Genomic DNA, 72,089 nt, shown 5'->3' on the forward strand with positions numbered 1-72,089 from the left:
GTACTATAGTAGTAGTACAGTAGTAGTAGTACAGTAGTACTATAGTAGTAGTACAGTAGTATTAGTACAGTAGTAGTAGTACAGTAGTAGCAGGCCTTACCAGGTTGTTGGCATCGTAAACTATGATCTCTCCGATGGTGGAGCTGCCTGGGTAGGCCAGGTACGAGTTGGAATGGTTGATGGACAGAGCACACAGACCTAAACAGAACAAACATGTTCATTTCAGTCCACAGAAAGACAGCTTCTGCTTTTCCCCATCAGAAACCCACAGAGCAGCACTGGTTTAGGAAACACTGTTCTGTACACTGTGTTTACCTGAGGGGTTGGAGGGCGTGTTGAGAAGGGTCTTCAGCAGCTTCATGTCTTTGATGTTGTGGATGTACACTGACTCCTCCAGACACACCACCAGCCTCTACAGAGGGGAGAGAGAGAGAGAGAGAGAGAGAGAGAGAGAGAGAGAGAGAGAGAGAGGGGGAGAGAGAGAGAGAGAGAGGGGGGGGAGGAGAGGGAGGGAGAGAGAGGAGAGATGGAGAGGGAGGGGAGAGGGAGAGGGAGGGGAGAGGGAGGGGGAGAGAGAGAGACAGAGAGGGAGAGGGTGAGATGGAGAGGGTGAGATGGAGAGGGAGAGAGAGAGGGGGAGAGGGAGGGGAGAGAGAGAGGGAGAGAGAGAGGGTGAGATGGAGAGGGAGAGAGAGGTGACTGTTAGTATGTGAATTGCGATGATCATTTCCTGGCAGGTTATCCTATGTCAACATGTCCTAACAAAAAGTGTTCAAAATCAACAGCTGCTGACAACAACGTCTCTCTATATGTATGTCTCTGTTGTTGTTACTGTAGTTACCTGTCTGTTGAGTCTGACAGAGAGGATGTTGTTACTGTAGTTACCTGTCTGTTGAGTCTGACAGAGAGGATGTTGTTACTGTAGTTACCTGTCTGTTGAGTCTGACAGAGAGGATGTTGTTACTGTAGTTACCTGTCTGTTGAGTCTGACAGAGAGGATGTTGTTACTGTAGTTACCTGTCTGTTGAGTCTGACAGAGAGGATGTTGTTACTGTAGTTACCTGTCTGTTGAGTCTGACAGAGAGGATGTTGTTACTGTAGTTACCTGTCTGTTGAGTCTGACAGAGAGGATGTTGTTACTGTAGTTACCTGTCTGTTGAGTCTGACAGAGAGGATGTTGTTACTGTAGTTACCTGTCTGTTGAGTCTGACAGAGAGGATGTTGTTACTGTAGTTACCTGTCTGTTGAGTCTGACAGAGAGGATGTTGTTACTGTAGTTACCTGTCTGTTGAGTCTGACAGAGAGGATGTTGTTACTGTAGTTACCTGTCTGTTGAGTCTGACAGAGAGGATGTTGTTACTGTAGTTACCTGTCTGTTGAGTCTGACAGAGAGGATGTTGTTACTGTAGTTACCTGTCTGTTGAGTCTGACAGAGAGGATGTTGTTACTGTAGTTACCTGTCTGTTGAGTCTGACAGAGAGGATGTTGTTACTGTAGTTACCTGTCTGTTGAGTCTGACAGAGAGGATGTTGTTACTGTAGTTACCCGTCTGTTGAGTCTGACAGAGAGGATGTTGTTACTGTAGTTACCCGTCTGTTGAGTCTGACAGAGAGGATGTTGTTACTGTAGTTACCCGTCTGTTGAGTCTGACAGAGAGGATGTTGTTACTGTAGTTACCCGTCTGTTGAGTCTGACAGAGAGGATGTTGTTACTGTAGTTACCCGTCTGTTGAGTCTGACAGAGAGGATGTTGTTACTGTAGTTACCCGTCTGTTGAGTCTGACAGAGAGGATGTTGTTACTGTAGTTACCCGTCTGTTGAGTCTGACAGAGAGGATGTTGTTACTGTAGTTACCTGTCTGTTGAGTCTGACAGAGAGGATGTTGTTACTGTAGTTACCTGTCTGTTGAGTCTGACAGAGAGGATGTTGTTACTGTAGTTACCTGTCTGTTGAGTCTGACAGAGAGGATGTTGTTACTGTAGTTACCTGTCTGTTGAGTCTGACAGAGAGGATGTTGTTACTGTAGTTACCTGTCTGTTGAGTCTGACAGAGAGGATGTTGTTACTGTAGTTACCTGTCTGTTGAGTCTGACAGAGAGGATGTTGTTACTGTAGTTACCTGTCTGTTGAGTCTGACAGAGAGGATGTTGTTACTGTAGTTACCTGTCTGTTGAGTCTGACAGAGAGGATGTTGTTACTGTAGTTACCTGTCTGTTGAGTCTGACAGAGAGGATGTTGTTACTGTAGTTACCTGTCTGTTGAGTCTGACAGAGAGGATGTTGTTACTGTAGTTACCTGTCTGTTGAGTCTGACAGAGAGGATGTTGTTACTGTAGTTACCTGTCTGTTGAGTCTGACAGAGAGGATGTTGTTACTGTAGTTACCTGTCTGTTGAGTCTGACAGAGAGGATGTTGTTACTGTAGTTACCTGTCTGTTGAGTCTGACAGAGAGGATGTTGTTACTGTAGTTACCTGTCTGTTGAGTCTGACAGAGAGGATGTTGTTACTGTAGTTACCTGTCTGTTGAGTCTGACAGAGAGGATGTTGTTACTGTAGTTACCTGTCTGTTGAGTCTGACAGAGAGGATGTTGTTACTGTAGTTACCTGTCTGTTGAGTCTGACAGAGAGGATGTTGTTACTGTAGTTACCCGTCTGTTGAGTCTGACAGAGAGGATGTTGTTACTGTAGTTACCCGTCTGTTGAGTCTGACAGAGAGGATGTTGTTACTGTAGTTACCCGTCTGTTGAGTCTGACAGAGAGGATGTTGTTACTGTAGTTACCCGTCTGTTGAGTCTGACAGAGAGGATGTTGTTACTGTAGTTACCCGTCTGTTGAGTCTGACAGAGAGGATGTTGTTACTGTAGTTACCCGTCTGTTGAGTCTGACAGAGAGGATGTTGTTACTGTAGTTACCCGTCTGTTGAGTCTGACAGAGAGGATGTTGTTACTGTAGTTACCCGTCTGTTGAGTCTGACAGAGAGGATGTTGTTACTGTAGTTACCCGTCTGTTGAGTCTGACAGAGAGGATGTTGTTACTGTAGTTACCTGTCTGTTGAGTCTGACAGAGAGGATGTTGTTACTGTAGTTACCTGTCTGTTGAGTCTGACAGAGAGGATGTTGTTACTGTAGTTACCTGTCTGTTGAGTCTGACAGAGAGGATGTTGTTACTGTAGTTACCTGTCTGTTGAGTCTGACAGAGAGGATGTTGTTACTGTAGTTACCTGTCTGTTGAGTCTGACAGAGAGGATGTTGTTACTGTAGTTACCTGTCTGTTGAGTCTGACAGAGAGGATGTTGTTACTGTAGTTACCTGTCTGTTGAGTCTGACAGAGAGGATGTTGTTACTGTAGTTACCTGTCTGTTGAGTCTGACAGAGAGGATGTTGTTACTGTAGTTACCTGTCTGTTGAGTCTGACAGAGAGGATGTTGTTACTGTAGTTACCCGTCTGTTGAGTCTGACAGAGAGGATGTTGTTACTGTAGTTACCCGTCTGTTGAGTCTGACAGAGAGGATGTTGTTACTGTAGTTACCCGTCTGTTGAGTCTGACAGAGAGGATGTTGTTACTGTAGTTACCCGTCTGTTGAGTCTGACAGAGAGGATGTTGTTACTGTAGTTACCCGTCTGTTGAGTCTGACAGAGAGGATGTTGTTACTGTAGTTACCCGTCTGTTGAGTCTGACAGAGAGGATGTTGTTACTGTAGTTACCCGTCTGTTGAGTCTGACAGAGAGGATGTTGTTACTGTAGTTACCCGTCTGTTGAGTCTGACAGAGAGGATGTTGTTACTGTAGTTACCCGTCTGTTGAGTCTGACAGAGAGGATGTTGTTACTGTAGTTACCCGTCTGTTGAGTCTGACAGAGAGGATGTTGTTACTGTAGTTACCCGTCTGTTGAGTCTGACAGAGAGGATGTTGTTACTGTAGTTACCCGTCTGTTGAGTCTGACAGAGAGGATGTTGTTACTGTAGTTACCCGTCTGTTGAGTCTGACAGAGAGGATGTTGTTACTGTAGTTACCTGTCTGTTGAGTCTGACAGAGAGGATGTTGTTACTGTAGTTACCTGTCTGTTGAGTCTGACAGAGAGGATGTTGTTACTGTAGTTACCCGTCTGTTGAGTCTGACAGAGAGGATGTTGTTACTGTAGTTACCCGTCTGTTGAGTCTGACAGAGAGGATGTTGTTACTGTAGTTACCTGTCTGTTGAGTCTGGCAGAGAGGATGTTGTTACTGTAGTTACCTGTCTGTTGAGTCTGACAGAGAGGATGTTGTTACTGTAGTTACCTGTCTGTTGAGTCTGACAGAGAGGATGTTGTTACTGTAGTTACCCGTCTGTTGAGTCTGACAGAGAGGATGTTGTTACTGTAGTTACCCGTCTGTTGAGTCTGACAGAGAGGATGTTGTTACTGTAGTTACCCGTCTGTTGAGTCTGACAGAGAGGATGTTGTTACTGTAGTTACCCGTCTGTTGAGTCTGACAGAGAGGATGTTGTTACTGTAGTTACCCGTCTGTTGAGTCTGACAGAGAGGATGTTGTTACTGTAGTTACCCGTCTGTTGAGTCTGACAGAGAGGATGTTGTTACTGTAGTTACCTGTCTGTTGAGTCTGACAGAGAGGATGTTGTTACTGTAGTTACCTGTCTGTTGAGTCTGACAGAGAGGATGTTGTTACTGTAGTTACCCGTCTGTTGAGTCTGACAGAGAGGATGTTGTTACTGTAGTTACCCGTCTGTTGAGTCTGACAGAGAGGATGTTGTTACTGTAGTTACCTGTCTGTTGAGTCTGGCAGAGAGGATGTTGTTACTGTAGTTACCTGTCTGTTGAGTCTGACAGAGAGGATGTTGTTACTGTAGTTACCTGTCTGTTGAGTCTGACAGAGAGGATGTTGTTACTGTAGCTGTAGTTGCAGATCTCCGTTCCCTTCTTAAAGTGGTAGACGTTCATCCGTCTGGGGATGGAGAGACTGACCACCACCACCAGACTGCTGGAGAACAACCGCTCCACGATGTACACGTCTGGGGTCTCTGATGGGGAAGAGCAGGGGCACACATGGGGTAAGCATGGTATGGGCATGAGTGTCCTGGGGGGCTGAGGTAGCCTGGTGTTAGTGTCCTGGGGGGGCTGAGGTAGCCTGGTATTAGTGTCCTGGGGGGGCTGAGGTTGCCTGGTATTAGTGTCCTGGGGGGGCTGAGGTAGCCTGGTATTAGTGTCCTGGGGGGGCTGAGGTAGCCTGGTTTTAGTGTCCTGAGGGGGGGCTGAGGTAGCCTGGTATTAGTGCCCTGACATGGTTGGTTTCTATCTCCACACCACTGTGTCTGCCAGTAATAATGAACTGAACAGTAAATCACCAGACTGCTGGCTAGTGAAGTTATCCATCTACTATTGCCTGTCAACCATTTATCAGTCTACACACAGTGTCTGCAACCCAAATTACACCCTATTGCCTATTTACTGTTGACTGGGAGCCACAGGGCTCTATGTATTTGGAACACAGCCAGTGATTCACTACAAGGATGTAGACTAACAGAGAATTACCCATCAATGGAAGAGGACTGGCAAGTAATTATCCCTGTAACTGACACTAATGCCCAGAGAGAGGCTGGACAACACAACTAGAATGAGATGCTCTGTACGGACTGAACAATTCTACAGCTTCCTGTATGAGTCAGAGGCCTGTATGAGTCAGAAGCCTGTATGAGCCAGAGGCCTGTATGAGCCAGAGGCCTGTATGAGCCAGAGGCCTGTATGAGTCAGAGGCCTGTATGAGTCAGAGGCCTGTATGAGTCAGAGGCCTGTATGAGCCAGAGGCCTGTATGAGCCAGAGGCCTGTATGAGTCAGAGGCCTGTATGAGTCAGAAGCCTGTATGAGTCAGAAGCCTGTATGAGTCAGAGGCCTGTATGAGTCAGAGGCCTGTATGAGTCAGAGACTTTAAGGGAGATAAAAGCTCTGGTATAGGAGTCATAGAGTATACAAGCAGCCTATCAGAGAGAGGCAGAGGAGTACAGGTTAGTTTGGGACGGGATCTAGGGGAATGGTCTAGGGGTTTGTTTGGGACGGGGTCTCGGGGAAGAGGTATGTTTGGGATGGGGTCTAAGGGAAGGGTCGAGGGGTGTGGTTGGGACGGGGTCTAAGGGAAGGGTCTAGGGGTTTGTTTGGGACAGGATCTAGGGGAAGGGTCTAGGGGTTTGTTTGGGACAGGGTCTAAGGGAAGGGTCTAGGAGTGTGTTTGGGACAGGGCTATACTAACCGCTCTCGTAGATGCAGTCCAGTTTGTCCACTGAGGTCACAGAGAACAGCTTATAGCCTGTCTTGGTTCCCACTGCCAATGACCTGAGAACACAACAACACATACAGAGGTTGATAAACACATATAGAATATTACAAGTCAAAGTGACTAATGTGTGACTAGTTTCTTCATGCACACCAGAGTATTTAGGAATACAGAGTGCACACACACACACACACACACACACACACACACACACACACACACACACACACACACACACACACACACACACACACACACACACACACACACACACACACACACACACACACACACACACACACACACACACACACAGGTAGATCATTATTTTAAAAACACATTGAATATGTTAGGGTAAAAACAAGTCAATGATGTGTGACTCATCTCATGCACACCAGACTTTGCTCTCAATGGTTTTATAGACACTGTTTATTTGGGGATTCCAGAACGAGAAACAGTTACTTTGTTTTTCAAGTTTGCTGCAAGGACTTTTGATAAAAGGGACAAAAACATGGAATTGGAAAGTTGCAAGTGTGACTCTTTCCTCGTGTAAATGCTGTGTTCTCCATCCATTCTGGACAGGAGGGAACTTCCCCCAAACTTCATGACTGACATATCATTTTCAGTTCAACATGATATTGCCTTGGGAGTGCTGATGTGATTGAACTTGCTCAGTTATCATTTTGCATAGCCAGTCCAAAAGATTTTCCTCTCGCTCTCTCTCGCTCTCTCTCTCAGGACAGTCATCTTGCAGGGAGAACAGTCATCTAGCAGGGAGGACAGTCATCTAGCAGGGAGGACAGTCATCTAGCAGGGAGGACAGTCATCTAGCAGGGAGGACAGTCATCTTGCAGGGAGGACAGTCATCTAGCAGGGAGGACAGTCATCTAGCAGGGAGGACAGTCATCTAGCAGGGAGGACAGTCATCTAGCAGGGAGGACAGTCATCTAGCAGGGAGGACAGTCATCTTGCAGGGAGGACAGTCATCTTGCAGGGAGGACAGTCATGTAGTAGGGAGGACAGTCATCTAGCAGGGAGGACAGTCATCTAGTAGGGAGGACAGTCATCTTGCAGGGATGACAGTCATCTAGCAGGGAGGACAGTCATCTAGCAGGGAGGACTGTTATCTAGCAGGGAGGACAGTCATCTAGCAGGGAGGACAGTCATCAGGGAGGACAGTCATCTAGCAGGGAGGACAGTCATCTAGCAGGGAGGACAGTCATCTAGCAGGGAGGACAGTCATCTAGCAGGGAGGACAGTCATCTAGCAGGGAGGACAGTCATCTAGCAGGGAGGACAGTCATCTAGCAGGGAGGACAGTCATCTAGTAGGGAGGACAGTCATCTAGTAGGGAGGACAGTCATCTAGTAGGGAGGACAGTCATCTAGTAGGGAGGACAGTCATCTAGCAGGGAGGACAGTCATCTAGCAGGGAGGACAGTCATCTAGCAGGGAGGACAGTCATCTAGCAGGGAGGACAGTCATCTAGCAGGGAGGACAGTCATCTAGCAGGGAGGACAGTCATCTAGCAGGGAGGACAGTCATCTAGCAGGGAGGACAGTCATCTAGCAGGGAGGACAGTCATCTAGTAGGGAGGACAGTCATCTAGTAGGGAGGACAGTCATCTAGTAGGGAGGACAGTCATCTAGCAGGGAGGACAGTCATCTAGCAGGGAGGACAGTCATCTAGCAGGGTGGACAGTCATCTAGTAGGGAGGACAGTCATCTAGTAGGGAGGACAGTCATCTAGTAGGGAGGACAGTCATCTAGCAGGGAGGACAGTCATCTAGCTAGGGTGTTTAGGGGCATGTCCCAATTGGCACCCTAAATAGTGCACTACTTTTTGACCAGGGCCCATAGGTTAGTGCACTATATAGGGAATAGGGTGCCATTGCAGTGTTTTATAAAGTTGACTGAGTTGTTCCATTGGACAGTTTCTAAAAGCCACTACTCTGTTCCCTTGGATGGGACTGTCTGCTGTACATGTCTGGTCCCGCTATGGAAACGGGACCAAACCTGCAATCATCATCACTGAAAGAAAGAAAAGAGTGTTTGACATTTTTCTTTTGACACAAACACAACCAGATTCCACAGTAAGCTCTCAGTCTTCACGGGTACGCATTGTTCCTGACTTTGTTTCAAATGGATATCTTTATCCTGAACTTTCTTTATTTTTTTTTGCTCGTTTTGAATGCTGTTTTTATTGTGAGATCTCTGGTGGATCAGATTCCCACTGTAGGCTGTATTACGTAGGCCTATGGGGTTTAAACATGATCAGATCAGATCCCCACTGTAGGCTGTATTACGTAGGCCTATGGGGTTAGACAATGATCAGATCCCCACTGTAGGCTGTATTACGTAGGCCTATGGGGTTTACAAAAATGATCAGATCAGATCCCCACTGTAGGCTGTATTACGTAGGCCTATGGGGTTTACAAAATGATCAGATCAGATCCCCACTGTAGGCTGTATTACGTAGGCCTATGGGGTTTAAAAATGATCAGATCAGATCCCCACTGTAGGCTGTATTACGTAGGCCTATGGGGTTTAAAAAATGCCCCCCTTTTGGCCGACGTATCAAAATGCTTTGGGAATATGTCGTTTGGAGAGCGGTTGAACATTGGGAATATGTTGTTTGGAGAGCGGTTGAACATTGGGAATATGTTGTTTGGAGAGCGGTTGAACATTGGGAATGTGTCGTTTGGAGAGCGGTTGAACATTGGGAATGTGTCGTTTGGAGAGCGGTTGAACATTGGGAATGTGTCGTTTGGAGAGCGGTTGAACATTGGGAATGTGTCGTTTGGAGAGCGGTTGAACATTGGGAATGTGTCGTTTGGAGAGCGGTTGAACATTGGGAATGTGTTGTTTGGAGAGCGGTTGAACATTGGGAATGTGTTGTTTGGAGAGCGGTTGAACATTGGGAATGTGTCGTTTGGAGAGCGGTTGAACATTGGGAATGTGTCGCAGAGACATCAAACTTTAAGTTTTTATTTTCTCACAAATCAACACCATAATATATTGCCCATCCCATCTTGAAAGAAAACATAGCCTGAAGTTGCACCAGGAAAAATTGTTGAAGTAATTGTATATTCAGATCCAAACCCCAACACCACAGGACAACAGGTCTACTCTGTTCAGATCTAAACCCCAACACCACAGGACAACAGGTCTACTCTGTTCAGATCTAAACCCCAACACCACAGGACAACAGGTCTACTCTGTTCTGATCTAAACCCCAACACCACAGGACAACAGGTCTACTCTGTTCTATGTTCTGATCCAAACCACAGGACAACAGGTCTACTCTGTTCAGATCTAAACCCCAACACCACAGGACAACAGGTCTACTCTGTTCAGATCTAAACCCCAACACCACAGGACAACAGGTCTACTCTGTTCAGATCCAAACCCCAACACCACAGGACAACAGGTCTACTCTGTTCAGATCCAAACCCCAACACCACAGGACAACAGGTCTACTCTGTTCTGATCCAAACCCCAACACCACAGGACAACAGGTCTACTCTGTTCTGATCCAAACCACAGGACAACAGGTCTACTCTGTTCTGATCTAAACCCCAACACCACAGGACAACAGGTCTACTCTGTTCTGATCCAAACCCCAACACCACAGGACAACAGGTCTACTCTGTTCTGATCTAAACCCCAACACCACAGGACAACAGGTCTACTCTGTTCAGATCCAAACCCCAACACCACAGGACAACAGGTCTACTCTGTTCTATGTTCAGATCTAAACCCCAACACCACAGGACAACAGGTCTACTCTGTTCAGATCCAAACCCCAACACCACAGGACAACAGGTCTACTCTGTTCAGATCCAAACCCCAACACCACAGGACAACAGGTCTACTCTTTTCTGATCCAAACCCCAACACCACAGGACAACAGGTCTACTCTGTTCAGATCTAAACCCCAACACCACAGGACAACAGGTCTACTCTGTTCTATGTTCTGATCCAAACCCCAACACCACAGGACAACAGGTCTACTCTGTTCAGATCTAAACCCCCAACACCACAGGACAACAGGTCTACTCTGTTCAGATCTAAACCCCCAACACCACAGGACAACAGGTCTACTCTGTTCAGATCTAAACCCCAACACCACAGGACAACAGGTCTACTCTGTTCTATGTTCAGATCTAAACCCCAACACCACAGGACAACAGGTCTACTCTGTTCTATGTTCTGATCCAAACCCCAACACCACAGGACAACAGGTCTACTCTGTTCTGATCCAAACCCCAACACCACAGGACAACAGGTCTACTCTGTTCAGATCTGATCTAAACCCCAACACCACAGGACAACAGGTCTACTCTGTTCAGATCCACAGGAAACCCCAACACCACAGGACAACAGGTCTACTCTGTTCAGATCTAAACCCCAACACCACAGGACAACAGGTCTACTCTGTTCAGATCTAAACCCCAACACCACAGGACAACAGGTCTACTCTGTTCAGATCTAAACCCCCAACACCACAGGACAACAGGTCTACTCTGTTCAGATCTAAACCCCCAACACCACAGGACAACAGGTCTACTCTGTTCAGATCTAAACCCCCAACACCACAGGACAACAGGTCTACTCTGTTCAGATCTAAACCCCAACACCACAGGACAACAGGTCTACTCTGTTCAGATCCAAACCCCAACACCACAGGACAACAGGTCTACTCTGTTCAGATCTAAACCCCCAACACCACAGGACAACAGGTCTACTCTGTTCTGATCTAAACCCCCAACACCACAGGACAACAGGTCTACTCTGTTCAGATCTAAACCCCCAACACCACAGGACAACAGGTCTACTCTGTTCAGATCTAAACCCCCAACACCACAGGACAACAGGTCTACTCTGTTCAGATCTAAACCCCAACACCACAGGACAACAGGTCTACTCTGTTCAGATCTAAACCCCAACACCACAGGACAACAGGTCTACTCTGTTCAGATCTAAACCCCCAACACCACAGGACAACAGGTCTACTCTGTTCTGATTAAAACCCCAACACCACAGGACAACAGGTCTACTCTGTTCAGATCTAAACCCCAACACCACAGGACAACAGGTCTACTCTGTTCTGATCTAAACCCCCAACACCACAGGACAACAGGTCTACTCTGTTCTGATCTAAACCCCCAACACCACAGGACAACAGGTCTACTCTGTTCAGATCTAAACCCCAACACCACAGGACAACAGGTCTACTCTGTTCAGATCTAAACCCCCAACACCACAGGACAACAGGTCTACTCTGTTCAGATCTAAACCCCCAACACCACAGGACAACAGGTCTACTCTGTTCAGATCTAAACCCCCAACACCACAGGACAACAGGTCTACTCTGTTCTGTGTTCAGATCTAAACCCCAACACCACAGGACAACAGGTCTACTCTGTTCAGATCTAAACCCCAACACCACAGGACAACAGGTCTACTCTGTTCTGATCTAAACCCCAACACCACAGGACAACAGGTCTACTCTGTTCTGATCTAAACCCCAACACCACAGGACAACAGGTCTACTCTGTTCTGATCTAAACCCCCAACACCACAGGACAACAGGTCTACTCTGTTCTGATCTAAACCCCCAACACCACAGGACAACAGGTCTACTCTGTTCTGATCTAAACCCCAACACCACAGGACAACAGGTCTACTCTGTTCTGATCTAAACCCCAACACCACAGGACAACAGGTCTACTCTGTTCTGATCCAAACCCCAACACCACAGGACAACAGGTCTACTCTGTTCAGATCTAAACCCCCAACACCACAGGACAACAGGTCTACTCTGTTCAGATCTAAACCCCCAACACCACAGGACAACAGGTCTACTCTGTTCTGATCTAAACCCCAACACCACAGGACAACAGGTCTACTCTGTTCAGATCTAAACCCCCAACACCACAGGACAACAGGTCTACTCTGTTCAGATCTAAACCCCCAACACCACAGGACAACAGGTCTACTCTGTTCAGATCTAAACCCCAACACCACAGGACAACAGGTCTACTCTGTTCTGATCCAAACCCCCAACACCACAGGACAACAGGTCTACTCTGTTCTGATCCAAACCCCCAACACCACAGGACAACAGGTCTACTCTGTTCAGATCTAAACCCCCAACACCACAGGACAACAGGTCTACTCTGTTCAGATCTAAACCCCAACACCACAGGACAACAGGTCTACTCTGTTCAGATCTAAACCCCAACACCACAGGACAACAGGTCTACTCTGTTCAGATCTAAACCCCAACACCACAGGACAACAGGTCTACTCTGTTCAGATCTAAACCCCAACACCACAGGACAACAGGTCTACTCTGTTCAGATCTAAACCCCAACACCACAGGACAACAGGTCTACTCTGTTCAGATCTAAACCCCAACACCACAGGACAACAGGTCTACTCTGTTCAGATCTAAACCCCAACACCACAGGACAACAGGTCTACTCTGTTCAGATCTAAACCCCCAACACCACAGGACAACAGGTCTACTCTGTTCTGATCTAAACCCCCAACACCACAGGACAACAGGTCTACTCTGTTCTGATCTAAACCCCAACACCACAGGACAACAGGTCTACTCTGTTCAGATCTAAACCCCAACACCACAGGACAACAGGTCTACTCTGTTCTGATCCAAACCCCAACACCACAGGACAACAGGTCTACTCTGTTCAGATCTAAACCCCAACACCACAGGACAACAGGTCTACTCTGTTCAGATCTAAACCCCCAACACCACAGGACAACAGGTCTACTCTGTTCTGATCTAAACCCCAACACCACAGGACAACAGGTCTACTCTGTTCAGATCTAAACCCCAACACCACAGGACAACAGGTCTACTCTGTTCAGATCTAAACCCCCAACACCACAGGACAACAGGTCTACTCTGTTCAGATCTAAACCCCCAACACCACAGGACAACAGGTCTACTCTGTTCTGATCTAAACCCCCAACACCACAGGACAACAGGTCTACTCTGTTCAGATCTAAACCCCAACACCACAGGACAACAGGTCTACTCTGTTCAGATCTAAACCCCAACACCACAGGACAACAGGTCTACTCTGTTCTGATCCAAACCCCAACACCACAGGACAACAGGTCTACTCTGTTCAGATCTAAACCCCAACACCACAGGACAACAGGTCTACTCTGTTCTGATCTAAACCCCCAACACCACAGGACAACAGGTCTACTCTGTTCTGATCTAAACCCCAACACCACAGGACAACAGGTCTACTCTGTTCTATGTTCAGATCTAAACCCCAACACCACAGGACAACAGGTCTACTCTGTTCAGATCTAAACCCCCAACACCACAGGACAACAGGTCTACTCTGTTCTATGTTCAGATCTAAACCCCAACACCACAGGACAACAGGTCTACTCTGTTCAGATCCAAACCCCAACACCACAGGACAACAGGTCTACTCTGTTCTGCATTCCTTTATGAAGTAAACACTCTCATGCTCAAGGTTTTTTACCAGTTACCTAACTAAGACAGAATCGATGGACAGGTGTGTGTGTGTGTATGCGGGTGTGCATGTGTGTGTTACCTAGTACCGAGCCTACGACAGAAGCTATGGACAGGTTGTGAAAATTTTCTCCACAGTGCCAGTCAGCCTCATATCAGGTGAGCAGGCGATCTGAGAGTTATTCACTGTCCCAGATATACTGTCCCTATTCCCTACATACAATAGGGCTCTATAAGCCCTGGTCCAAACTACTAATACTGTCCCTATTCCCTACATACAGTAGGGCTCTATAGGCCCTGGTCCAAACTACTAATACTGTCCCTATTCCCTACATACAATAGGGCTCTATAAGCCCTGGTCCAAACTACTAATACTGTCCCTATTCCCTACATACAATAGGGCTCTATAAGCCCTGGTCCAAACTACTAATACTGTCCCTATTCCCTACATACAGTAGGGCTCTATAAGCCCTGGTCCAAACTACTAATACTGTCCCTATTCCCTACATACAGTAGGGCTCTATAAGCCCTGGTCCAAACTACTAATACTGTCCCTATTCCCTACATACAGTAGGGCTCTATAAGCCCTGGTCAAAACTACTAATACTGTCCCTATTCCCTACATACAGTAGGGCTCTATAAGCCCTGGTCCAAACTACTAATACTGTCCCTATTCCCTACATACAATAGGGCTCTATAAGCCCTGGTCCAAACTACTAATACTGTCCCTATTCCCTACATACAGTAGGGCTCTATAGGCCCTGGTCCAAACTACTAATACTGTCCCTATTCCCTACATACAGTAGGGCTCTATAGGCCCTGGTCAAAACTACTAATACTGTCCCTATTCCCTACATACAGTAGGGCTCTATAGGCCCTGGTCCAAACTACTAATACTGTCCCTATTCCCTACATACAGTAGGGCTCTATAGGCCCTGGTCAAAACTACTACTACTGTCCCTATTCCCTACATACAGTAGGGCTCTATAGGCCCTGGTCAAAACTACTAATACTGTCCCTATTCCCTATATACAGTAGGGCTCTATAGGCCCTGGTCAAAACTAGTGATACTGTCCCTATTCCCTACATACAGTAGGGCTCTATAGGCCCTGGTCAAAACTACTAATACTGTCCCTATTCCCTACATACAGTAGGGCTCTATAGACCCTGGTCAAAACTACTAATACTGTCCCTATTCCCTACATACAGTAGGGCTCTATAGGCCCTGGTCCAAACTACTAATACTGTCCCTATTCCCTACATACAGTAGGGCTCTATAGGCCCTGGTCAAAACTACTAATACTGTCCCTATTCCCTACATACATAATAATAATAATAATATATGCCATTTAGCAGACGCTTTTATCCAAAAACTACAGTAATACTGTCCCTATTCCCTACCCATACAGTAGGGCTGAGCTACAGAAGGACCACATACAGTAGGGCTCTATAGGCCCTGTAGGCCCTGGTCAAAACTACTGATACTGTCCCTATTCCCTACATACAGTAGGGCTCTATAGGCCCTGGTCCAAACTACTAATACTGTCCCTATTCCCTACATACAGTAGGGCTCCATAGGCCCTGGTCAAAACTACTTCTACTGTCCCTATTCCCTACATACAGTAGGGCTCTATAGGCCCTGGTCCAAACTACTAATACTGTCCCTATTCCCTATATACAGTAGGGCTCTATAGGCCCTGGTCCAAACTACTACTACTGTCCCTATTCCCTACATACAGTAGGGCTCTATAGGCCCTGGTCAAAACTACTACTACTGTCCCTATTCCCTACATACAGTAGGGCTCTATAGGCCCTGGTCCAAACTACTACTACTGTCCCTATTCCCTATATACAGTAGGGCTCTATAGGCCCTGGTCCAAACTACTAATACTGTCCCTATTCCCTACATACAGTAGGGCTCTATAGGCCCTGGTCCAAACTACTACTACTGTCCCTATTCCCTACATACAGTAGGGCTCCATAGGCCCTGGTCAAAACAACTTCTACTGTCCCTATTCCCTACATACAGTAGGGCTCTATAGGCCCTGGTCCAAACTACTAATACTGTCCCTATTCCCTATATACAGTAGGGCTCTATAGGCCCTGGTCCAAACTACTACTACTGTCCCTATTCCCTATATACAGTAGGGCTCTATAGGCCCTGGTCCAAACTACTACTACTGTCCCTATTCCCTATATACAGTAGGGCTCTATAGGCCCTGGTCCAAACTACTAATACTGTCCCTATTCCCTACATACAGTAGGGCTCTATAGGCCCTGGTCCAAACTACTACTACTGTCCCTATTCCCTACATACAGTAGGGCTCTATAGGCCCTGGCCACAACTAGTGCAGGGAACAGGATGCCATTTGGGATATATTTCTGTTCATGAAAAGTAGTTGATCGTGGCGATTCAAGCATTCTCAGTCAGTGCTTACATTAGTCAAAGGAACTCTCTCTCAGTCAAATGGAGTCATTAAGAAAGTGATCAATAGATGTCTATAGGCATTAGTGTGTATAACAGGAGTGCTTTAGAAGCCCCGTCGTTCTGCCTCCAGAACGGTTCCATCCACTGTTGTCAACCGTCGCTTTTTTTTTTTGAATAAATCCTGTGGTTTCAGGTTTAGCATAATGAGTGTGTTTTGTTCAGAGGACTGTGAACTGCCCACTCTGATCATCACATGCGAATTCTGTAGCCGCTATGTAGAATTCTATAACATCTATGGGCTATTTATTTAGGACCTCACAATGAAAGGGAAATATTTTTTAGATTGAATCACCATGATATCATACTGAAAGGTGTATTTATCTATAACTTATTTTACAGGAAATGACAAGGACATTTGCTGAGAGAGCATTCTGTTGTAGGCAACCAACCCAACAGGCAGCGGGTTCGGAGGCGCTTACGTGGAGTCTTGGTTGAAAGAGGCGCAGCCAAGCCCCGTCAGCTCCGTCCCCGGCCCGGCTCCCGGTTCACCGGGTCCGCTAGGACCGTCAGCTCCCTCTCCCGTCTCCATCCCGATTCCCAGCGACCTCTTTCCCTCCCTCCGCCCTGGATCGGAGGCCTGGGATCGGCTTTGCCTCTTGGCACGATAGCGTCGGATTGAGGATCCAGCTGAGAAGAAATCTCGATCGCCTTTTTAACAATAAACCGATCTAATCATAGGCCTGAGTGTTTTGAACTCCTTATATCCGGTGTTTTTAGAATCCAACTCTGAGTTCCATAAATGTTCCTGTTTAGTACAGAAGAGATCAGACACTCTAGAGAAAGAAGAAGGGAAAAACCGAAGCAAAACAAGAACAGCTGACAGCTTGTTGCGTCACTCGGATTTCCCGTCCCAGTTGGCTGAAAGCGAAATTCAATGTTGTCGTCGGCTCGATTCTGATTGGTCAGGTGCATAGAGAATAATATAGAGGCCTGTAGTGGCCAAAAGTCTATTTTAGCATGGGCAGCGCCAGAGGGGAAGATGCGAAGCAAAAGGTTTTACTCCGCCCAAAATCTGTCCACGAAAATAAGCCCAACTTTGAAAAAAACGACTTCATATTGGAGTTGTGCCTGTTTTCCAGAGATAGATAGAAGACTCAGATAGAGGACTCATCGTGGATATAACCCGTTTTAGCATGGACATTGCCATTGAGGGCTTCCACCACTTAAAGTAGTCAACTGGGTGGGGGTTCCTATGAGTTGGGAGCAATCAGCCAATGAAGAAGTGTAAATGACTACTTTAAAATGGAGATAGCCTCAATGGTGCTGCACATGCTGTCACAGATCCTATAATCAAATCACATTTTATTTGTCACATGTTTCGTAAACAGCAGGTGTAACAGTGAAATGCTTCCTTATGGGCCCTTCCAAACAATGTAGAGAGAAAAATAATATAAAATAATGACATGAGGAATAAATATACAACGAGTAACGATAACTTGGTTATATACACAGGGTCGTGACATGGAAAAACCAGCTAACAAAGAGACTCCTCCCCCTCTCATCTTACCCGGGGCTGCCATCCGGTCGTGACGATGGAAAAACCAGTTAGATGTATATCATCCATGTCCTTGTTCAGCCACGACTCAGAAAACCAAACAATATTACAAGGTGTTGAAAGCGTTCCACAGGGATGCTGGCCCATGTTGACTCCAATGTTGGGTCCAAGTTGTCGGGTGGTAGGGTTGTAGGGTGGTGGACCATTCTTGATACACACAGGAAACTGTTGAGCGTGAAAAACCCAGCAGCGTTGCAGTTCTTGACACCCTCTGGATGGAATACATGTGAAATCCATGTCTCAATTGTCTCAAGGCTTAAAAATCCTCCTTTAACCAGGTCTCCTCCCCTTCATCTACACTGATTGAAGTGGATTTAACAAGTGACATCATCATTCACCTGGATTCACCTGGTCAGCCTATGTCATGGACAGAGCAGGTGTTCTTAAATGTTTTGCATACTCAGTGCTTTCTCTATCATTATCTATGGTCAGGTAGAAAAAAAAGGTTTGTCTTGATTGGCTCCTCTTGGGGAAAGGGAGGTCGGGTAACGCCCCTAGTTTAAATCTATGCAGTAGTAGCAGAGATACAGTATATAATGAGTTGTTGTCCCGGAGGCGGGAAGGCAGGTGACAAGCTATCTATCGATCTGCTTACTAAACCTATAGAAACACAGTGAATAACGCTGTGCTCTCCGTGGACAGACGTTGACCTGAGTAAACCCTCTGGCTCCGCCTCTTCCTCTCTAGTAGCTCTGCTGTGTTGTTATTCACGGAGGACTCAAACCAGTGGGCGGTGGTCACAGAGGGCGGTGGTCACAGAGGGCGGAGGTCACAGAGGGCGGAGGTCCCAGTGGGCGGAGACAGACAAGGAAACGCTATTCATTTACAGTAGTAATAGCTGGCAAAACATTGACCTCTCCTTGACCTCTCCTTGACCTCTCCTTGATCTCTCCTTGACCTCTCCTTGACCTCTCCTTGATCTCTCCTTGATCTCTCCTTGACCTCTCCTTGATCTCTCCTTGACCTCTCCTTGACCTCTCCTTGAGCGACCCTCAAGCACCTGCAGCAGCCTTTTGCTTCCACATGTTACTTTGTATTTTGTATATTTATATTTACATTGAACTTTGTACCTTTATAACAGTTCTGGAGTGTAGATTCACTGTAGCCATACTGCCATAAACACAATACCTTGTTGAGGTGTAGCACTCAGCCAGGGATGGACGTTATGATGTATATAATAATATGTCTTAATACAATATTAGAAATATACACCAAAACGTACCACTCGGGTGTGAGTTCATTTATCACATAAGAACCACGGTACAATATGAAAACTCAGTCCACCAGAATCTGTAGAAAGCATGTTTATTTTACTTTAAAAATATTGATTCATTGATTGAAACCCAGCACAAAGCAACATGATTTATTGTAAAACATCTTGAAGCTGCAGAAGTGTCTACTGTTCCAGTTGAAAATGAATACACATGATAACACATCTATCTGTGTAAAATACTGGGTAACTTGACAGTGATGTGACTCTGGGTTGGGGTCAATTCCATTTCAATTCCAGTCAATTCAGAAAGTACACTGAAATTCCAATTCTCTTCAATGCTTTTCAATGAGGAATAAAAAAAAATGAAATTGGAATTTGGTTTACTTTCCGAATTGACTGGAATTGAAATGGAATTGACCCCAACCCTGGTGTGACTAACTGCTTAATGTAGATGTTAATAACAACTGGTAGTGGTGAGTCCCATGGTCATCTGGAGTAATGCTGACCGCACAGATGGCAAGACACAGCCTATGGCTCTAGCATCCTCCATGAACTCAGTGCTGCCGGGAAAACAGAGAGAAGAAGAAAAACCGGTGAATAAATGTCATGTCAACAGAGTAGAACAGCCTGAGTTTTACCCATAAGGCTCTGCTCAACAGTAGTGCACTATGCTGTGTAATGATATGGGGGGAAAGGTTAGTGTTGGAACAAAGGCAAACACACTCTCCAGGATATACTTCCACACTCCGCCCCCTGGGGGCAGCACCAACAGGGTCTAGGTGCTGAGCTAAGCCTTGATAAGCACATCAGGTGCAGCCAATGAAGGTGATTGGCAGTCTGGGAGAGAGAGAGGAGGACAGAAGCCTCTCAGTCGGTTTTTATTTGTTTTTGTTGTGTTAGAAAACCTCTTTAGTTGGGCATATATATTTGTGGTGTGGTTTCTGTACACATTTACTTCACAGTTGGCACTATGTATTGGGGCAGGTAGCGTTCTCCTGGAATCCGCCAAACCCAGATTCATCCGTCGAACTGCCAAATGGTGAAGCGTGAATCATCAGTCCAGAGAACGTGTTTCCACTGCTCCAGAGACCAATGGCTGCAAGCTTTACACCACTCCAGCTGACACTTGGCATTACGCACAGTGATCTTAGGCTTGTGTGCGGCTGCTCAGCCATGGAAACCCATCTCTTCACCATGGAAACCCATCTCTTCACCATGGAAACCCATCTCTTCACCATGGAAACCCATCTCTTCACCATGGAAACCCATCTCGTGACCATGGAAACCCATCTCTTCACCATGGAAACCCATCTCGTGACCATGGAAACCCATCTCTTCACCATGGAAACCCATCTCGTGAAGCTCCCGACGAACAGCTCTTGTGTTGACGTTGCTTCCAGAGGTAGTTTGGAACTCGGTAGGGAGTGTTGCAACCGGGGACAGACGATTTTTACACACTACGTGTTTCAACACTCAGTGGTCCCGTTCTGTGAGCTTGTGTGGCCTACCACTTCACAGCTGAGCCGTTGTTGCTCCTAGACATTTCCACTTCAAAATAACAGCACTTACAGTTGATCGGAGAAGCTCTAGCAGGTCAGAAATTTGACAAACTGACTTGTTGAAAAGGTGGCATCCTATTACGATGCCACGTTGAAAGTCACTGAGCTCTTCAGTAAGCCCATTCTACTGCCAATGTTTGTCTATGGAGATTGCATGGCGGTGTGCTCAATTATATACACCTGTCAGCAACAGGTGTGGCTGAAATAGCCAAATCTACTCATTTGACGGGGTGTCCACATCCTTTTGTATATGTGGTGTATGTAGGCAGTACCTTGAAGTCCCAGAGGACCATAGCTCCGTCCAGACCCACACTGCTGTACTTGTCCACGTGGGTCTTAGTTCCTGACACGATACACAGCTGACTGGAGGGAGACACAGGAGCAGAGAGATTCAGTATCCTCTACAAGCATTTCGCTACATCCGCAATAACATCTGCTAAACACGTGTATGTGACACACACAACATACACAACACACACACTCCCTCTCTTCTCACGTGATGCTGTTCTGGTGCAGGCAGCCCAGCTCGTTGCTCTCGTCGTCATCAGTAGCCTTCTTATCCAGATTGCGGAAGTGTTGCATGGCGGACATGCTGCCCCTAGAGGTCTGCTTGGGGATGTCCAGCTTCTTAACAAACTTCAGAGTGCCTGGGCCCTTATAGGAGAACTGAAACGGACAGCAGTCATGGCCCTGAAACAGAGGGTTTAGACATTAGGTATGCAAGGTATGTATGATAGGAACATAGAGGGTTTAGACATTAGGTATAGGATGATAGGAACATAGAGGGTTTAGACATTAGGTATGCAGGGTATGTATGCTAGGAACATAGAGGGTTTAGACATTAGGTATGCAAGGTATGTATGATAGGAACATAGAGGGTTTAGACATTAGGTATGCAGGGTATGTATGATAGGAACATAGAGGGTTTAGACATTAGGTATGCAGGGTATGTATGATAGGAACATAGAGGGTTTAGACATTAGGTATGCAGGGTATGTATGATAGGAACATAGAGGGTTTAGACATTAGGTATGCAAGGTATGTATGATAGGAACATAGAGGGTTTAGACATTAGGTATGCAAGGTATGTATGATAGGAACATAGAGGGTTTAGACATTAGGTATGCAGGGTATGTATGCTAGAAACAGAGTGTTTAGACATTAGGTATGCAAGGTATGTATGATAGGAACATAGAGGGTTTAGGCATTAGGAACATAGAACATAGGACCATAGTATGCAGGGTATGTATGATATTGAGTCCCAAATGGAACCCTATTGCCTTTATATAATGCACTGCTTTTGACCAGGACCGATAGGAGCAAACTGTAGGATACCAGGCCACAAGGGATCCTGTAAAGCCTATATATAGGGGACAGTGTTCCATCTGGGGACAGTGTATCACTGAACTCAATGAACTCCCACAGGTGGAAGTGGTTCGGTGAACTGGGCTCACAAGTTGAGTAACCTTGCTATGGTTCTGGTCGGTCACAAATGAGGAGAGTGATGAGAGGTGTGTTTTCTTACCGCGGCAACCATCTCTGTGGGGCTCACATAGAGCACGCTCACTAGAGGGAGACGGTCCGTTGTCAGCTGAGTCACCCTGTCAATCGACACGAGGTCAGAGATCAAGAGTCATGGGGTCAATGACACGTTCCTCTCTGTGTGAATCTCTAAATGAAAGATTCCTCTCATCCCTTTCACCTAGCCTCTTTCCTCAGAACATCAGAAGGAGACAAGGTTCCTTTTCCTCCAAGGCTCTAATGGCTTCCCTTTTCCATTTTCAGGAGAGGAGGGGAGAGGACGACAGTAGTGGAGGAAAAGACTGAGAAGCATCCTTTCTGTCAGTGATAGCTACTCACTCTTTCCCCCTTCACTCTTTCCCCCTTCACTCTTTCTCTCCTTCACTCTTTCCCCTTTCACTCTTCCCTCCTTCACTCTTTCTCCCCTTCCCCCTTCACTCTTTCTCCCCTTCACTCTTTCACCTCTTCCCCCTTCACTCTTTCTCCCCTTCACTCTTTCACCTCTTCCCCCTTCACTCTTTCTCCCCTTCACTCTTTCACCCCTTCCCCTTCACTCTTTCACCCCTTCCTTCTTTCCCACTTCACTCTTTCCCCTTTCACTCTTCCCTCCTTCACTCTTTCTCCCCTTCCCCCTTCACTCTTTCTCCCTTCACTCTTTCACCTCTTCCCCCTTCACTCTTTCTCCCCTTCACTCTTTCACCCCTTCCCCCTTCACTCTTTCACCTCTTCCCCTTCACTCTTTCTCCCCTTCACTCTTTCTCCCCTTCCCCCTTCACTCTTTCTCCCCTTCACTCTTTCTCCCTTCCCCCTTCACTCTTTCACCTCTTCCCCCTTCACTCTTTCTCCCCTTCACTCTTTCACCTCTTCCCCTTCACTCTTTCTCCCCTTCACTCTTTCACCCCTTCCCCCTTCACTCTTTCACCTCTTCCCCCTTCACTCTTTCTCCCCTTCACTCTTTCTCCCCTTCCCCCTTCACTCTTTCTCCCCTTCACTCTTTCTCCCCTTCCCCCTTCACTCTTTCACCTCTTCCCCTTCACTCTTTCTCCCCTTCACTCTTTCTCCCCTTCCCCCTTCACTCTTTCTCCCCTTCACTCTTTCACCTCTTCCCCTTCACTCTTTCTCCCTTCACTCTTTCACCTCTTCCCCTTCACTCTTTCTCCCCTTCACTCTTTCACCCCTTCCCCTTCACTCTTTCCCCCTTCACTCTTTCACCCCTTCCTTCTTTCCCACTTCACTCTTTCCCCCTTCACTCTTTCACCCCTTCCCCCTTCACTCTTTCCCCCTTCACTCTTTCCCCCTTCACTCTTTCCCCTTCACTCTTTCTCCCCTTCACTCTTCCCCCTTCACTCTTTCACCTCTTCCCCCTTCACTCTTTCCCCCTTCACTCTTTCACCCCTTCCTTCTTTTCCACTTCGCTCTTTCCCCCTTCACTCTTTCCCCTTCACTCTTTCCCTTCACTCTTTCACCCCTTCGCTCTTTCCCCCTTCACTCTTTTCCCTTCACTGTTTCACCCTTCACTCTTTCCCCTTCACTCTTTCCCCCTTCACTCTTTCCCCCTTCACTCTTTCCCCCTTCACTCTTTCCCCTTCACTCTTTACTCTTTCACCCCTTCACTGTTTCCCCATTCACTCTTTCACCCCTTCACTCTTTCACCCCTTCACTGGTTCCCCCTTCACCCTTTCTCCCTTCACTCTTTCACCCCTTCACCCTTTCCCCCTTCACTCTTTCCCCCTTCACTCACTCTTTCCCCCTTCACTCTTTCACCCCTTCACTCTTTCCCCTTTCACCCTTTCCCCCTTCACTCTTTCACACATTCACTGTTTCCCCTTCACTCTTTCACCCCTTCACTCTTTCCCCCTTCATTCTTTCCCCCTTCATTCTTTCACTCACTCTTTCCCCCTTCACTCTTTCCCCTTCACTCTTTCACCCCTTCACTCTTTCCCCCTTCACTCTCTCACTCACTCTTTCACCCCTTCACTCTTTCACCCTTTCACCCTTTCCCCTTCACTCTTTCACCCCTTCACTCTTTCCCCCTTCATTCTTTCACTCACTCTTTCCCCCTTCACGCTTTCCCCCTTCACTCTTTCACCCCTTCACTCTTTCCCCCTTCACTCTCTCACTCACTCTTTCACCCCTTCACTCTTTCACCCTTTCACCCTTTCCCCCTTCACTCTTTCACTCTTCACTCTTTCACCCCTTCACTCTTTCACCCTTTCCCCCTTCACCCTTCACCCTTCACCCTTTCCCCCTTCACTCTTTCACCCTTCCCCCTTCACTCTTTCCCCTTCCCTCCCCCTTCACTCTTTCACCCCTTCCCCCTTCACTCTTTCCACCCTTCACTCTTTCCCCCTTCACTCTTTCCCCCTTCGCTCTTTCCCCCTTCGCTCTTTCCCCCTTCACTCTTTCCCCCTTCACTCTTTCCACCCTTCACTCTTTCCACCCTTCACTCTTTCACCCCTTCACTCTTTCACTCACTCTTTCCCCTGGGTGGCGTCGGCCACACTGATGCTGCTGTTGTGAGCGACCCAGGCCAGGTGGTCTCCGCTGGGGGAGAAGGAGACACTGTGTACCCAACCTCCACAGTCCTTGGTCTCCAGCAGCATCTCCCCAAATGGCATCTTAGCCCCCCAAGCTGTTGGGCCTGGCTTGTCCTCGATTTCCTTGATGTAGGCAGAGAAGATCCTGCATGAAGAGTATTTGGGAATTGTCATGTTTGTATCACTATGAGTCGATCCGGCTTGCACAGCGTTACTTTAATACCTGATTATTTTGTATCCCAAAGAGAGAGTATTTTTAAATGTTGTTACAGTATAAACAGACTGTATATACATTGGTATAAAACCATTCAACCACCATATTATGACTCACACCTAGAAAAAAGGGTTCCGAAAGGGTTCTTCCCTGTAGCAGAACCATTTTTGGTTCCACTTGACAACTTTTGGGATCCATGTAGAATTTTCTGTGAAAAGGGATCTACATGGAACCCTAAAGGCTTTTCCAAACGGTTCTCCTATGGGGACAGTTAAAGAGTTATCCTATGGGGACAGTTAAAGAGTTCTCCTATGGGGACAGTTAAAGAGTTATCCTATGGGGACAGTTAAACGGTTCTCCTATGGGGACAGTTAAAGAGTTATCCTATGGGGACAGTTAAACGGTTCTCCTATGGGGACAGTTAAAGAGTTATCCTATGGGGACAGTTAAAGAGTTCTCCTATGGGGACAGTTAAAGAGTTATCCTATGGGGACAGTTAAAGAGTTCTCCTATGGGGACAGTTAAAGAGTTATCCTATGGGGACAGTTAAACGGTTCTCCTATGGGGACAGTTAAAGAGTTATCCTATGGGGACAGTTAAACGGTTCTCCTATGGGGACAGTTAAAGAGTTCTCCTATGGGGACAGTTAAACGGTTCTCCTATGGGGACAGTTAAAGAGTTATCCTATGGGGACAGTTAAACGGTTCTCCTATGGGGACAGTTAAAGAGTTATCCTATGGGGACAGTTAAACGGTTCTCCTATGGGGACAGTTAAAGAGTTATCCTATGGGGACAGTTAAACGGTTCTCCTATGGGGACAGTTAAAGAGTTATCCTATGGGGACAGTTAAAGAGTTCTCCTATGGGGACAGTTAAACGGTTCTCCTATGGGGACAGTTAAAGAGTTCTCCTATGGGGACAGTTAAACGGTTCTCCTATGGGGACAGTTAAACGGTTCTCCTATGGGGACAGTTAAACGGTTCTCCTATGGGGACAGTTAAAGAGTTCTCCTATGGGGACAGTTAAAGAGTTCTCCTATGGGGACAGTTAAAGAGTTATCCTATGGGGACAGTTAAAGAGTTCTCCTATGGGGACAGTTAAACGGTTCTCCTATGGGGACAGTTAAACGGTTCTCCTATGGGGACAGTTAAAGAGTTCTCCTATGGGGACAGTTAAAGAGTTCTCCTATGGGGACAGTTAAAGAGTTATCCTATGGGGACAGTTAAAGAGTTATCCTATGGGGACAGTTAAAGAGTTCTCCTATGGGGACAGTTAAAGAGTTCTCCTATGGGGACAGTTAAAGAGTTATCCTATGGGGACAGTTAAAGAGTTCTCCTATGGGGACAGTTAAACGGTTCTCCTATGGGGACAGTTAAAGAGTTCTCCTATGGGGACAGTTAAAGAGTTCTCCTATGGGGACAGTTAAAGAGTTATCCTATGGGGACAGTTAAAGAGTTCTCCTATGGGGACAGTTAAACGGTTCTCCTATGGGGACAGTTAAACGGTTCTCCTATGGGGACAGTTAAAGAGTTCTCCTATGGGGACAGTTAAAGAGTTCTCCTATGGGGACAGTTAAAGAGTTATCCTATGGGGACAGTTAAAGAGTTCTCCTATGGGGACAGTTAAACGGTTCTCCTATGGGGACAGTTAAACGGTTCTCCTATGGGGACAGTTAAAGAGTTCTCCTATGGGGACAGTTAAAGAGTTCTCCTATGGGGACAGTTAAAGAGTTATCCTATGGGGACAGTTAAAGAGTTATCCTATGGGGACAGTTAAAGAGTTCTCCTATGGGGACAGTTAAAGAGTTCTCCTATGGGGACAGTTAAAGAGTTATCCTATGGGGACAGTTAAAGAGTTCTCCTATGGGGACAGTTAAACGGTTCTCCTATGGGGACAGTTAAAGAGTTCTCCTATGGGGACAGTTAAAGAGTTCTCCTATGGGGACAGTTAAAGAGTTATCCTATGGGGACAGTTAAAGAGTTCTCCTATGGGGACAGTTAAACGGTTCTCCTATGGGGACAGCCCGAATCACCCTTTTAGGTTCTAGATAGCACCTTTTTCTTTCTAAGATTGCATGGTAACAGAAACCTGTTGTGAGAAAACACAAAACAATGACAAAATTGTTTGCGAAATGACATCAGATTCAATTCAACGGTGGTGCAGGGTTTATCAAGCAGAAGTGCTGTACAGATGTAATTACATTGTCATAGTTTTGTAACAGCTCCTTGACCAAGCATTAGAAAATAAATAATCTGACCCGATAATTACCTAGCTAAAGGTTGAATAAATAAGAATCAGCAAAGCAATAGCATCAACAGCATTACAGACAGTTACTATCTGTTGGTTCTGACCTGCAGTGGAACCTTAGAGACAGTTACTATCTGTTGGTTCTGACCTGCAGTGGAACCTTAGAGACAGTTACTATCTGTTGGTTCTGACCTGCAGTGGAAGCCTTAGAGACAGTTACTATCTGTTGGTTCTAACCTGCAGTGGAAGCCTTACAGACAGTTACTGTTGGTTCTGACCTGCAGTGGAAGCCTTAGAGACAGTTACTATCTGTTGGTTCTGACCTGCAGTGGAAGCCTTAGAGACAGTTACTATCTGTTGGTTCTGACCTGCAGTGGAACCTTAGAGACAGTTACTGTTGGTTCTAACCTGCAGTGGAAGCCTTAGAGACAGTTACTATCTGTTGGTTCTAACCTGCAGTGGAAGCCTTACAGACAGTTACTGTTGGTTCTAACCTGCAGTGGAAGCCTTAGAGACAGTTACTATCTGTTGGTTCTAACCTGCAGTGGAAGCCTTAGAGACAGTTACTATCTGTTGGTTCTAATCTGCAGTGGAAGCCTTAGAGACAGTTACTATCTGTTGGTTCTAATCTGCAGTGGAAGCCTTAGAGACAGTTACTATCTGTTGGTTCTAATCTGCAGTGGAAGCCTTAGAGACAGTTACTATCTGTTGGTTCTGATCTGCAGTGGAAGCCTTAAAGACAGTTACTATCTGTTGGTTCTAATCTGCAGTGGAAGCCTTAGAGACAGTTACTATCTGTTGGTTCTGATCTGCAGTGGAAGCCTTAAAGACAGTTACTATCTGTTGGTTCTAACCTGCAGTGGAAACCTTAGAAACAGTTACTATCTGTTGGTTCTAACCTGCAGTGGAAGCCTTAGAGACAGTTACTATCTGTTGGTTCTGACCTGCAGTGGAAGCCTTAGAGACAGTTACTATCTGTTGGTTCTGACCTGCAGTGGAAGCCTTAGAGACAGTTACTATCTGTTGGTTCTGACCTGCAGTGGAAGCCTTAGAGACAGTTACTATCTGTTGGTTCTGACCTGCAGTGGAAGCCTTAGAGACAGTTACTGTTGGTTCTGACCTGCAGTGGAAGCCTTAGAGACAGTTACTGTTGGTTCTGACCTGCAGTGGAAGCCTTAGAGACAGTTACTATCTGTTGGTTCTGACCTGCAGTGGAAGCCTTAGAGACAGTTACTATCTGTTGGTTCTGACCTGCAGTGGAAGCCTTACAGACAGTTACTGTTGGTTCTGACCTGCAGTGGAAGCCTTAGAGACAGTTACTGTTGGTTCTGACCTGCAGTGGAAGCCTTAGAGACAGTTACTATCTGTTGGTTCTAACCTGCAGTGGAAGTCAGAGGATCCTGCAGCCAACAGGATGTTGTTGGGGTGCCAGTCCAGACACATCACCGTGGACCGGATGCTCTTCTTTATGTGCTTACTGAGCCACCTGCAGGAGCCAGAGGTCACAGAGGTCTCAAAGGTCAAAGGTTGCAATAGATTCATACTGGAAAAATCTCAAGACACTACTGAGCCATAACAGGGTCAGAGGGGAAGGGAAAGGTCACAGTAGATTCTTGCTGGGAATATCTCAAATGGTGCCTCACTTCCAGCCTATAGTGTACTACTGTAGTAACAGTCACAATAACAGTATTAGTAAGAGGTTACAGTGAGTGAGTGAGTGAGTGAGTGAGTGAGTGAGTGAGTGAGTGAGTGAGTGAGTGAGTGAGTGAGTGAGTGAGTGAGTGAGTGAGTGAGTGAGTGAGTGAGTGAGTGAGTGAGTGAGTGAGTGAGTGAGTGACCGACCGTCCGACTGACTGAACGTGTTCCGTGTCTCTCACCAGTCGTTCTCCTTCTCGAAGTAGCAGACAGAGATGAGGCGAGCTCCGCTACCCAGGGCAAACTTATTCTCCAGAGGGGACCACTTGACAAAAGTAGCAGCCCGGTTGATCCTCACCAACACCAGAGTGGGCTTCCACACCTTGTCCTTCAGGGTCCACACGTACGCATTACGGTCCGATGCACACGTCACAATGCGGTTCGAATCCGGAGCCCAGTCGATGCCTGGAAGGTTTTTAGGAGATGGAGACAATGAAGAGAATGATGCAGTTGGAATCCCATAATGCCTTGTGATGCAACATGTTCAGACTAGTGTGTGTGTGTGTGTGTGTGTGTGTGTGTGTGTGTGTGTGTGTGTGTGTGTGTGTGTGTGTGTGTGTGTGTGTGTGTGTGTGTGTGTGTGTGTGTGTGTGTGTGTGTGTGTGTGTGTGTGTGTGTGTGTGTGTGTGTTCAGTGGGTACCTGTGATTCGTCCACTGTGCTCAGTCAGCTCGTGGATCTTGGCCCACTCGTTCCCCTTCTTCTCATAGATGATCACCACACTGCTGTTGGGGCTGACAGCAATCTCTGGAGATAGACATCATTACGTCACTACAATATCTTGATTAACAACAACTAATACACAGCAATATCTGGAGAGAGGTTAGACATCTTTACATCACTACAATATCTTGATTAACAACAACTAATACACAGCAATATCTGGAGAGAGGAGAGACATCTTTACATCACTACAATATCTTGATTAACAACAACTAATACACAGCAATATCTGGAGAGAGGAGAGGCATCTCTGTATCTCTACATCATCTTGATTAACATGTAACGACTGTGTAATGGATAGAAACATGCTGATTGCTGATTGACAGTTGTACACACACACACACACACACGCAAGTGCACACACACACACACACACGCAACACACACACACACACACACACACACACACACACACACACAAGTGCACACACACACACACACACACACACACACACACACACACACACACACACACACACACACGCACGCACACGCAAGCGCACACAGACACACACAACATTGCATATTATGTGGAGGAGAGATGTCTATAATGCATTGACGCATCATATAGGACACGTACAGAAACACACAGTACATTGTATATGTTTACACAGCTAATTCTCCAGTAATGTAATGTAATGGTGAACCAACACTGACAGTGTTCAGATCAACACTGGGCCAGTGTGTATAAGTGTCCACGCTTTTCAGTGTTAAAGGAAATTAGCACTTTTAGTGTTATGCAACACCTCACATTTAACACCAGGAAGTGTATATAGTTTTCACCAATGGTGTTTGCAATGACACCTCATAGTATTTTTTTTAAACAATTACACTAATTAGGCCTAGGGTAGTAGGGTAGGTAACTTTCCCCAAACTCCCATTTTTTAACCCCGTTGAAGGATTTCAGATTTTTTTTTATTTCCTCCCATTTCCAGGAATCTTCCAACTGCGATTTCAGGAAAATCTGGAAATTATGGCAAGATTTTTGACCAGAATTTAGCAACCCTTACCTGCAAGTCATATCAGAACCCAAACAGAATAACTGCCTGGGTTAGCCGTGTTGCAAGGAGAGTCTTTAACATTTACAAAGGGAACAACCTTTTAACTAACGGGTACAAATCTAATTAACTGATTTGATTCGTTTTGAAAAATGTTTTGTTTGTTTGTTTGTTATTTGTCTTTGAGTAGCATAATATGAATCAATCAATCAGTGTACAAGCAAAAACAAAAGTATCAAAAAAACAATCATTAAGAAAAAATCTACCTGTAGTAGAGCATGCTGGGAAATATGATAATAATGGCCGTGGTTTTGATGGGAACGTTATACTCTCCACAGAGTAAAACCAGAGAGGAAGAGGCAAAGCGAGAGATTTCACTCTCACCCAAATCTGTCCACGTGGGAATACAGCGTTATTCAATGAGTTTCTGTGGGCTTAATGAGCAGACTGATAAGCAGACTTCCTGCCTTCCCACCTTTGGGACAATGGCTCCTATTGTTAGCCTCTAGTCATTGTATAAGGATCTCTGGTAAAAACTGACACAATCACACTCACAGTCAACACTGGTTATTAACTGGGGTTGTCTACACTAATAGAGGTAATTTAACACCTGAACACTAGAAATATTACACTGAAAAACAGCTACATTACATTACCCTCTTTCCACTGGGATTCTCTGCCTCTAACCCTATTACAGTGGCTGAGTCACTGGCTTATTGGGGCTCTCTCATACCGTCCCTGGGAGGGGTGCGTCACCTGAGTGGGTTGAGTCCCCCCCCCCCCCCTTGGGTTGTGTCGTGGTGGAGATCTATGTGGGCTATACTTAGCCTTGTCTCAGGATGGTAAGTTGGTGGTTGAAGATATCCCTCTAGTGGTGTGGGGGCTGTGCTTTGGCAAAGTGGGTGGGGTTATATCCTTCCTGTTTGGCCCTGTCCGGGGGTGTCCTCGGATGGGGCCACAGTGTCTCCTGACCCCTCCTGTCTCAGCCTCCAGTATTTATGCTGCAGTAGGTTATGTGTCGGGGGGCTAGGGTCAGTTTGTTATATCTGGAGTACCTCTCCTGTCCTATTCGGTGTCCTGTGTGAATTTAAGTGTGCTCTCTCTAATTCTCTCTTTCTCTCTTTCTTTCTCTCTCTCGGAGGACCTGAGCCCTAGGACCATGCCTCAGGACTAACTGACATGATGACTCCTTGCTGTCCCCAGTCCACTTGGCCGTGCTGCTGCTCCAGTTTCAACTGTTCTGCCTTATTATTATTGGACCATGCTGGTCATTTATGAACATTTGAACATCTTTACCATGTTCTGTTATAATCTCCACCCGGCACAGCCAGAAGAGGACTGGCCACCCCACATAGCCTGGTTCCTCTCTAGGTTTCTTCCAAGGTTTTGGCCTTTCTAGGGAATTTTTCCTAGCCACCGTGCTTCTACACCTGCATTGCTTGCTGTTTGGGGTTTTAGGCTGGGTTTCTGTACAGCACTTTGAGATATCAGCTGATGTACGAAGGGCTATATAAATAAATTTGATTTGATTTGATTAGGTAACACTGGCCAATTTACTGTGTAGCAATGGCATTTTGTTAACCTTGTCCTCAGGCTCTATTGTTACTGCATATAGACGTTGGAGAGAGGGAGATCCGGCTTGGGACCAGATTAGCATGTTTACCTACAAATTTTTCTCTACGTCAAAGATAACTTGTTTAATGTAGAGATACTGTAGATAAATCACAATGTTCATGTTCCATCTTTGTACTTTAACAGAATACTAAAAGGGTAGAGTTAGACGAGTAAAGGAGACGAAGAAGAAGAGTGAAGTCAGATGTGTCCCAAATGGCACCCTATTCCCTACATAATGCTCTTTGGGTCCTGGTACAAAGTAGTGCACTATATAGGGAATAGGGTACCATTTGGGCCCACACTACAGTATGGAGCTCCTTACATCTCTGCTAACATTTCCTCTGTTGATAATCACATTCCCCAGATCTTCAGACATTTTTAATGGACAGCAATTAGAGGAGGAAGAGGAAGTGCATCTGCAGACAGCAAACAACACGAGGGGTTTGCGTCTCAACGGGCTCCCTATTCGCTACATAGTGCACTACGTATGACTAGAACCCTATGGGCCCTGGTCAAAAGGTAGTGCACTGTATAGGGAATTTGGGAAGCTTCCGAGGAGCCAGCAGGCCAGCTAATGGAGGAATAGACCGGGAGAAAGAGAGGTGTGCGTGCGTGCGTGCGTGCCTGCGTGTGTGTGTGTGTTGAAATGCGGGCAGACTGGTTTAAGTATTACTGCAGGACTACTTACGTGTCCTGTCCTTATTCCAGGCATGACAGGACAGAGGCTCCAACCCAAAGCTGTACAGAGACATGCTTCAACAAGGGGTCCACAGGGTTCTGGAATGTGGCTGGGAACGGAATGTCTTCTTCTTGTCAGGGATTGGTTGGAACTCTACTGTAGTAAAACCAGGAAGGGAGGGTTAAAAGTGAGAAAGATTGGGTTAGATAAAGTTAGATTGTAGGCCGAGGCTATACTCTAGGAGGCAAAGTTGCCCCCAAGCAACTCAACCCCAAGTGTATTTCAGAAACTGGTTGAATGTCTGAATTGTTTTGCCCGTAAATATTAAGGTAAATTAGGTAAATATTAAGTTGAGCGTTGACTTTTGTTGAGTTGAGCAACGAGTTGAGCAAGGAAACTAACTGTGGACGTTGGTCGTCAGTGTTGGCACATACTTTGTAAACACAAAATGGCTACATTTCATCTTTACATGGTTGCTGTTGCCTGCTAGCTGTGTTGACATAGTGGGAAAAACCATTGCATTCAGATACAGTCAACCCTACAGTATATATATGTTTTGTATAGGTAGAGATTTGTATCTTCTTTCCACTTGGTGAGAGACACTCAGAAGACCAGAAGGACTTTCTGATTGATCCTATATGCACAACAACATTAGACTGGTTCCATTGCAGACCCTTAATGTCCTGCTCTATGCCTCTCATACTGTCACTCCTACATTCTTGATGCCCTTGATACGTGGCATTACAAGACCTTTCTGCAATGCCTCCCGGTCCCAGTATCTGACAAGGAACTGAACTGAGAGTGCTTTCTTATCACACTTAATTAGCATAGAGATCAAACACACACAGACACAGATACACACACAGACACAGATACACACACAGACACAGATACAGACACAGACACAGATACACACACAGACACAGATACACACACAGACACAGATACACACACAGACACAGATACAGACACAGACACAGATACACACACAGACACAGATACACACACAGACACAGATACAGACACAGACACAGATACACACACAGACACAGATACACACAAAGTGATACACACACAGACACAGATACAGACACAGATACACACACAGACACAGATACAGACACAGACACACACTCAAACAGGAAAGACCACGCCATAGAAAACCATAAGAAACCCCAAATGCAACTAAGAAACAAGGGAATGTCAACCAAAACCAGTCTCTCCCTCCTACCTCTCCTTCCTCCAGTGGACAGGAACGATAAGATGATGTGTGTGTGGTTGTAGCAGGGTTGTATTCGCGGACTCTGGGCAGTCTACACGAACGAAGCAGTGCAGCGCAGGACTGGAGAGGACACAAGAAGAGGAAGTAGAGCGAGATTGAGAGACACACAGAGAGAGAAGGAGGAGTGACGAGGGTGTGTCTGCGTATTCAGCTATTGCGCAAGCACCTGGGACAAAGGTTGGTGGAAGATGAAGATAACATGCAGACTGTCAGGTGACTTTCCCTCAAAAGTACACCTGTAGTAGTCAGGTGACCTCCCTCAACAGTACACCTGTAGTAGTCAGGTTGCTCCCTCAACAGTACACCTGTAGTAGTCAGGTTGCTCCCTCAACAGTACACCTGTAGTAGTCAGGTTGCTCCCTCAACAGTACACCTGTAGTAGTCAGGTGATCTCCCTCAACAGTACACCTGTAGTAGTCAGGTGACCTCCCTCAACAATACACCTGTAGTAGTCAGGTGATCTCCCTCAACAATACACCTGTAGTAGTCAGGTGATCTCCCTCAACAATACACCTGTAGTAGTCAGGTGACCTCCCTCAACAATACACCTGTAGTAGTCAGGTGACCTCCCTCAACAATACACCTGCAGTAGTCAGGTTGCTCCCTCAACAGTACACCTGTAGTAGTCAGGTGATCTCCCTCAACAGTACACCTGTAGTAGTCAGGTTGCTCCCTCAACAGTACACCTGCAGTAGTCAGGTTGCTCCCTCAACAGTACACCTGCAGTAGTCAGGTTGCTCCCTCAACAGTACACCTGTAGTAGTCAGGTGATCTCCCTCAACAGTACACCTGTAGTAGTCAGGTGACCTCCCTCAACAGTACACCTGTAGTAGTCAGGTTGCTCCCTCAACAGTACACCTGTAGTAGTCAGGTTGCTCCCTCAACAGTACACCTGTAGTAGTCAGGTGACCTCCCTCAACAGTACACCTGTAGTAGTCAGGTGACCTCCCTCAACAGTACACCTGTAGTAGTCAGGTTGCTCCCTCAACAGTACACCTGTAGTAGTCAGGTTGCTCCCTCAACAGTACACCTGTAGTAGTCAGGTTGCTCCCTCAACAGTACACCTGTAGTAGTCAGGTGATCTCCCTCAACAGTACACCTGTAGTAGTCAGGTGACCTCCCTCAACAATACACCTGTAGTAGTCAGGTGATCTCCCTCAACAGTACACCTGTAGTAGTCAGGTTGCTCCCTCAACAGTACACCTGTAGTAGTCAGGTTGCTCCCTCAACAGTACACCTGTAGTAGTCAGGTGATCTCCCTCAACAGTACACCTGTAGTAGTCAGGTGACCTCCCTCAACAATACACCTGTCAGGTGTTCTCCCTCAACAGTACACCTGTAGTAGTCAGGTGACCTCCCTCAACAATACACCTGTAGTAGTCAGGTTGCTCCCTCAACAGTACACCTGTAGTAGTCAGGTGACCTCCCTCAACAATACACCTGTAGTAGTCAGGTGACCTCCCTCAACAGTACACCTGTAGTAGTCAGGTGACCTCCCTCAACAATACACCTGTAGTAGTCCGGTGACCTCCCTCAACAGTACACCTGTAGTAGTCAGGTGATCTCCCTCAACAGTACACCTGTAGTAGTCAGGTGACCTCCCTCAACAATACACCTGTAGTAGTCAGGTGACCTCCCTCAACAGTACACCTGTAGTAGTCAGGTGACCTCCCTCAACAGTACACCTGTAGTAGTCAGGTGACCTCCCTCAACAGTACACCTGTAGTAGTCAGGTGACCTCCCTCAACAGTACACCTGTAGTAGTCAGGTGACCTCCCTCAACAGTACACCTGTAGTAGTCAGGTGACCTCCCTCAACAGTACACCTGTAGTACCTCAACAGTACACCTGTAGTAGTCAGGTGACCTCCCTCAACAGTACACCTGTAGTAGTCAGGTTGCTCCCTCAACAGTACACCTGTAGTAGTCAGGTTGCTCCCTCAACAGTACACCTGTAGTAGTCAGGTTGCTCCCTCAACAGTACACCTGTAGTAGTCAGGTTGCTCCCTCAACAGTACACCTGTAGTAGTCAGGTTGCTCCCTCAACAGTACACCTGTAGTAGTCAGGTGACCTCCCTCAACAGTACACCTGTAGTAGTCAGGTGACCTCCCTCAACAGTACACCTGTAGTAGTCAGGTTGCTCCCTCAACAGTACACCTGTAGTAGTCAGGTGACCTCCCTCAACAGTACACCTGTAGTAGTCAGGTGACCTCCCTCAACAGTACACCTGTAGTAGTCAGGTTGCTCCCTCAACAGTACACCTGTAGTAGTCAGGTGACCTCCCTCAACAGTACACCTGTAGTAGTCTCCCTCAACAGTACACCTGTAGTAGTCAGGTTGCTCCCTCAACAGTACACCTGTAGTAGTCAGGTGACCTCCCTCAACAGTACACCTGTAGTAGTCAGGTGACCTCCCTCAACAGTACACCTGTAGTAGTCAGGTTGCTCCCTCAACAGTACACCTGTAGTAGTCAGGTGACCTCCCTCAACAGTACACCTGTAGTAGTCAGGTGACCTCCCTCAACAGTACACCTGTAGTAGTCAGGTGACCTCCCTCAACAGTACACCTGTAGTAGTCAGGTTGCTCCCTCAACAGTACACCTGTAGTAGTCAGGTTGCTCCCTCAACAGTACACCTGTAGTAGTCAGGTTGCTCCCTCAACAGTACACCTGTAGTAGTCAGGTGATCTCCCTCAACAGTACACCTGTAGTAGTCAGGTGACCTCCCTCAACAATACACCTGTAGTAGTCAGGTGATCTCCCTCAACAATACACCTGTAGTAGTCAGGTGATCTCCCTCAACAATACACCTGTAGTAGTCAGGTGACCTCCCTCAACAATACACCTGTAGTAGTCAGGTGACCTCCCTCAACAATACACCTGCAGTAGTCAGGTTGCTCCCTCAACAGTACACCTGTAGTAGTCAGGTGATCTCCCTCAACAGTACACCTGTAGTAGTCAGGTTGCTCCCTCAACAGTACACCTGCAGTAGTCAGGTTGCTCCCTCAACAGTACACCTGCAGTAGTCAGGTTGCTCCCTCAACAGTACACCTGTAGTAGTCAGGTGATCTCCCTCAACAGTACACCTGTAGTAGTCAGGTGACCTCCCTCAACAGTACACCTGTAGTAGTCAGGTTGCTCCCTCAACAGTACACCTGTAGTAGTCAGGTTGCTCCCTCAACAGTACACCTGTAGTAGTCAGGTGACCTCCCTCAACAGTACACCTGTAGTAGTCAGGTGACCTCCCTCAACAGTACACCTGTAGTAGTCAGGTTGCTCCCTCAACAGTACACCTGTAGTAGTCAGGTTGCTCCCTCAACAGTACACCTGTAGTAGTCAGGTTGCTCCCTCAACAGTACACCTGTAGTAGTCAGGTGATCTCCCTCAACAGTACACCTGTAGTAGTCAGGTGACCTCCCTCAACAATACACCTGTAGTAGTCAGGTGATCTCCCTCAACAGTACACCTGTAGTAGTCAGGTTGCTCCCTCAACAGTACACCTGTAGTAGTCAGGTTGCTCCCTCAACAGTACACCTGTAGTAGTCAGGTGATCTCCCTCAACAGTACACCTGTAGTAGTCAGGTGACCTCCCTCAACAATACACCTGTAGTAGTCAGGTGTTCTCCCTCAACAGTACACCTGTAGTAGTCAGGTGACCTCCCTCAACAATACACCTGTAGTAGTCAGGTTGCTCCCTCAACAGTACACCTGTAGTAGTCAGGTGACCTCCCTCAACAATACACCTGTAGTAGTCAGGTGACCTCCCTCAACAGTACACCTGTAGTAGTCAGGTGACCTCCCTCAACAATACACCTGTAGTAGTCCGGTGACCTCCCTCAACAGTACACCTGTAGTAGTCAGGTGATCTCCCTCAACAGTACACCTGTAGTAGTCAGGTGACCTCCCTCAACAATACACCTGTAGTAGTCAGGTGACCTCCCTCAACAGTACACCTGTAGTAGTCAGGTGACCTCCCTCAACAGTACACCTGTAGTAGTCAGGTGACCTCCCTCAACAGTACACCTGTAGTAGTCAGGTGACCTCCCTCAACAGTACACCTGTAGTAGTCAGGTGACCTCCCTCAACAGTACACCTGTAGTAGTCAGGTGACCTCCCTCAACAGTACACCTGTAGTAGTCAGGTTGCTCCCTCAACAGTACACCTGTAGTAGTCAGGTGACCTCCCTCAACAGTACACCTGTAGTAGTCAGGTTGCTCCCTCAACAGTACACCTGTAGTAGTCAGGTTGCTCCCTCAACAGTACACCTGTAGTAGTCAGGTTGCTCCCTCAACAGTACACCTGTAGTAGTCAGGTTGCTCCCTCAACAGTACACCTGTAGTAGTCAGGTTGCTCCCTCAACAGTACACCTGTAGTAGTCAGGTGACCTCCCTCAACAGTACACCTGTAGTAGTCAGGTGACCTCCCTCAACAGTACACCTGTAGTAGTCAGGTTGCTCCTCAACAGTACACCTGTAGTAGTCAGGTGACCTCCCTCAACAGTACACCTGTAGTAGTCAGGTGACCTCCCTCAACAGTACACCTGTAGTAGTCAGGTTGCTCCCTCAACAGTACACCTGTAGTAGTCAGGTGACCTCCCTCAACAGTACACCTGTAGTAGTCAGGTGATCTCCCTCAACAGTACACCTGTAGTAGTCAGGTTGCTCCCTCAACAGTACACCTGTAGTAGTCAGGTGACCTCCCTCAACAGTACACCTGTAGTAGTCAGGTGACCTCCCTCAACAGTACACCTGTAGTAGTCAGGTTGCTCCCTCAACAGTACACCTGTAGTAGTCAGGTGACCTCCCTCAACAGTACACCTGTAGTAGTCAGGTGACCTCCCTCAACAGTACACCTGTAGTAGTCAGGTGACCTCCCTCAACAGTACACCTGTAGTAGTAAAGGTTGCTCCCTCAACAGTACACCTGTAGTAGTCAGGTTGCTCCCTCAACATTACACCTGTAGTAGTCAGGTTGCTCCCTCAACAGTACACCTGTAGTAGTCAGGTGACCTCCCTCAACAGTACACCTGTAGTAGTCAGGTGACCTCCCTCAACAGTACACCTGTAGTAGTCAGGTGACCTCCCTCAACAGTACACCTGTAGTAGTAAAGGTTGCTCCCTCAACAGTACACCTGTAGTAGTCAGGTTGCTCCCTCAACAGTACACCTGTAGTAGTCAGGTTGCTCCCTCAACATTACACCTGTAGTAGTCAGGTGACCTCCCTCAACAGTACACCTGTAGTAGTCAGGTTGCTCCCTCAACAGTACACCTGTAGTAGTCAGGTGACCTCCCTCAACAGTACACCTGTAGTAGTCAGGTGACCTCCTCAACAGTACACCAGTAGTCAGGTTGCTCCCTCAACAGTACACCTGTAGTAGTCAGGTGACCTCCCTCAACAGTACACCTGTAGTAGTCAGGTGACCTCCCTCAACAGTACACCTGTAGTAGTCAGGTGACCTCCCTCAACAGTACACCTGTAGTAGTCAGGTTGCTCCCTCAACAGTACACCTGTAGCAGTCAGGTGACCTCCCTCAACAGTACACCTGTAGTAGTCAGGTTGCTCCCTCAACAGTACACCTGTAGTAGTCAGGTGACCTCCCTCAACAGTACACCTGTAGTAGTCAGGTTGCTCCCTCAACAGTACACCTGTAGTAGTCAGGTTGCTCCCTCAACAGTACACCTGTAGTAGTCAGGTTGCTCCCTCAACAGTACACCTGTAGTAGTCAGGTTGCTCCCTCAACAGTACACCTGTAGTAGTCAGGTGACCTCCCTCAACAGTACACCTGTAGTAGTCAGGTGACCTCCCTCAACAGTACACCTGTAGTAGTCAGGTGACCTCCCTCAACAGTACACCTGTAGTAGTTTGATGACTTTCCCTCAACAGTACACCTGTAGTAGTTTGATGACTTTCCCTCAACAGTACACCTGTAGTAGTTTGATGACTTTCCCTCAACAGGACACCTGTAGTAGTTTGACTGAGACTTTCCCTCAACAGTACACCTGTAGTAGTTTGACTGAGACTTTCCCTCAACAGGACACCTGTAGTAGTTTGATGACTTTCCCTCAACAGGACACCTGTAGTAGTTTGATGACTTTCCCTCAACAGGACACCTGTAGTAGTTTGACTGAGACTTTCCCTCAACAGTACACCTGTAGTAGTTTGACTGAGACTTTCCCTCAACAGTACACCTGTAGTAGTTTGACTGAGACTTTTCCTCAACAGGACACCTGTAGTAGTTTGACTGAGACTTTCCCTCAACAGTACACCTGTAGTAGTTTGACTGAGACTTTTCCTCAACAGGACACCTGTAGTAGTTTGACTGAGACTTTCCCTCAACAGTACACCTGTAGTAGTTTGACTGAGACTTTCCCTCAACAGGACACCTGTAGTAGTTTGACTGAGACTTTCCTCAACAGGACACCTGTAGTAGTTTGACTGAGACTTTCCCTCAACAGGACACCTGTAGTAGTTTGAAGACTTTCCCTCAACAGGACACCTGTAGTAGTTTGACTGAGACTTTCCCTCAACAGGACACCTGTAGTAGTTTGACTGAGACTTTCCCTCAACAGTACACCTGTAGTAGTTTGACTGAGACTTTCCCTCAACAGGACACCTGTAGTAGTTTGATGACTTTCCCTCAACAGGACACCTGTAGTAGTTTGACTGAGACTTTCCCTCAACAGGACACCTGTAGTAGTTTGATGACTTTCCCTCAACAGGACACCTGTAGTAGTTTGACTGAGACTTTCCCTCAACAGGACACCTGTAGTAGTTTGACTGAGACGTTCCCTCAACAGGACACCTGTAGTAGTTTGACTGAGACTTTTCCTCAACAGGACACCTGTAGTAGTTTGACTGAGACTTTCCCTCGACAGTACACCTGTAGTAGTTTGACTGAGACTTTTCCTCAACAGGACACCTGTAGTAGTTTGACTGAGACTTTCCCTCGACAGTACACCTGTAGTAGTTTGACTGAGACGTTCCCTCAACAGGACACCTGTAGTAGTTTGATTGAACAAGGGACATGTTGACACCTGTTTTCTGGTTTAAATCTATCACAAATGTTGTAAATCTTTAGTGAGCATAATGTTTGGAGATCAGACGCATTAGGTTATTTATGAAAGCATGCATGAAGAAATCATATTTATTCGGTTTATTCTGATACTGAATACGTTTTTATCCATTGAGATTACAGCAATAATTCTACCTATAATGGTAAGCCAATATAAAAACTCAACATCTCTTCTGTAGCTCAGGGACAAGAGAGACAAGTCTATTTGAATATTCTTGCTGCCCCTACAAATGTTGTATTTTTTAATTTTTTTAATCTAACAATTGATATGCAGTAAACAAAATACTGTTATCAAAACACTCACTTTCTGTGAAGTGTTGGCAGAACAAAAAAGGCCTTGCCCTTTAAGGTGACGTATATACCAGAACGAGGCAGCGATTGGTCCAAACCTGATTCCGGTTGAGGGCAGCCGTCCAACTCAGGACTGAGGGGAAAAACAGGGACGAAGAACTGTCAGTTTCCCGAAAAAAAAAAAAAGACAGCATTTCAATCAGGTTTGGTAAGCGGTTTGTCTTCATTTTGTTCTAAATAATCTCGATGTATGTGTTGGAGCGCTGCAGGTATGAGGATATTGCTTGATTATAACCTGTATCTCACCGTTTGTTATGATAACGCAAGTTGGCTGACGTTACTAGCAACATGCCTTGGTTTCCAAGATGGCTGTTTTTATGAAAATACCTCTGCGGGCCTTTTAGCTAACGTTAATCGTTTCCGAATTTCTCAGAATATTAAGTCCCTGTGCTTTCCAAACAGTTATTAAAAATGAAATGCATTATTTCTGAATATTAAGCAAGGGTCCGCTGCGAGCTACAGGATGAATGGTTGCCTGCACTCGAAAGACCCAGCTAACTACCATTAGCTAGCTAACTTTGGTGTTTATTGTGACAGTAGTTTTGTCATATGGTGGAAGTTACTAAGTCGTTGGGTGTCTTGCCAACACTCACCAGTTTACATTATCTATGGAGGTAGTTGACTCAAGCTTAGTTTGTTTGCCCTTGTAAGATATGTGATCAATTTCATTTTGATAATTGACAAAGACCTATAAATTAATCAATTTGGGAATCATGGACATCTCCAAGTTGAAATATCTTCATATTTAGTCGATGTTTAAGTCTCATTTTCAGTATACAGTAGGGTACACACACCATAACTCAGGTTGTGAAAAATTCCTTTGCACCCTGGTGTCACATGCCTGTCTGCTGCTGTCATGGTTTTGTAGCTTTCACACTCTCTCCTACTAACGTTAGCAATATAAGGAGAGTTGGCGAATGTGGTGAACTAAACTGCACCTGGCCGTGCTGCTGCTCTAGTGTTCACCGGACGTGCTACCTGTCCCAGACACGCTACCTGTCCCAGACACGCTACCTGTCCCAGACACGCTACCTGTCCCAGACACGCTACCTGTCCCAGACACGCTACCTGTCCCAGACACGCTACCTGTCCCAGACACGCTACCTGTCCCAGACACGCTGTTTTCAACTCTCTAGAGACAGCAGGAGCTGTAGAGATACTCTTAATGGTCGGCTATGAAAAGCCAACTGACATTTACTCCTGAGGTGCTGACTTGTTGCACCCGCGACAACTACTGTGATTATTATTATTTGACCATGCTGGTCATTTGTGAACATTTGAACATCTTGGCCATGTTCTGTTATAATCTTCACCCGGCACAGCCAGAAGAGGACTGGCCACCCCTCATAGCCTGGTTCTAATATATGTTTCTTCCTAGGTTTGGACCTTTTCTAGGGAGTTTTTGGGAGCTGTTTGGGGTTTTAGGCGGGGTTTCTGTACAGCACTTTGAGATATCAGCTGATGTAAGAAGGGCTTTATAAATACATTTGATTCTGATTGCCACATAATGCATTGCATTATTGAATGCGAGTGAGTTTAGTCCGTTGGTTCAGCGGTGTGGTCCACGACTATCCTGAGATTTTGAGTTTCTATGATACAATGGAGCTTTGTGTCAAGTCTTTCTCTTTCACTCTGTGGAAAATAAATAAATATGGGTTGTATTGACAATGGTGTTTGTTCTTCACTGGTTGCCCTTTTCTTGTGGCAACAGGTCACAAATCTTGCTACTGTGGTATTTCACCCAATAGATATGGGAGTTTATCCATCCTCACTCTCCCCTCTCTTACTCTCTCTCTCAAAACGCCCACTCTTGCTCTAAACCAATCATGTTTTGTCCTCTCTACCCACTTTTCACCCACTTGTTAAGTTTCTCTCCCTCCTTCACTCTGTTTATTATTATGCTCTCTTTTTATCTCTACACCCTCACGTTCTCTTCTCCTCACTGTCCTCTGTTTCTACTTCTCTATCAAACACTACCCCCTTTCTCCTGCTACACCAGCTTTTCTCTCTCCCTCCCTCTCTGTTTATAAAACACTACCCCCTCTCTCCTGCTACACCAGCTTTTCTCTCTCCCTCCCTCTCTGTTTATAAAACACTACCCCCTCTCTCCTGCTACACCTGCTTTTCTCTCTCCCTCTCTCTCTGTTTATAAAACACTACCCCCTCTCTCCTGCTACACCTGCTTTTCTCTCTCCCTCTCTCTCTGTTTATAAAACACTACCCCCTCTCTCCTGCTACACCTGCTTTTCTCTCTCTGTTTATAAAACACTACCCCCTTTCTCCTGCTACACCAGCTTTTCTCTCTCTCTCTCTGTTTATAAAACACTACCCCCTCTCTCCTGCTACACCAGCTTTTCTCTCTCTCTCTCTGTTTATAAAACACTACCCCCTCTCTCCTGCTACACCAGCTTTTCTCTCTCTGTTTATAAAACACTACCCCCTCTCTCCTGCTACACCTGCTTCTCTCTGTTTATAAAACACTACCCCTCTCTCCTGCTACACCAGCTTTTCTCTCTCTCTCTGTTTATAAAACACTACCCCCTCTCTCCTGCTACACCAGCTTTTCTCTCTCTCTCTCTGTTTATAAAACACTACCCCCTCTCTCCTGCTACACCTGCTTTTCTCTCTCCCTCTCTCTCTGTTTATAAAACACTACCCCCTCTCTCCTGCTACACCTGCTTTTCTCTCTCCCTCTCTCTCTGTTTATAAAACACTACCCCCTTTCTCCTGCTACACCAGCTTTTCTCTCTCTCTGTTTATAAAACACTACCCCCTCTCTCCTGCTACACCTGATTTTCTCTCCCTCTCTCTCTGTTTATAAAACACTACCCCCTCTCTCCTGCTACACCTGCTTTTCTCTCTCTCTCTGTTTATAAAACACTACCCCCTCCTGCTACACCTGCTTTTCTCTCTCTCTCTGTTTATAAAACACTACCCCCTCTCTCCTGCTACACCTGCTTTTCTCTCTGTTTATAAAACACTAGCCCCTCTCTCCTGCTACACCTGCTTTTCTCTCTCTCTCTGTTTATAAAACACTACCCCCTCTCTCCTGCTACACCTGCTTTTCTCTCTCTCTCTCTCTCTGTTTATAAAACACTACCCCCTCTCTCGTGCTACACCTGCTTTTCTCTCTCCCTCTCTCTCTGTTTATAAAACACTACCCCCTCTCTCCTGCTACACCTGATTTTTTCTCTCTCTCTCTGTTTATAAAACACTACCCCCTCTCTCCTGCTACACCTGCTTTTCTCTCTCTCTCTGTTTATAAAACACTACCCCCTCTCTCCTGCTACACCTGCTTCTCTCTCTCCCTCTCTGTTTATAAAACACTACCCCCTCTCTTCTGCTACACCTGCTTCTCTCTCTCCCTCTCTGTTTATAAAACACTACCCCCTCTCTCCTGCTACACCTGCTTTTCTCTCTCTCTCTGTTTATAAAACACTACCCCCTCTCTCCTGCTACACCTGCTTCTCTCTCTCCCTCTCTGTTTATAAAACACTACCCCCCTCTCTTCTGCTACACCTGCTTCTCTCTCCCTCTCTGTTTATAAAACACTACCCCCCTCTCTCCTGCTACACCTGCTTTCTCTCTCTCTCTGTTTATAAAACACTACCCCCTCTCTCCTGCTACACCTGCTTTTCTCTCTCTCTCTGTTTATAAAACACTACCCCCTCTCTCCTGCTACACCTGCTTTTCTCTCTCTCTCTGTTTATAAAACACTACCCCCTCTCTCCTGCTTTTCTCTCTCCCTCTCTCTCTGTTTATAAAACACTACCCCCTCTCTCCTGCTACACCTGTCTCCCTGTGCATATTTTCTCTGTGTTTTATCTCTGTCTGTGTCCCCAGGTCAACAGGTTGTGAGTGTGATGGCATCGGGCAGTACGAGCAGTGAGGAGGAGAGGAGTCTGAGGGAGTGTGAGCTGTATGTACAGAAACATAACATCCAACAGCTGTTGAAGGACTGCATCGTACAGCTATGTACCTCCCGGCCAGACAGACCCATGGCCTTCCTCAGAGAGTACTTCGATAGGCTGGAGAAGGTGAGTCTAGGTGGGCGGGGTCATGTGTGTGTGTGCTGATATTTGTAAACAAAGACAAGTATCCATCTCAAAGTGGACAGAAAAGTCCAAACCTATTCTGCTCTCATGGTATACAGTAATACAACTCTATTATATTCTACTCTCTGTGTTCCCACTAGAATTCTAGAGCTCTACTCTCTGTGTTCCCACTAGAAGGGTATACAGTAATAGAGCTCTACTCTCTGTGTTCCCACTAGAAGGCTATACAGTAATAGAGCTCTACTCTCTGTGTCCCCACTAGAAGGCTATACAGTAATAGAGCTCTACTCTACTCTGTTCTCTACTAAGCAGGTAAATACTGATATATTCTATACTGTTCTACAACTACACTGCATTGGGAAAGGATTCCGATCTCATTGTTACATTACAGCCTCATTCTAATATGGATTACATATCAATCTACACACACTTCCCCGTAATGACCAAAACAGGTCTTTACATTTATTTATTTTTTGCAAATGTATAATAAACAGAAACCTTATTTTTTATTTAACCTTTATTTAACCAGGCAAGTCAGTTAAGAACAAATTCTTATTTACAATGACTGCCTAGGAACAGTCAGCTCGGGGGTTTGAACTTGCAATCTTCCGGTTACTAGTCCAACACTCTAACCACTAGGCTACCCTGCCACCTCTACACTCTAACCACTAGGCTACCCTGCCACCTCTACACTCTAACCACTAGGCTACCCTGCCACCTCTACACTCTAACCACTAGGCTACCCTGCAGCCCCATTTACATAAGTATTCAGACCCTTTACTATGAGACTTGAAATTGAGCTCAGGTGCATCCCGTTTCCATTGATCGTCCTTGAGATGTTTCTACAACTTGATTGGAGTAAATGTAGTTAAATTTAAATTGATTGGACATGATTTAGAAAGGCGCACACCTGTCAATATAAAGTCCCACAGTGGACAGCGCATGTCAGAGCAAAAACCAAGTCATGAGGTTGAAGTAATTGTCCGTAGAGCTCCGAGACAGGATTGTGTCGAGGCACAAAAGGTACCAAAACATGTCTGCCGCATTGAAGGTCCCCAAGGACACAGTGGCCTCCATCATTATTAAATGGAAGAAGTTTGGAACCACCAAGACTCTTCCTAGAGATGGCCGCCTGGCCAAAAGGAGCAATCTGGGGGGAAGGGCCTTGGTCGGGGAGGTGACCTAGAACCCAATGATCACTCTGACAGAGCTCCAGAGTTCCTCTGTGGAGATGGTTGTCCTTCTAGAAGGTTCTCCCATCTCTGCAGCACTCTACCAATCAGGCCTTTATGGTAAAGTGGCCAGATGGAAGCCACTCCTCAGTGAAAGGCACATGACAGCCCGCTTGGAATTTGCCAAAAGGCACCTAAAGGACTTGAGAAACAAGATTCTCTGGTCTGATGAAACCAAGATTGAACTCTTTCGCCTGAATGCCAAGTGTCACGTCTGGAGGAAACCTTGTTTACTTTGTCTACATACTCATCTCATATGTATATACTGTACTCGATACCATCTACTGTATGCTGCTCTGTACCATCACTCATTCATATATCCTTATGTACATATTCTTTATCCCCTTACACTGTGTATAAGACAGTCGTTTTGGAATTGTTAGTTAGATTACTCGTTGGTTATCACTGCATTGTCGGAACTAGAAGCACAAGCATTTCGCTACACTCGCATTAACATCTGCTAACCATGTGTATGTGACAAATACAATTTTATTTGATACGGTGAAGCATGGTGGTGGCAGCATCATGCTGTGGGGATGTTTTTCAGCTGCAGTGACTGGGAGACTAGTCAGGATCGAGGGGAAAGCTGACCGGAGCAAAGTACAGAGATCCTTGATGAAAACCTGCTCCAGAGCGCTTAGGACCTCAGACTGAGGCAAAGGTTCACCTTCTAACAGGACAACGACCCTAAGCACATAGCTAAGACAACGCAGGAGTGTCTTCGGGACAAGTCTCTGAGTGTCCTTGAGTGGCCCAGCCAGAGCCAAGACTTGAACACGGTTTAACATCTCTGGAGAGACCTGAAGATGAGCTGTGCAGCAACACTTCCCATCCAACCTGACAGAGCTTGAGAGGATCTGCAGAGTCATGGAGTCTGAATACATTCTGAATGCACTGTATCAGGGCTCTACACTGGCCTTTTTTTACAAGGAGCCTAAGTTGGAAAGATGTTGGTGCGCAAACACAAGGACATTTAGGAGCACACTGAACCATTTGGGAGGTAATAAGAGTTCTAGAATCCTTCATTGTGTGCAGGTGCTCCTAAATAAGGGAGGGAGAGATGCTGCTCTTGTTTTTCACAAATGTGGAGCTTTACGTCTGTAGCTTGTTGTTGGCCAATCAGAAGTCATCAAAGAGCCAATAGACTATGGTCATAGAGCCTCGCTCTGTGTGAGGCAAAAGATAGGAGATATTTACTCAACGGAAGACTGAATTAAAATGACAGAATTAGAAGTGAAAGGTGGGCTACAACGACCAGGAGCCAACAGGCAGGCTGCTACTTCATATTCTGAATGGAGTTGTTGTTGTTTGTAAATGTAGGATGAGAAAGGTCACGCAGCCTCAGTTAGCCTAGCTAGCTAAACTAGCTTCTCCCGGGTTTGACGCAGTCGAGACGGGGTACAATATAATCCTAGTCGATGATAAATTAACCAGCTATGGCAAGCTATTGGTCTACTATAGCTCAGGTCAGCTTGGTTTTTATGCTGTCTCTCGTTCCTCCCACCCCCCGGCTAATAAAGAAGCATTTAAAAAAATTGATTTAACTGTTGCTTCCTTCACTCTGATCGGACCGGCTCTGGATCCGACCAGGTCTATAGGGAGCGTGTCTAGTTGTTAGGGGGGGGGGTCAGAGCGGACCTCCTTATTATTCTCTATGTATATTGGGTCTGGGTGGGTAAAGCCCCAGGTTAATTATGGAACCGTGAAGCTCTCTGTTCTATTCTCCTATAACTGACCCCCCCCCTCACCAGGAGGAGGCTAAGCAGATCCTACAGCAGCAGAAGATCTCTGTTCTATTCTCCTATAACTGACCCCCCCCTCGCTCACCAGGAGGAGGCTAAGCAGATCCTACAGCAGCAGAAGATCTGTTCTATTCTACTATAACTGACCCCCCTCCCTCACCAGGAGGAGGCTAAGCAGATCCTACAGCAGCAGAAGATCTGTTCTATTCTCCTATAACTGACCCCCTCCCTCACCAGGAGGAGGCTAAGCAGATCCTATAACTGAACCCCCCCCCTCCCTCACCAGGAGGAGGCTAAGCAGATCCTACAGCAGCAGAAGTCCAACTCTCGCTCCGACTCCCGTGAGGATGAGGTGTCTCCTCCCATGAATCCCGTGGTGAAGGGGCGGCGGCGGCGCGGTGCCATCAGCGCCGAGGTCTACACAGAGGAAGACGCCGCCTCCTACGTCAGAAAGGTCAGGGGGGGTCAGCCCTCAGCCAATCACGCATCGCTACAGGTGCACCTGACCCTACAGTTATTACTACCAACTTCTAGGCTACTTCCTGATCATCCACCCTTTTCCACAAGTGTCACCTTGCACATTACCCATCATGCATTTAAAAGCATAGGATGGGGGGGGGTAAAGCATTGGCTTTACCATGGTAAAGTCCATGCAGATAAAGTGTAGGAGTGTACACTTCAGGAGAAGGGTGGAGAATCGGGCCTCGGCCACTACTTCAATCTGATCAATAATAACCTTAACGACTGAAGGCAGTTTGCTTTGTGATCAATGAAGCCGTTCCTTTCTGCCTCCTGCAGGTTATTCCTAAAGACTACAAAACGATGGCCGCCCTGGCTAAAGCCATCGAGAAGAACGTGCTGTTTGCTCACCTGGACGACAACGAGAGAAGGTACGAACTGTGTTCGCGGGTTGTTGTGTGCTAAACCATTAGTGTTCTCCTGGTGCTGTGCAATGAAAGCAGTATGTGATGTTGATCCTGTCACCGTGTCGACCACCTCCCTCCGCTCTTCACAGCGACATCTTTGACGCCATGTTTTCTGTTACCTACATCACCGGGGGAGACGGTCATTCAGCAAGGTACGACATTTGACCTTTTTTCACTTTGGCGTGAAGTCATGGGAATGTTTTTATTTACATTTTTTTTGAATGACCACGTGGCTTGTCCAGGAACAATCTCCTGGCTGTCGTTCCAACATGATGACATGACCATCATTACTGCTGGGTCAGAGTGTGTCTCACAGCTGTTGTTTTCCACCAGGTGACGAGGGAGACAACTTCTACGTCGTTGACCAGGGAGAGATGGATGTACGTCCCTGTTTTCTGTCTGTTATGTACAGTAGGGAAGACAGACTACCTGTCTATGGTCTATATAGTGGTACATCTGTTTGTTAAAAATACATTATATTTTAAGACAAAATACTGACAGAAGTTCATACTGTTGGGAAAGCTATTTCCATCTGTGAGGTTGTTGTTCTCTCTCCCTCCCTCTCACCTCTCTCCCTCCTCTCACAGGTGTATGTGAACAATGAGTGGGTGACCAATATTGGGGAGGGGGGCAGCTTTGGCGAGCTAGCCCTGATCTATGGGACCCCCAGGGCCGCCACGGTCCGAGCCAAGAGCAACGTCAAACTGTGGGGCATCGACAGGGACAGTTACAGGAGGATACTCATGGTGAGACTGACTGGTTGGCTGACTGGCTGGCTGACTGGCTGGCTGACTGGCTGGTTGGCTAGCTGGCTGGCTGGCTGGCAGATTGAGTTAATTCAGCTCTATGTAGATATATGATAATTCTACAATGTTATGAGGTGTTATTTTCCCCGGCAACAACATTATTGGGAGACATTGATTTTAACAAATCAGCTCCATATAGTTTACTGAGCCTCCACACGGTGTCAGTTCAGCATCTCTAACAATGGTAGCAATACCAGATGTCTGGGGCTAAAGCTGAACACAGTTAGTACACATTTGGCTGTTATTATGGGACTTAACATGCTCTCTCTGTGTGTCTCTGTGTGTCTCTGTGTGTCTCTGTGTGTCTCTGTGTGTCTCTTGCTCTCTCTGTGTCTCTCGCTCTTGCTCTCTGTCTCTCGCTCCCTCTGTCTTTCAGGGAAGCACTTTGAGAAAGCGTAAGATGTATGAGGAATTCCTCAGCAAGGTGTCCATTTTAGGTGAGGACCTACACATTCTACACATGACGACTCCGACCAACAAGCTGTTCAAACAGTTGGAGAACAGTCTAACAACATGCTACCTACCTATTTACCTACCTACCTATTTACCTACCTACCTATTTACCTACCTACCTATTTGCCTTCCTACCTATTTACCTATTTACCTTCCTACCTATTTACCTTCCTAACTATTTACCTTCCTACCTATTTACCTTCCTACCTATTTACCTTCCTACCTATTTACCTTCCTACCTATTTACCTTCCTACCTATTTACCTACCTACCTATTTACCTACCTATTTACCTTCCTACCTATTTACCTACCTACCTACCTATTTACCTACCTACCTATTTACCTACCTACCTTCCTACCTATTTACCTTCCTACCTATTTACCTACCTACCTACCTATTTACCTACCTACCTATTTACCTTCCTACCTATTTACCTATTTACCTTCCTACCTATTTACCTTCCTACCTATTTACCTATTTACCTATTTACCTTCCTACCTATTTACCTATTTACCTACCTACCTATTTACCTACCTACCTATTTACCTTCCTACCTATTTACCTTCCTACCTATTTACCTATTTACCTATTTACCTTCCTACCTATTTACCTTCCTACCTATTTACCTTCCTACCTATTTACCTATTTACCTACCTATTTACCTATTTACCTACCTATTTACCTATTTACCTACCTATTTACCTATTTACCTACCTATTTACCTATTTACCTACCTACCTATTTACCTATTTACCTACCTACCTATTTACCTATTTACCTACCTATTTACCTATTTACCTACCTATTTACCTATTTACCTACCTATTTACCTACCTACCTATTTACCTACCTACCTACCTATTTACCTACCTACCTATTTACCTATTTACCTACCTACCTATTTACCTACCTACCTATTTACCTACCTACCTATTTACCTACCTACCTATTTACCTACCTACCTATTTACCTACCTACCTATTTACCTACCTACCTATTTACCTACCTACCTATTTACCTTCCTACCTATTTTCCTACCTATTTACCTACCTACCTATTTACCTACCTATTTACCTACCTATTTACCTACCTATTTACCTACCTATTTACCTACCTACCTACCTATTTACCTACCTATTTACCTACCTATTTACCTACCTATTTACCTTCCTACCTATTTACCTACCTACCTATTTACCTACCTATTTACCTACCTATTTATTTACCTACCTACCTATTTACCTTCCTACCTATTTACCTACCTATTTACCTTCCTACCTATTTACCTTCCTACCTATTTACCTACCTATTTACCTTCCTATTTACCTACCTATTTACCTACCTACCTATTTACCTTCCTACCTATTTACCTACCTACCTTCCTACCTATTTACCTTCCTACCTATTTACCTACCTACCTTCCTACCTATTTACCTTCCTACCTATTTACCTTCCTACCTATTTACCTTCCTACCTATTTACCTTCCTACCTATTTACCTTCCTACCTATTTACCTTCCTACCTATTTACCTTCCTACCTATTTACCTTCCTACCTATTTACCTTCCTACCTATTTACCTACCTACCTATTTACCTACCTACCTACCTGCCCTGTTACTTCCTACCTATTTACCTACCTACCTACCTATTTACCTTCCTACCTATTTACCTTCCTACCTATTTACCTATTTACCTTCCTACCTACCTATTTACCTTCCTACCTATTTACCTATTTACCTTCCTACCTATTTACCTTCCTACCTATTTACCTTCCTACCTATTTACCTTCCTACCTATTTACCTTCCTACCTATTTACCTTCCTACCTATTTACCTACCTACCTATTTACCTACCTACCTACCTATTTACCTACCTACCTACCTATTTACCTACCTACCTACCTATTTACCTATTTACCTTCCTACCTATTTACCTTCCTACCTATTTACCTATTTACCTTCCTACCTACCTATTTACCTTCCTACCTATTTACCTATTTACCTTCCTACCTATTTACCTTCCTACCTATTTACCTTCCTACCTATTTACCTTCCTACCTATTTACCTATTTACCTACCTATTTACCTACCTATTTACCTACCTATTTACCTACCTATTTACCTACCTATTTACCTACCTACCTATTTACCTACCTACCTATTTACCTACCTACCTATTTACCTACCTACCTATTTACCTACCTACCTATTTACCTTCCTACCTATTTACCTTCCTACCTATTTACCTATTTACCTTCCTACCTATTTACCTATTTACCTATTTACCTTCCTACCTATTTACCTTCCTACCTATTTACCTTCCTACCTATTTACCTACCTACCTACTTACCTACCTACCTATTTACCTACCTACCTATTTACCTACCTACCTATTTACCTACCTACCTATTTACCTACCTACCTATTTACCTAACTACCTATTTACCTAACTACCTATTTACCTAACTACCTATTTACCTAACTACCTATTTACCTAACTACCTATTTACCTAACTACCTATTTACCTACCTACCTATTTACCTATTTACCTACCTACCTATTTACCTACCTATAGGTGGGTATGTATGGATTCGAGTCGCTACAAACAAACTCAGCCTGTGATCTTTCCTGTCATTCCCCCTCTGCTGTGGTGATGTGTGGCGCCTCCCTGTGGCCAGTGTGTGTATCAACATCTGCCAACTGCAAATTCCCTAGACAAGTGGGAGAGTCTGACTTTAGTATGTGGTCCTCTACAGAGTCTCTAGACAAGTGGGAGAGGCTGACTTTAGTATGTGGTCCTCTACCTAGTCTCTAGACAAGTGGGAGAGGCTGACTTTAGTATGTGGTCCTCTACAGAGTCTCTGAACAAGTGGGAGAGGCTGACTTTAGTATGTGGTCCTCTACAGAGTCTCTGGACAAGTGGGAGAGGCTGACTTTAGTATGTGGTCCTCTACAGAGTCTCTGGACAAGTGGGAGAGGCTGACTTTAGTATGTGGTCCTCTACAGAGTCTCTGGACAAGTGGGAGAGGCTGACGGTAGCTGATTCTCTGGAGAACGTTCAGTTTGAAGACGGACAGAAGATCGTGGTTCAGGGTGAACCTGGAGATGAGTTCTTCATCATCCTGGAGGTAGGATTATCTCTGCAATATGCTGGCTGTCTTTTGGGATTTGATTTAACCTATTATTTAACTAGGCAAGTCGGTTAAGAACAAATTCTTATTTACAATGATGGCCAGGGCCAAACCCAGACGACGCTGGGCCAATTGTGCCCCGCCCTATGGGACTCCCAACCACGGCCAGTTGTGATACAGCCTGGACTGGAACCAGGGTCTGTAGTGACTCCTCTAGAACTGAGATGCAGGGCCTTAGACCACTGTGATACAGCCTGGAATAGAACCAGGGACTGTAGTGACTCCTCTAGAACTGAGAACCAGGGACTGTAGTGACTCCTCTAGAACTGAGAACCAGGGACTGTAGTGACTCCTCTAGAACTGAGAACCAGGGACTGTAGTGACTCCTCTAGAACTGAGAACCAGGGACTGTAGTGACTCTAGAACTGAGATGCAGGGCCTTAGACCACTGTCTGTCTGTCTGTCTGTCTGTCTGTCTGTCTGTCTGTCTGTCTGTCTGTCTGTCTGTCTGTCTGTCTGTCTGTCTGTCTGTCTGTCTGTCTGTCTGTCTGTCTGTCTGTCTGTCTGTCTGTCTGTCTGTCTGTCTCAGGGAAACGGCATCAACAAGGTATCACCATCTTTTCACCTCAACATCAGGCTGTGTTGTGCCCTTTCACCCTCACAGGTCATTCTGGGGTTATGTGCTTTTTTTGTCCCTGAGTTTTCCTCTTCCTGTGTCTGTTCAGGGTTCAGCGGCGGTGCTCCAGAGACGGTCAGAGAATGAAGAGTTTGTGGAGGTGGGCAGACTGGGGCCCTCCGACTATTTTGGTGAGTGGACTGACTGGACAACCTCAGTAGTGGAGATCTGCTAGCCTGGTCCCAGATCAGTGATCTCCGATAGCCTGGTCCCAGATCAGGTGTCTCCTCCGATAGCCCTGATTGTAAAGGTGTGGAGCTGGGTGTGTGGGGGTGGAGCTGGGTGTGTGGTGGTGGAGCTGGGTGTGTGGGGGTGGAGCTGGGTGTGTGGGGTTGGAGCTGGGTGTGTGGGGGTGGAGCTGGGTGTGTGGGGGTGGGTGTGGGGGGTGGAGCTGGGTGTGGGGGGTGGAGCTGGGTGTGGGGGGTGGAGCTGGGTGTGGGGGGTGGAGCTGGGTGTGGGGGGTGGAGCTGATCATTGTTCCTTTTCTTCCTCTCTTCTGTTCCAGTGTTGTTGTTTCTAATAGTTGTCCTCTTCTCCGTCTGTCCCAGGTGAGATCGCCCTGTTGATGAACCGTCCCCGTGCTGCGACCGTGGTCTCCCGCGGCCCTCTGAAGTGTGTGAAGCTGGACCGCCCGCGGTTCGAACGCGTTCTGGGGCCCTGCTCAGACATCCTGAAGAGGAACATTCAGCAGTACAACAGCTTCGTCTCTCTCTCCGTCTGAGTCCCTCCGTTTCTCTCTCTCTCTGTCCCTCCATTATTCTATCGCTCCAACCCGCCCTCCTTCGCCCCCCCCCCCCCGGCTCCTCCCTCCTTGCCCCCCGGCTCCTCCCTCCTTTGCCCCCCTCCGGCTCCTCCCTCCTTCCTTTGCCCCCGGCTCCTCCCTCCTTTGGACTAGAGACACCATGAGTCTGTCCTGGTTAGGATCCACAAGACCTTGTAATGTCTGGACTAGAGACACCATGAGTCTGTCCTGGTTAGGATCCACAAGACCTTGTAATGTCTGGACTAGAGACACCATGAGTCTGTCCTGGTTAGGATCCACAAGACCTTGTAATGTCTGGACTAGAGACACCATGAGTCTGTCCTAGTTAGGATCCACAAGACCTTGTAATGTCTGGACTAGAGACACTGTCTGGACTAGAGACACTGTCTGGACTAGAGACACTGTCTGGACTAGAGACACTGTCTGGACTAGAGACACTGTCTGGACTAGAGACACTGTCTGGACTAGAGACACTGTCTGGACTAGAGACACCATGAGGTTGCTCACAATGGACCATGATGTCCATGATGTCACAAAGAAATGTTCCTTTGTGACTTGTAAGGAAGAGAGAAGGCTTGAATTGGAACCAGTGAATGTGTCGTGACATTAAGGATATTGTGTCGTGACATTAAGGATATTGTGTCGTGACATTAAGGATATTGTGTCGTGACATTAAGGATATTGTGTCGTGACATTAAGGATATTGTGTCGTGACATTAAGGATATTGTGTCGTGACATTAAGGATATTGTGTCGTGACATTAAGGATATTGTGTCGTGACATTAAGGATATTGTGTCGTGACATTAAGGATATTGTGTCGTGACATTAAGGATATTGTGTCGTGACATTAAGGATATTGTGTCGTGACATTAAGGATATTGTGTCGTGACATTAAGGATATTGTGTCGTGACATTCCTAATGTCTGGGATAAGTGTAAAGTGACTTGGGAAAGTGGCAGGGAGATAATCTTCAGAGAAATGTTGTTTTGAATAGATCTCCACCAAAGGCTGATCGGTGTTCTTATACTTCTTATAGTTGTTTTCTGGAATGTTCTTTGAGGGTACTTAGAAGCTGTGGTTTTTACACCATGATGTTGAGGGAGGGTGTCCCAGGTCCAGGGGTGTGGCTGCTCTCTCCCTATTGGCTGTGGATTTTACACCATGATGTTGTGGGAGGGTGTCCCAGGTCCAGGGGTGTGGCTGCTCTCTCCCTATTGGCTGTGGTTTTTACACCATGATGTTGAGGGAGGGTGTCCCAGGTCCAGGGGTGTGGCTGCTCTCTCCCTATTGGCTGTGGTTTTTACACCATGAGGTTGATGTTGAGGGAGGGTGTCCCAGGTCCAGGGGTGTGGCTGCTCTCTCCCTATTGGCTGTGGTTTTTACACCATGATGTTGAGGAGGGTGTCCCAGGTCCAGGGTGTGGCTGCTCTCTCCCTATTGGCTGTGGTTTTTACACCATGATGTTGAGGAGGGTGTCCCAGGTCCAGGGGTGTGGCTGCTCTCTCCCTATTGGCTGTGGTTTTTACACCATGATGTTGAGGAGGGTGTCCCAGATCCAGTTAGAATAACTTCCATCTCTCTACCCCCCTCTAATAATATAATAATATAATAATAATATATGCCATTTAGCAGACGCTTTTATCCAAAGCGACTTACAGTCATGTGTGCATACATTCTACGTATGGGTGGTCCCGGGAATCAAACCCACTACCCTGGCGTTACAAGCGCCATGCTCTACCAACTGAGCTACAGAAGGACCACAAGGACCCCTCTCTTTCTCTCTCTTTCCCATCTGGTTCCCCTCTTTCTCTCTCTTTCCCATCTGGTTCCCCTCTTTCTCTCTCTTTCCCATCTGGTTCCCCTCTTTCTCTCTCTTTCCCATCTGGTTCCCCTCTTTCTCTCTCTTTCCCATCTGGTTCCCCTCTTTCTCTCTCTTTCCCATCTGGTTCCCCTCTTTCTCTCTCTTTCCCATCTGGTTCCCCTCTTTCTCTCTCTTTCCCATCTGGTTCCCCTCTTTCTCTCTCTTTCCCATCTGGTTCCCCTCTTTCTCTCTCTTTCCCATCTGGTTCCCCTCTTTCTCTCTCTTTCCCATCTGGTTCCCCTCTTTCTCTCTCTTTCCCATCTGGTTCCCCTCTTTCTCTCTCTTTCCCATCTGGTTTCCCTCTTTCTCTCTCTTTCCCATCTGGTTTCCCTCTTTCTCTCTCTTTCCCATCTGGTTCCCCTCTTTCTCTCTCTTTCCCATCTGGTTCCCCTCTTTCTCTCTCTTTCCCATCTGGTTCCCCTCTTTCTCTCTCTTTCCCATCTGGTTCCCCTCTTTCTCTCTCTTTCCCATCTGGTTCCCTCTTTCTCTCTCTTTCCCATCTGGTTCCCCTCTTTCTCTCTCTTTCCCATCTGGTTCCCCTCTTTCTCTCTCTTTCCCATCTGGTTCCCCTCTTTCTCTCTCTTTCCCATCTGGTTCCCCTCTTTCTCTCTCTTTCCCATCTGGTTCCCCTCTTTCTCTCTCTTTCCCATCTGGTTCCCCTCTTTCTCTCTCTTTCCCATCTGGTTCCCCTCTTTCTCTCTCTTTCCCATCTGGTTCCCCTCTTTTCTCTCTCCTTCCCATCTGGTTCCCCTCTTTCTCTCTCTTTCCCATCTGGTTCCCCTCTTTCTCTCTCTTTCCCATCTGGTTTCCCCCCCCTTTCCCCCCCCACCCAGGTCGTTGGGATAGATCTTATACGTGTCATTGTGTCTAGGTTAAAATGCTCCGTTCAGAAAAGGGGAACTTTTATTCTACTCTGCCTATTTACTGGTCACAGAAAGCAGATCTGGACTGAACATCCAGTTCCTCTGGACGGGGGGGATCAGTCTTAAGGGATATTCAGTATTTCACCTTGTGCTTCATGTGTCCATTTAGCTTCTAAATAAGAGGTTTTCATAACAGGTGAGGGTTGTGAGGAAAGCATGTTATACAACTCAACGTTAATTCAACCTCTCTAGTTGAATGAAGAATGTGGACCGTTCTGATATCAACCCTGGTGGGTTTAATAGTGTTTCATCCTGTGGATGGTACATGTCCAGTGTTACACATGGCTTCCTAAACACCACTATCTTTTTCTAATGTTTTTGACATGGGGAGGTCTGTTTCTGAGAGCGGCTGTTTTCTCTGTCTCTGTCTCTCTCTGTCTCTCTCTGTCTCTCTCTGTCTCTCTCTGTCTCTCTCTGTCTCTCTCTGTCTCTCTCTGTCTGTCTGTCTCTGTCTGTCTCTGTCTGTCTCTGTCTGTCTCTGTCTGTCTCTGTCTGTCTCTGTCTCTGTCTGTCTCTGTCTGTCTCTGTCTCTCTCTGCCTCTCTCTGCCTCTCTCTGCCTCTCTCTGCCTCTCTCTGCCTCTCTCTGCCTCTCTCTCTCTCTCTGCCTCTCTCTCTCTCTCTGCCTCTCTCTCTCTCTCTCTCTGCCTCTCTCTCTCTCTCTCTCTGCCTGTCTCTCTCTCTCTGCCTGTCTCTCTCTCTCTGCCTGTCTCTCTCTCTCTGCCTGTCTCTCTCTCTCTGCCTGTCTCTCTCTCTCTGCCTGTCTCTCTCTCTCTGCCTGTCTCTCTCTCTCTGCCTGTCTCTCTCTCTCTGCCTGTCTCTCTCTCTCTGCCTGTCTCTCTCTCTCTGCCTGTCTCTCTCTCTCTGCCTGTCTCTCTCTCTCTGCCTGTCTCTCTCTCTCTGCCTGTCTCTCTCTCTCTGCCTGTCTCTCTCTCTCTGCCTGTCTCTCTCTCTCTGCCTGTCTCTCTCTCTCTGCCTGTCTCTCTCTCTCTGCCTGTCTCTCTCTCTCTGCCTGTCTCTCTCTCTCTCTGCCTGTCTCTCTCTCTCTCTGCCTGTCTCTCTCTCTCTCTGCCTGTCTCTCTCTCTCTGCCTGTCTCTCTCTCTCTGCCTGTCTCTCTCTCTCTGCCTGTCTCTCTCTCTCTGCCTGTCTCTCTCTCTCTGCCTGTCTCTCTCTCTCTGCCTGTCTCTCTCTCTCTGCCTGTCTCTCTCTCTCTGCCTGTCTCTCTCTCTCTGCCTGTCTCTCTCTCTCTGCCTGTCTCTCTCTCTCTGCCTGTCTCTCTCTCTCTGCCTGTCTCTCTCTCTCTGCCTGTCTCTCTGCCTGTCTCTCTCTCTGCCTGTCTCTCTCTGCCTGTCTCTCTCTGCCTGTCTCTCTCTGCCTGTCTCTCTCTGCCTGTCTCTCTCTGTCTCTAATGTGTTTGACATGGGGAGGTCTGTTTCTGAGAGCGGCTGTTATTCATTGAACTGTTAGTTACAAGACTGAACCCTCATTATAAACTTATCTTTGAGAAGTGCCTGGTTGAGTTCCATCGACACTCTCTCTTAGAATTCACAATTAGAACCTAAAGCATTCCGGTTCCACACCGTCATGGAGTCTCAAGTGTTTTCAATGTTTGGGGTCTAACATTTATCTAACCATTTTTAAGTTTGAACCATTCCTGTTGTGTTTTGGTAAACCCATGTTTGTTCTAATCCTTAAATACAGTATATTGTTGTCAACTGGACATTTGCCATTTTTTAAATAATTTTGATGACTATTTTGTAATGTACTATATAGTATACGGTTAGCGTAAGACTCCCGTCCTCCCTGTTCCAAATGGAGCCCTATTCTGTGGTGGGTGTGTTCCAAATGGAGCCCTATTCTGTGGTGGGTGTGTTCCAAATGGAGCCCTATTCTGTGGTGTGTGGGTTCCAAATGGAAGCCCTATTCTGTGGTGTGTGTGTTCCAAATGGAGCCCTATTCAGTGGTGGCTGTGTTCCAAATGGAGCCCTATTCTGTGGTGGGTGTGTTCCAAATGGAGCCCTATTCCCTTTATAGTGCACTACCTTTGACTAGGTAGTGCACTATATAGGCAATAGGGGTGCCATTTTGGAGGCATGCAGGGTTTTATTTCCACCGTGGTGTGTCGTCCTGGATAAAGCGTCTCCAGCTGAACTAGGATCAGGCTGGAATGGACACGGCCCTGCTACATCTCATAGTTGATCCATTTCTGGGGTTTTTACATTTTTACTGTTCAACTGTCCTTGGTGTCTTGTGTGAAATAAATTAGACTTTTTTTATTTGTCAGGCTGTGTGCGTGTCTGAAATGTCACTCTGTTTCATATACATTTACATTACTATATATATATATACGTATATACATATGTGTATATATATGTATATATATATAAGCCCCATAGTCTCTGGTCAAAAGTAGTACACTATATAGGGTGTCTCTGGTCAAAAGTAGTGCACTATATAGGGTGTCATTGGTCTCTGGTCAAAAGTAGTGCACTATATAGGGTGTCATTGGTCTCTGGTCAAAAGTAGTGTACTATATAGGGTGTCATTGGTCTCTGGTCAAAAGTAGTGCACTATATAGGGTGTCATTGGTCTCTGGTCAAAATAGTGCACTTTATAGGGAATAGGGTGCCTTTTCAGACACACAGTGTATCTAGTTGATGCCCTGCACCCAATGTTGAAATAATGTTAGTAGATTGTTTTCATGGGGGGAATCTAGAACTCTAGCAGTTGGAGGACTTGGGGGAAATCTAGAACTCTAGCAGTTGGAGGACTTGGGGGAATCTAGAACTCTAGCAGTGGGAGGACTTGGGGGAATCTAGAACTCTAGCAGTTGGAGGACTTGGGGGAATCTAGAACTCTAGCAGTGGGAGGACTTGGGGAATCTAGAACTCTAGCAGTGGGAGGACTTGGGGGAATCTAGAACTCTAGCAGTGGGAGGACTTGGGGGAAATCTAGAACTCTAGCAGTTGGAGGACTTGGGGGAATCTAGAACTCTAGCAGTTGGAGGACTTGGGGGAATCTAGAACTCTAGCAGTTGGAGGACTTGGGGGACTCTAGAACTCTAGCAGTGGGAGGACTTGGGGGAATCTAGAACTCTAGCAGTTGGAGGACTTGGGGGAATCTAGAACTCTAGCAGTGGGAGGACTTGGGGAAATCTAGAACTCTAGCAGTTGGAGGACTTGGGGGAATCTAGAACTCTAGCAGTTGGAGGACTTGGGGGAATCTAGAACTCTAGCAGTTGGAGGACTTGGGGGAATCTAGAATGGGTGGCTGTTGTCATCGCTTTCTCACATACTGATTTGATGTGTTATGTTCCAATCAGTCAAACACCTTTCTATCCCTTTTATATTAGTGGTTTGTGTCTCATTCCATGTTTTTAATTTATTTGTAGATCATTCAGTCTAACAACCAGGGTTGTGAAATTCAGCTTATTTTCCTGGTTGGAGTTCTGGGGAAACTTGGGAAAGTTACAGTCATTCTGAAACCTTATTAACTACAGTGTTCTGTCTATAGATGAACGGTCAGTAAGGTGTTTCTGACACACTGACTAACAACAATCACCATTCTAGCTTTACCGGGGTCGGTGTGCGACACAGCCACTGTGTGTAAGTACAGTAACTGTAAGGCGCAGTATGTACGAGAACCCAAACCGTCAGAGACGTTGACTGTAGTTTTGCCTTCGGTCATGTGATCGCAGCTTATAGAACAGAGGTCCACGGCTCAGGTTTTCATTTGTCCCCTGTGGCTCTAAGTTGATTAAGTAATATCATTGATTGGATACACACACACACACACACACACCTGGTGGCCCAGGTCAAAATTAGTCTGTTATTTAAAGTTAGACTCTGTGAAATGATGTTGCCACGAGCAACACCGCAGATACTAAGATGAGCGAGATGCAACACTTCTCTCTCACAGTCACACACAGTATCTGAACACATGTTCACTTCAGAGTGATGTTGCTTCTAGCTTGGTGGCCATGATTTGTTTGTAGAAACAGAATGGAAACTGTACGTGTGTGAGTGTAGAGGCGTGAGGAACAGGAGCTTGCCATTGATTGGTCAGGAGGAGAAAACGTACTGTAGTTTGTGTCAATGAAATTTGAGATGGAAAAAACCACAAACAGGGGACAAGTTGAGCCTCGTGCTTCAATGCTCTTAGTTGTGTAAATTGACCCACTGTGCTGTTTACTGTCTACATCTCTGCCACATCACTGAGGCCACCTTTAAACGGTTAGTAAGGAAAGCAGCATGCAGATGGCCCCCGGGACCGCAGGTGGCCCCCCGGGACCGCAGGTGGCCCCTGGGACCGCAGGTGGGCAGACCTGCTTTAGAGTCATAACCTGTGTCCCAAATCAACCCCTAGCCCCTATTCCTACATCCTACCCTTTTGGGGCACTAGTGCAGAACTGAGAGGATTGGATGGGTATCAGCAATATAATAATTTATTAAACTCTTATAGTGCTATTCATTATTACATAAAGAATCTCAAAAGTGTTTTAAAAGCAACACACAACAACAACAAAAAAGACTACAAATTTAGAAAACAACATCGTTCATGAGAGGGTCGGGAAGTTCACGGGTTGAGGGGTCAACGGAGGGAGGCTGTCCGAGGGGAAAGGTGGATGGGTTGAGGGGTCATCGGAGGGAGGCTGTCCGAGGGGAAAGGTGGATGGGCTGTCCGAGGGGAAAGGCGTGGATGGGTTGAGGGGTCATCGGAGGGGAAAGGCGTGGATGGGTTGAGGGGTCATCGGAGGGGGAAAGCGTGGATGGGTTCAGGGGTCATCGGAGGGAGGCTGTCCGAGGGGAAAGGTGGATGGGCTGTCCGAGGGGAAAGGCGTGGATGGGTTGAGGGGTCATCGGAGGGCGGCTGTCCGAGGGGAAAGGCGTGGATGGGTTGAGGGGTCATCGGAGGGAGGCTGTCCGAGGGGAAAGGCGTGGATGGGTTGAGGGGTCATCGGAGGGAGGCTGTCCGAGGGGAAAGGCGTGGATGGGTTGAGGGGTCATCGGAGGGAGGCTGTCCGAGGGGAAAGGCGTGGATGGGTTGAGGGGTCATCGGAGGGAGGCTGTCCGAGGGGAAAGGCGTGGATGGGTTGAGGGGTCAAGTCCAGCGGCAGACAGGCAGCACGGTGTCATCGAGGTGGAGCAAAACTCCACCTATCAGAGGGCACGGTGGAGCTGTTATCATATGGCTAGTACCTATCCAATCCTTTCCTATCTAGAGTAGGGAATAGGGGTCAAGGTTTTTGGTTTAGGATTCTGTTTAGTGCTCCCAATTCTTCGGCTTCGTCCCAATTCTCTTCCTTGCTCACATAGTGTGTCCACTTGGCTAGCACACTCCCTGTCGTAGATTTAAAAGCATGGGATTGGTATAAGCATTGGCTGGAGGGGGGGGGAGTTTCAGCATTGCTAAGTCCATGCAACAACAAAAAAAAGTGTGCAAGTGTACACTTCAGGAGAGGGGGGGAAAGGTTGGTGGTTTGGGACATGGCCTTCAAGCTCTCATTGACGTTTTGCCTGTGGGATGTGTCCAAAATGGATCCTTTCTCCTTCTATAGTGCACTACTCTAGAGCCCTGGTCAGGAATAGGGTGTTTAGGGAAGAGGAAGAGGGCTCTGTAGGGAATAGGGTGGCCAGGGGACCATTTTATGATGATGATGATGATGACTGTACACGGTTTGCTTTACTGTTTGTGCTCAGTTCTAATCCTTTTGGTTTAGGTTGTTTCCTAATGGCAGGTCAAGCAATAAAACAAATACATACATTCTTACAAATTGTGTCAACTGTGGTTATTGATGGTTTGTTTGAGGTGTGTCTCGTTCTCTCTGTGTGTATGTCCATTCTGAAGTCCTTCATCACCAGAACTCTGCACAATAGTCACTACAGAGGAACCCACTGGACACTTACATTTACATTTAAGTCATTTAGCCACTTGTTGTATGTCCCAAATTGCCACTTAATCCCTATGTGTGCACTACTTTTGACCAGAACCCATTGGGCCCGTAGTGTACTACATAGGGAATATGGTGTGATTTGGGAAGAACACATTGTCATTTACAGAGTTCAACTGCTGTCGGGGGAAAAAAAAAACTTTCCCTTTAAACACGTTCGGTCTTTTCCGGGAGGTTCCGCCGGGATTCGACACTGCCTCCCTCCGCTACTGCAGCCTGGTCGCGAGGAGCTGTACCAATTCACTTATTATTAGCGATATATCAGAAATGATAAACAATTTGCCATTTTAAAACCAGGGAATAGTCCGTCGTTGGATACCACCACCCTCTGCAAAATGCAGGCCATCAAATGCGTCGTGGTGGGCGATGGGTAAGACCTTTTGTGTGTGTTTAGGCTGAAAATGTGTCCTTTTTCGAGTCTGTGAGGGCAATTGTTGCAGTAAAGGGCTGGGGCTATAGCGGGTTGAATGGGTCGGCGCTCACTTCTCTAGAATCCGCTCTCTCATCAGTGCGTGAGCGTAAAATGAATGTTGAGCAATTACATTTTTTATTTTGTTAGCCTCCTTTGTGATTTCATGTTATCAATGTATTCGCCAAATTTTCCGCCAGGTTTTGCACAATACATTATAAGTTCGGGTGTGAAATATTATGCCTGAAATTGAACTAAAGCTATTTGAACGTTTCATTGAAATATAAAAAATTAGAAACTAACTAAAGCTTCTCGGATTAACAACATTTGGAAACCCATATTTTTCGGGGGGGTTGAGCATAATTGTGAAATATACATTAATATGTGCATAGTTGCAGAAATGTCGCTGGGAGGGCTTGGCTGAGACTCATTAAATGATGTAATGCTTTCACACCTACACAGCCAGCTCCTACGGAGGCACGGGCTACGGATGGGCATGGGCACCTATGCAAAATGCCGTGTTTATATAGCCTTTCTACCATAGACATCTTTGAAAGACAGGTTTATTTGACTTCTGCTACATTGTGATGCGGTGCGGATGCGGCGTAGATTTTGGGTAGTGTGTGGAGGTAGGGTGCACTGGACTGCATAGCATAGCTAAACAGGGGTGTGGGAGGGAGGCTGTCTAGGATTTTTTTTTAGGGGATGGGCAACACACACACATGCGCAATATTGTACAACTAACCTTGTGGGGACATGTAATACAGTCAAATCAAATCAAATGTATTTATATAGCCCTTCGTACATCAGCTGATATCTCAAAGTGCTGTACAGAAACCCAGCCTAAAACCCCAAACAGCAAACAATGCAGGTGTAAAAGCACGGTGGCTAGGAAAAACTCCCTAGAAAGGCCAAAACCTAGGAAGAAACCTAGAGAGGAACCGGGCTATGTGGGGTGGCCAGTCCTCTTCTGGCTGTGCCGGGTAGAGATTATAACAGAACATGACCAAGATGTTCAAATGTTCATAAATGACCAGCATGGTCAAATAATAATAAGGCAGAACAGTTGAAACTGGAGCAGCAGCACAGTCAGGTGGACTGGGGACAGCAAGGAGCCATCATGTCAGGTAGTCCTGGGGCACGGTCCTAGGGCTCAGGTCCTCCGAGAGAGAGAAAGTCCCATTCAAAGTCCTAGTTTCCCTAACCCTAAAACTAACCCTAGTCTGGGTCCAAAAGCCTTCTTAACAGCTTCTACCCCCCAAGCCATAAGACTCCTGAGCAGCTAATCAAAGGGCAACCCAGACCCTCTTTAACACTGCTGCTACTCTCTGTTTATTATCTATGCATAGTCACTTTAACTCTACCTACATGTACATATTACCTCCACTAACCGGTGCCCCCGCACATTGACTCTGTACCAGAACCCCTGTATATAGCCTCCACATTGACTCTGTACCGGTACCCCCTGTATATAGCCTCCACATTGACTCTGTACCAGTACACCCTGTATATAGCCTCCACATTGAGTCTGTACCAGAACCCCCTGTATATAGCCTCCACATTGACTCTGTACCGGTACCCCCTGTATATAGCCTCCACATTGACTCTGTACCAGTACCCCCTGTATATAGCCTCCACATTGACTCTGTACCAGTACCCCCTGTATATAGCCTCCATATTGACTCTGTACCAGTACCCCTGTATATAGCCTCCACATTGACTCTGTACCAGTACACCCTGTATATAGCCTCCACATTGAGTCTGTACCAGAACCCCCTGTATATAGCCTCCACATTGACTCTGTACCGGTACCCCCTGTATATAGCCTCCACATTGACTCTGTACCAGTACCCCCTGTATATAGCCTCCACATTGACTCTGTACCAGTACCCCCTGTATATAGCCTCCATATTGACTCTGTGCCAGTACCCCCTGTATATAGCCTCCACATTGACTCTGTACCGGTACCCCCCTGTATATAGCCTCCACATTGACTCTGTACCGGTACCCCTGTATATAGACTCCACATTGACTCTGTACCAGTACCCTCTGTATATAGCCTCCACATTGACTCTGTACCGGAACCCCCTGTATATAGCCTCCACATTGACTCTGTACCAGAACCCCTGTATATAGCCTCCACATTGACTCTGTACCGGTACCCCCTGTATATAGCCTCCACATTGACTCTGTACCAGTACCACCCTGTATATAGCCTCCATATTGACTCTGTACCGGTACCCCCTGTATATAGACTCCACATTGACTCTGTACCGGTACCCCCTGTATATAGCCTCCATATTGACTCTGTACCAGTACCCCCTGTATATAGCCTCCACATTGACTCTGTACCAGTACCCCCTGTATATAGCCTCCATATTGACTCTGTACCAGTACCCCCTGTATATAGCCTCCACATTGACTCTGTACCGGTACCCCCTGTATATAGCCTCCACATTGACTCTGTACCGGTACCCCCTGTATATAGACTCCACATTGACTCTGTACCAGTACCCTCTGTATATAGCCTCCACATTGACTCTGTACCGGAACCCCCTGTATATAGCCTCCACATTGACTCTGTACCGGTACCACCTGTATATAGCCTCCACATTGACTCTGTACCGTAACACCCTGTATATAGCCTCCACATTGACTCCGTACCGTAACACCCTGTATATAGCCTCCACATTGACTCTGTACCGTAACACCCTGTATATAGCCTCCACATTGACTCTGTACCGTAACACCCTGTATATAGCCTCCACATTGACTCTGTACCGGAACACCCTGTATATAGCTTCCACATTGACTCTGTACCGGTACCCCCTGTATATAGCCTCCACATTGACTCTGTACCGTAACACCCTGTATATAGCCTCCACATTGACTCTGTACCGTAACACCCTGTATATAGCCTCCACATTGACTCTGTACCGTAACACCCTGTATATAGCCTCCACATTGACTCTGTACCGTAACACCCTGTATATAGCCTCCAAATTGACTCTGTACCGTAACACCCTGTATATAGCCTCCAAATTGACTCTGTACCGTAACACCCTGTATATAGCCTCCACATTGACTCTGTACCGTAACACCCTGTATATAGCCTCCAAATTGACTCTGTACCGTAACACCCTGTATATAGCCTCCACATTGACTCTGTACCGTAACACCCTGTATATAGCCTCCACATTGACTCTGTACCGTAACACCCTGTATATAGCCTCCACATTGACTCTGTACCGTAACACCCTGTATATAGTCACACTTCTTATTTTGCTGCTGCTGTTTAATTATTTGTTACTTTTATTTTCAATTTTTTACTTATCTATTTTTTATTTAACACTTATTTTTATCATCTTAACTTCTTAAAGCATTGTTGGTTAAGGGCTTGTAAAGTAAGCATTTCACTGTAAGGTCTACTACACCTGTTGTATTCAGCATTTCACTGTAAGGTCTACTACACCTGTTGTATTCAGCATTTCACTGTAAGGTCTACTACACCTGTTGTATTCAGCATTTCACTGTAAGGTCTACTACACCTGTTGTATTCAGCATTTCACTGTAAGGTCTACTACACCTGTTGTATTCAGCATTTCACTGTAAGGTCTACTACATCTGTTGTATTCAGCATTTCACTGTAAGGTCTACTACACCTGTTGTATTCAGCATTTCACTGTAAGGTCTACTACACCTGTTGTATTCAGCATTTCACTGTAAGGTCTACTACACCTGTTGTATTCAGCATTTCACTGTAAGGTCTACTACACCTGTTGTATTCAGCATTTCACTTAACCTAATTCTAACCCTAAACCTAATTCTAACCCCTAACCTAATTCCAACCCTAACCTAATTCCAACCCCTAACCTAATTCTAACCCCTAACCTAATTCTAACCCTAAACCTAATTCTAACCCTTAACCTAATTCTAACCCCTAACCTAATTCTAACCTAACCTAATTCAACCCCTAACCTAATTCTAACCCCTAACCTAATTAGAACCCTTAACCTAATTCTAACCCTTAACCTAATTCTAACCCTTAACCTAATTCTAACCCTAAACCTAATTCTAACCCTTAACCTAATTCCAACCCCTAACCTAATTCCAACCCCTAACCTAATTCTAACCCTAACCTAATTCGAACCCTTAACCTAATTCTAACCCTTAACCTAATTCTAACCCTTAACCTAATTCTAACCCTAAACCTAATTCTAACCCTTAACCTAATTCTAACCCCTAACCTAATTCTAACCCTAACCTAATTCCAACCCCTAACCTAATTCGAACCCTTAACCTAATTCTAACCCTTAACCTAATTGAACCCTTAACCTAATTCTAACCCTTAACCTAATTGAACCCCTTAACCTAATTCTAACCCTTAACCTAATTCTAACCCTTAACCTAATTCTAACCCTTAACCTAATTCTAACCCTTAACCTAATTCTAACCCTTAACCTAATTCTAACCCTTAACCTAATTCTAACCCTTAACCTAATTCTAACCCTTAACCTAATTCTAACCCTCTACCCTTAACCCTAATTCTAACCCTAAACCTAATTCTAACCCTTAACCTAATTCTAACCCTTAACCTAATTCTAACCCTTAACCTAATTCCAACCCTTAACCTAATTCTAACCCTTAACCTAATTCTAACCCTTAACCTAATTCTAACCCTTAACCTAATTCTAACCCTTAACCTAATTCTAACCCTTAACCTAATTCTAACCCTTAACCTAATTCTAACCCTTAACCTAATTCTAACCCTTAACCTAATTCTAACCCTAAACCTAATTCTAACCCTTAACCTAATTCTAACCCTTAACCTAATTCTAACCCTCTACCCTTAACCTAATTCTAACCCTAAACCTAATTCTGACCCTTAACCTAATTCTAACCCTTAACCTAATTCTGACCCTTAACCTAATTCTAACCCTTAACCTAATTCTAACCCTAAACCTAATTCTAACCCTTAACCTAATTCTAACCCTCTACCCTTAACCCTAATTCTAACCCTAAACCTAATTCTGACCCTTAACCTAATTCTAACCCTTAACCTAATTCTAACCCTTAACCTAATTCTAACCCTTAACCTAATTCTAACCCTTAACCTAATTCTAACCCTAACCTAATTCTAACCCTTAACCTATTCTAACCCTTAACCTAATTCTAACCCTTAACCTAATTCTAACCCTTAACCTAATTCTAACCCTTAACCTAATTCTAACCCTTAACCTAATTCTAACCCTTAACCTAATCCTAACCCTTAACCTAATTCTAACCCTAAACCTAATTCTAACCCTTAACCTAATTCTAACCCTCTACCCTTAACCCTAATTCTAACCCTTAACCTAATTCCAACCCTTAACCTAATTCTAACCCTTAACCTAATTCTGACCCTTAACCTAATTCTAACCCTAAACCCCTAGAAACAGCATTTGACCTTGTGGGGACCAACAAAATGTCCCCAGTTGGTCAAAGTTTTGTTCGTTTACTGTTCTCATAGGGACTTCAAGTATGGTCTAACATGTCCACACACACACACACAGGAAATGATGTGGAGTCTTCAGATAGCAGGTCCACCTCTCTGATATTCTATTTTTATTTAACCAGGCAAGTCAGTTAAGAACAAATTCTTATTTACATTGACGGCCTACCAAAAGGCAAAAGGCCCCTGCGTGGACGGGGGCTGGGATTAAAATTAAAATATAGGACCAAACACACATCACGACGAGAGACAACACAACAGTCCATAAAGAGAGACCTAAGACAACAACATAGCAAGGCAGCTGTGGTCTGCCAATGTGCCCCCCCCAGCCAAAAGTCTATGTAGGACAGTGTCTGTGTTCACACACACACACACACACACACACACACACACACACACACACACACACACACACACACACACACACACACACACACACACACACACACACACACACACACACACACACACACACACACACACACACTGTCAAACAACCATACACAGCCTTTAGCCTTTATTTATTGATTTGATTATTCTCTCTCTCTCTCTCTCCCTCTATTTCTCTCTCTCTCTCTCTCTCTCTCTATAACCCCTCTCTCTATATATATTTCTCTCTCTCTCTCAATTCATGTTTGAGAGAGAGAGAAATAGAGGGAAGAGAGAAAATAGAGAGGAGAGAGAGAGAGAGAGAGAGAGAGAGAGAGAGAGAGAGGGCGGCAGGGCAGCCTAGTGGTTAGGCGTTGGACTAGTAACCGGAAGGTTGCAAGTTCAAACCCCAAGCTGACAAGGTACAAATCTGTCGTTCTGCCCCTGAACAAGGCAGTTAACCCACTGTTCCTATGCCGTCATTGAAAATAAGAATTTGTTCTTAACTGACTTGCCTAGTTAAATAAAGGTAAAATAAATAAAAAATGTTTCAATTTAAGGGCTTTTATTGGTATGGGAAACACATTGCCAAAGCAAGTGAAATAGATCATAAAGAAAATGTGTCATTGTTTGTCTCTCAGAGCGGTGGGGAAGACATGTCTTCTCATCAGCTACACCACCAATGCCTTCCCTGGAGAATACATCCCCACAGTGTGAGTATCATAGCATGAAGCTGCACTGCAATGATGGTGTGTGTGTGTGTACTACTGTAACAACAGCATATGAATGTCTCTGTTTAAGGGTTCCCCTCTCATCCCTCATCCCTGTTTGTGTGTGTGGTGTATGCGCATGCCTGTTTGTGTGTGTGCGCAAGCCTGGTTATGTGTGTGTACTTCTCTGAACAACATCCTGTCCTCTCAGGTTTGACAACTACTCTGCCAATGTGATGGTAGATGGAAACCAGTGAATCTGGGACTGTGGGATACTGCAGGACAGGAGGACTACGACAGGCTCAGACCACTGTCCTATCCACAGACGGTAACTCACTCACTCACTCACTCACTCACTCACTCACTCACTCACTCACTCACTCACTCACTCACTCACTCACTCACTCACTCACTCTCACTCACTCACTCACTCACTCACTCACCCCCATCTCTCATTCATTATCACTCCTACACATTCCACATCCTCCATTTTGTGTCTTCCTGGTTCTGCTTAACTCATTCTCCACAGTTTCCTGTTATTCCACTGTTTTTCTCATTATCTCGCCAGTGGCGCTCAGTCAGAAACACAGCTCCCTGCCTGCCTGGCTGCTGCTTCAGAGAAATTATTAGGGGGCTATTTTAGCGTTTCGCCCATCCCAGCCAGAGAGGAGAGTAGTCATATTCTCACACAAATTATCAAGGAACTTGCCAGGTACCATCCTAAATCCGTAACCATGGGCACCCTCATAGATATCATCCTGACCAACTTGCCCTCTAAATACCTCTGCTGTCTTCAACCAGGATCTCAGCGATCACTGTCTCATTGCCTGCGTCCGTAATTGGTCCACGGTCAAACAACCATCCTCATCACTGTCAAATGCTCCCTAAAACACTTCAGCGAGCCAGGCCTTTCCTAATCGGCCTGGCCCGGGTATCCTGGAAGGATATTTACCTCATTCCGTCAGTAGAGGATGCCTGTTTGCTCTTTAAAAAGGTCTTTTCCTCACCATCTTAAATAAATACCCACGTTCAGAAAATGTAGAACTAAGAAAAGATATAGCCTGTGGTTC

The 72,089-nt window shown here is 46.1% G+C and overlaps 2 protein-coding genes, 1 long non-coding RNA gene and 1 pseudogene across 4 annotated transcripts in view; 2 read left to right on the forward strand and 2 right to left on the reverse strand.

Annotated features, from left to right (window-relative positions):
- Positions 1-17,115, reverse strand: part of LOC124023896 (WD repeat domain phosphoinositide-interacting protein 1-like) — a 49,386-nt gene extending 32,271 nt beyond the window's left edge. The window contains exons 1-5 of the mRNA XM_046338058.1: positions 16,687-17,115; positions 6,237-6,319; positions 4,846-5,012; positions 316-412; positions 101-198 (exon numbers count right to left, since the gene is read on the reverse strand). Coding sequence (XP_046194014.1) covers positions 101-198; positions 316-412; positions 4,846-5,012; positions 6,237-6,319; positions 16,687-16,796 — 555 coding nt within the window. The 5' untranslated portion in view covers positions 16,797-17,115. The remainder of the gene's footprint in view (positions 1-100; positions 199-315; positions 413-4,845; positions 5,013-6,236; positions 6,320-16,686) is intronic.
- A 1,998-nt stretch (positions 17,116-19,113) lies between these two features.
- zgc:86896 (uncharacterized protein LOC415190 homolog) lies at positions 19,114-34,207 on the reverse strand. 2 transcript variants are annotated; one of them, XM_046338060.1, is made up of 10 exons: positions 34,052-34,207; positions 32,830-32,973; positions 29,449-29,553; positions 28,990-29,212; positions 28,491-28,598; positions 24,591-24,797; positions 22,120-22,195; positions 21,091-21,284; positions 20,867-20,957; positions 19,114-19,595 (listed from the first exon to the last, which is right to left on the reverse strand). In XM_046338060.1, the coding sequence occupies exons 2-10, from the start codon at positions 32,891-32,893 to the stop codon at positions 19,590-19,592; spliced, it is 1,074 nt and encodes a 357-aa protein (XP_046194016.1). In that variant the 5' UTR covers positions 32,894-32,973; positions 34,052-34,207; the 3' UTR covers positions 19,114-19,589. The 2 variants fall into 2 exon arrangements, with proteins under 2 accessions (XP_046194016.1, XP_046194015.1); XM_046338059.1 differs by having other exon boundaries at positions 32,830-32,976; positions 34,052-34,206.
- Positions 34,208-41,619: 7,412 nt separating this feature from the next.
- Positions 41,620-55,336, forward strand: LOC124023895 (annotated as a pseudogene).
- Positions 55,337-64,231: 8,895 nt separating this feature from the next.
- Positions 64,232-71,265, forward strand: LOC124023894. The gene is made up of 3 exons (XR_006836803.1): positions 64,232-64,410; positions 70,951-71,022; positions 71,231-71,265. It is a non-coding gene; the product is annotated as an uncharacterized LOC124023894 (long non-coding RNA).
- Positions 71,266-72,089: the final 824 nt, after the last annotated feature.

Source organism: Oncorhynchus gorbuscha, unplaced genomic scaffold (assembly GCF_021184085.1).
Source record: "Oncorhynchus gorbuscha isolate QuinsamMale2020 ecotype Even-year unplaced genomic scaffold, OgorEven_v1.0 Un_scaffold_1714, whole genome shotgun sequence".
In the NCBI taxonomy this organism is placed as follows: domain Eukaryota; kingdom Metazoa; phylum Chordata; class Actinopteri; order Salmoniformes; family Salmonidae; genus Oncorhynchus; species Oncorhynchus gorbuscha.

Bases quoted from the DNA above. Each gene is read 5' to 3' on its own strand.
- zgc:86896 (XM_046338060.1), bottom strand. From the start codon at position 32,893: ATGTCTCTGTACAGCTTTGGGTTGGAGCCTCTGTCCTGTCATGCCTGG. The intron at 29,213-29,448 runs GTACCCACTGAA...AAAACCTTCCAG, and splicing joins GCACAGTGGACGAATCACAG to GCATCGACTGGGCTCCGGAT. The intron at 24,798-28,490 runs GTTAGAACCAAC...CTCTTCATGCAG, and splicing joins TCCTCTGACTTCCACTGCAG to GATCTTCTCTGCCTACATCA.